The sequence below is a fragment of the Vitis vinifera genome, chromosome 5, assembly GCF_030704535.1.
Source record: "Vitis vinifera cultivar Pinot Noir 40024 chromosome 5, ASM3070453v1".
In the NCBI taxonomy this organism is placed as follows: domain Eukaryota; kingdom Viridiplantae; phylum Streptophyta; class Magnoliopsida; order Vitales; family Vitaceae; genus Vitis; species Vitis vinifera.
In genome coordinates, this window is record NC_081809.1 from 4,736,191 (window position 1) to 4,795,769 (window position 59,579).

General features: G+C 36.4%; 6 protein-coding genes across 9 annotated transcripts; 4 read left to right on the forward strand and 2 right to left on the reverse strand.

The window, feature by feature from the left end:
• The first annotated feature begins 874 nt into the window (after positions 1-874).
• Positions 875-1,555, forward strand: LOC100854649 (uncharacterized). Its single transcript, XM_003631936.4, has 2 exons — positions 875-1,184; positions 1,322-1,555. The coding sequence occupies exons 1-2, from the start codon at positions 1,062-1,064 to the stop codon at positions 1,553-1,555; spliced, it is 357 nt and encodes a 118-aa protein (XP_003631984.1). The 5' UTR covers positions 875-1,061.
• A 3,858-nt stretch (positions 1,556-5,413) lies between these two features.
• Positions 5,414-8,766, forward strand: LOC100251050 (3-dehydrosphinganine reductase TSC10A). 2 transcript variants are annotated; one of them, XM_002280962.4, is made up of 4 exons: positions 5,414-6,148; positions 6,520-6,667; positions 7,488-7,779; positions 8,497-8,766. In XM_002280962.4, coding segments are annotated over exons 1-4 (972 nt in total). In that variant the 5' UTR covers positions 5,414-5,617; the 3' UTR covers positions 8,498-8,766. The 2 variants fall into 2 exon arrangements, with proteins under 2 accessions (XP_002280998.1, XP_059592820.1); XM_059736837.1 differs by having other exon boundaries at positions 5,441-6,148; positions 7,488-8,766.
• A 1,147-nt stretch (positions 8,767-9,913) lies between these two features.
• Positions 9,914-16,246, forward strand: LOC100245908 (type II peroxiredoxin F). The gene is made up of 5 exons (NM_001281148.1): positions 9,914-10,168; positions 10,274-10,303; positions 14,316-14,474; positions 15,475-15,569; positions 15,778-16,246. Exons 1-5 carry the CDS (start codon positions 9,953-9,955, stop codon positions 15,881-15,883), a joined length of 606 nt encoding a protein of 201 aa, NP_001268077.1. The 5' UTR covers positions 9,914-9,952; the 3' UTR covers positions 15,884-16,246.
• Positions 16,247-19,571: 3,325 nt separating this feature from the next.
• Positions 19,572-23,679, reverse strand: LOC100240814 (E3 ubiquitin-protein ligase RHF1A). Of its 3 annotated transcripts, none has more exons than XM_002281009.5 (8): positions 23,271-23,679; positions 22,231-22,277; positions 22,023-22,085; positions 21,755-21,866; positions 21,339-21,688; positions 20,873-20,980; positions 20,433-20,787; positions 19,572-19,882 (listed from the first exon to the last, which is right to left on the reverse strand). In XM_002281009.5, the coding sequence occupies exons 1-8, from the start codon at positions 23,397-23,399 to the stop codon at positions 19,871-19,873; spliced, it is 1,176 nt and encodes a 391-aa protein (XP_002281045.1). In that variant the 5' UTR covers positions 23,400-23,679; the 3' UTR covers positions 19,572-19,870. The 3 variants fall into 3 exon arrangements, with proteins under 3 accessions (XP_002281045.1, XP_059592821.1, XP_019075788.1); XM_059736838.1 differs by having other exon boundaries at positions 22,637-23,634; XM_019220243.2 differs by lacking the exon at positions 22,231-22,277 and having other exon boundaries at positions 23,271-23,630.
• A 341-nt stretch (positions 23,680-24,020) lies between these two features.
• On the forward strand, positions 24,021-29,296 carry LOC100257883 (DEAD-box ATP-dependent RNA helicase 58, chloroplastic). The gene is made up of 10 exons (XM_002277744.5): positions 24,021-24,365; positions 24,987-25,080; positions 25,564-25,677; positions 25,860-25,982; positions 26,136-26,240; positions 26,700-26,858; positions 26,969-27,037; positions 27,222-27,311; positions 28,170-28,310; positions 28,970-29,296. Exons 1-10 carry the CDS (start codon positions 24,088-24,090, stop codon positions 29,243-29,245), a joined length of 1,449 nt encoding a protein of 482 aa, XP_002277780.1. The 5' UTR covers positions 24,021-24,087; the 3' UTR covers positions 29,246-29,296.
• Positions 29,297-29,413: 117 nt separating this feature from the next.
• LOC100263079 (glucose-1-phosphate adenylyltransferase large subunit 3, chloroplastic/amyloplastic) lies at positions 29,414-33,543 on the reverse strand. The gene is made up of 15 exons (XM_002281033.5): positions 33,156-33,543; positions 32,833-32,946; positions 32,573-32,746; positions 32,213-32,305; positions 32,040-32,123; positions 31,894-31,949; positions 31,664-31,757; positions 31,456-31,568; positions 31,116-31,188; positions 30,923-31,003; positions 30,664-30,750; positions 30,469-30,573; positions 30,202-30,308; positions 30,037-30,097; positions 29,414-29,708 (listed from the first exon to the last, which is right to left on the reverse strand). Exons 1-15 carry the CDS (start codon positions 33,372-33,374, stop codon positions 29,607-29,609), a joined length of 1,563 nt encoding a protein of 520 aa, XP_002281069.1. The 5' UTR covers positions 33,375-33,543; the 3' UTR covers positions 29,414-29,606.
• Between the last annotated feature and the right edge of the window lie 26,036 nt (positions 33,544-59,579).

Below are 59,579 nucleotides of genomic sequence, written 5' to 3' on the forward strand. Positions count from 1 at the left end.
CAACATCCATGCACCATAATGGTGTGCAAATGGGTGGGACCCTTGGCCAGCCAGCTAACCGTGTGGACCACATGATACCCATAATTCACTAGTTTGCTTTGTATAGTAAAGCAAGGCACGTACAGCTGAGCTATAAAGTGTAAGGAACAAGTCAAGCACAGTGATGAAAATTGAAATATTTTCATCATCCCTCAAACCCTCTAATGCATTTCATGAGTTTATGAAGTGGACCCACTTCTCCTAGCATGCTACTGTCCCTCCTTTTTATTGAACTAACCCTCTTCTGCACCACCATCGGTTTTAGGTTTATGACCCTTCACACTGTCCCTATGGGTCCTAGACAGTAGGATACATCTTCATCTGATAATTCAGTCACATACACCCTAATATACACAAAGAGTCAGGATCTGCAGGGTACTATAATTTACTTCCTTTGTCTGTATTCATTTTAAATCTTTATGCTGAAGAGATTTTCTAGTACTGGTGATGGAAAAATTAACAAGGTCCTGTGGGTGAAAATTTGGGTCAAAATGGAGAGACAGGCGTGTAGATGTGTTTGAGTGTGAACCATACCTTGTTCCCTTAAGTGGATGGGAAGTGTGTGAGTGAGAGAGAGGGGGCAGATTCACAACCAAGTGTGCTAAAGATTAAGTCTATCTTGGATGAGATATCTGGGTGTGGGTTGTTGCCGGCTGCTCCTCATCTCTTTCTCGACTATGGATAATATCATAATACACTTCATGATTCTTGTGGGGTAGTGAGACTTAGACAGATTGGCCAACTGCCACCATGACCCCACCACCCCCACATGTTCACCACCCCCCCTATACTCTCAACTCACCCCCTTCCCCCCCTCCCTTTCCTCCCCTTTCCTTTCTATATTTATAAGCCATCCACCCCCACTCAACTGAAGGAAAAGAAAAGAGAGAGAGAGTGTGTATCTGTGAATCAAGTGTTGAGCTTCTCTCTCATTCTTTTGTTTTTGCGCCACCACTCACACCAAGAAGCTAAGCTCTTGCCTCTCTACCTTCTGGTTTAATCAAGTCTACATAGAGACAGATATGGAGGTGGCGATGGAGATAGAAGATGATTTGTTCTTTCAAGACTTGAGCAAGCAAATTTCTCTTCTAATCATGGACGATGATGAAGACCCGGTTGCTCGTTGCCCTTCTGTTTCTCTCCAGGTTCTTCTTCATGTCCATGCCCTTCTGTTACAAAAGAAAGAACATGTTTTCTTGCTTCCTAGCTTCCATCACCTGTGTGGAGCCTCTGTTTCTCACATGATAATATGATAATTAAACTCTGTTTGATTGATGTTCAGGCCTTCTCCAGAGTGATCCACCCATCCACACAATACCCAATCCTACATGATCAAAATTGCAGAAGAGAGAGCAAAGGCACAGGAGTTTTCATTCCAAGATCATCCCAGCCAAGAAGGAAGAACAGGCAAGGGAGATTCAACTCATCCAACACCAAATCTCAAAGGCAACCTGATAACACAAGAGGGGTTTCTCATCTATCCTACAAAAATTCTTTTAACCCCAAAAAATGCTAAGCAGCAACATATTGGTTAATTAGCGATGAAGTGTATAATTTGAATAATGATTCTACTAATTACTTTGCCATTGTGTTGAGGCAAAGCCCCTCTTTTTTATTTCCCCCTTTTAATCTGTATGGTGGCCATGTACATTAATTCTGTATTACTCTACTATTAATCCTTGGCTTTGGGGAGGTTTCACCAAAGGCTATGACCTCTCTAGATATGGAAATGTATGGTGGGTGTTGAGAATCTTGAGATTGATGTAGGATAAGCTTTGTGTTCATTTAATGCCATAACTTAAATTATTTTATTTTTATCTTATTCATTCCAAGCAGTTTCCCTTAGCCTTCCTTATTCTCTTAACTGTCTTCTACTCTTTGCAAGGAGAAGAAATATAATGAATTATCCGACAAGACACATTCCATTGGTGGTGGCCCTTCTCAGGCATGTGCAGAAAAGCAAATAAATGGGTATTATTTTCCTTTTCACTAAACCCCATATTAAAAATCTTGAGAATATCAGTTTTGGTCCCATTAATATATCATATCAGATTGATAAGCTTGTAAACAAAAGTACACATAAGAATGATGTATGCCAGTTGCTATCTACTCTATTGTTCATATATAATATTGTGGGAAAATAGGCCATTAGGTGGAGGCTGAGCCACTTGAGAGCCTTGAGCTGTGCCTTCACCTCAGGAAAAAATGTTCACTTGGAATAAAGAGGCACAGAAATACTAAAGTGGCAGCTTTGGGGAATTAGCTTGCAAGTTGCGGCCCACCCTAAAAGGACAGAGAGAGAGAAAGGGTGGGGGGAAAGATATGGAAAGGATGCTTATGTTCTTTGTTTGATTCTATCAGGGGGCGTTGGCAAGCTGTATGTATGATTAGTTGTTTGAACTTTGAAGCTTGAGACTCCTCTTTTATCACGAAATACCTAATCATTTATTCCCTTTCTTCTTTAGCCTTTATGTTGAAACTTCTTGTGGGCTGGACTCATTTGGGTGGGTCTGGTGCAGAGCCAGTCCTTGCTCTGGCTCTTGATTCTTGTCCAGGCATTTGGAATCACCATTCACCTTTGGTTTAGCTTCCTGAATAACTTTTCAAATCAATACTTAATAAACCATGATTATTGAGAATTTTGCTTGTAGCCCTTGATAAATGAATCTTCCATATGTTCCTTATGAAGATAGAAATTAAAATTTTTTCATGGGTAATTGGTCAAAGCATCAGCTTGGGTTCCATGTGTCTTCAGCTTCACATATTCTGGTTTTTATCCCATATTTTTCTAGCTGTCATGAGGATCCAATGCCTAGGGTGATCAATATATGCATTATTTTGAGAAAACCCAAATGAAACCCCAAAAAGTATTGTGATTAGTTAAGCTGATGGGATCATCAGCCACTCTTTCTGCCAAATCAAACATTGGATCCTAATCAATAGAGGCAGACACCATATGAGCCCAGTACTTTTAGATCCAAATTATGATCTGATCCTCACAAAAGAGTCAAAAACTCAATTATTTTACCCTAAAGAATCCTAGGTTTTCACAAACAAAGTAAATTAGTCAAGCCCTAAATCTCTAAGAGATCCTTAATATCACAAAAAAGTAAAAACAAAAAAGAAAGCAAAGCAAAGGGCTAAAAGACATGGTGATGGAATATTTGCTTAGATTTCTTAGAATAAAGAGAGGTTTTATTAATATAGTTTGAAATCTAGGACTAGCCCACTTGGGGATGTACCATACCCCAATCACAGAGTGAATTATTTAGGAAGAAATGAAAGGAAAAGGATGAGTTGTGGGTTCCAACTCTGTTGTTCTCAATATCTCAAACACCCACTTACTGAGAAATTGCTTCAAAAAGATAGTACCAGTAGGCCTACTCGGCTTGAAAATAATCAAAATGATTCAGAGTTTGAACTCACTCCCCAGTCCCCTCAAGATAAAGCCCCCATCATCATACAACCTGTATCCCTTCACCATCACCCTGTCACCATCACCACCTCATCTTCAATTATCTCATCTCATGTCTTTACAAATTAGCTTATGCCAAAAGATTTCCTGGATCTTCTTGTCTAAGGTTGTGTTTCGATTCCCCATCTCAGGCACACTCCTTTTCAAGATGTGAAAATCCACGCCTCATTTTTTTTTGCTTAATTTTAATGTGGGTTCACTTTAATATAACATGTTGTTAGAATGCCTTATGTTGTAATCAATTATATAACATGCCATTTGGCTTTTTTGAGAGGAAAAAGAAAACGTTTTGAGATATCATTTTCCTTGCTGTAATTTCAAATGGTGTGATGATTGTTGTTTTGAGATCCTTCGCTCCAAAAATTGTCAGTTATGCCACCTCTGGTCTAACCACGATTGACATAAGTAAACTAACTTTAAGCCCAGCCCATACCCAGTGGTCCAACCGAGCCCAGCCCACAATTGGGTTCAAGTTGTATTTGGGTTATTCCTATAAAGATCAAATTCCATCATTTTTTCCCCTCAAAATATAAATCTATTTAATCAAATTCAACTTATTTTTTTTAAATTAAAAAGTAATAAATCTATTTTTTTTAAGTGAATAAGAGTGGATATAAGTTGTTATAATAACTCAGATTCAACCATATAGATATTGTCTGTCTGTACTCAATTATATAAATATTGTTCGCTTTAAACCCAAATGAACTTTTATGGTTTTAAAAATCATCTATATAGTTAAAGATGAGTTTGTACTTATAGTTAAAAGAAGTTCATACTTATATAAAATGATTTTTACAACTTTAAAAAATTTCTAAATAATTAAGAGGAGTTTGTACCTATATAGAGTCATAAACTTTCTCTCATATCTGATGTAAGATATCACAATTACTCTTATACAGACACGATACCGTTATTATGTACTATAGGATATAAATCTATTTTTTTTTTAATTTCTTTATAATTTTCCTCTTTATTTTTTCCCGAAAATTTCTAGAACCAAATGTAGCTAAAAAGTCTCCTTTTAACTTATATGAAAAATGATTTCCTATATGACTAAAATTTGTTGGAATTATGATTTTCGTAAGCTACATCAAATCTGATTTAATAAGTTTGAACTAAAATTGATTTATTCTTTGAAATTAAACTCACTAATTACTTATACAATTCATCTGTTATACAAAATGTTTATGAAATTAGTGCTCTCCTTTAAAATGGTTTTATTTTATTTTAAATATATTTTTATAAATTCAAATAATGAATTTTCTATTTTAAATTATTATATCATGTTTCAAATAAATGAATTTTAAAATTTTTTCCAATATTCTTGAATTGTGTTTGATTGTTAAACATAAATTTTAACATTAAGAAAATTTATATTTATATTTATATTTTTAATAAATAGAAATAAAAAGAACAAGTTTTAATTATTTTTTTTTCAAACTGTAAAAAATCCAATAAATATAGAAATGGATTATTAATTTTTTTAATGATAAACTAAAAAAATGGAAGAAAAAATTATCCTTTGAATTAAAATTTAATTTTGCATATTGAATTAATTTGTAAAAATTTAAATAATGAGTGAGAAAATTAAAATGTTCTGATTGATTTTAAAACATAATTAATTTTAAAATCTCATTCAAATTATTATAAAATTAATATAAGTAAAATTTAATTTTTAGGCTGATTTTAGCAACTGTTTTCAAAAATAATTTTTGAGAGAATTATTCTATAATGATTTATAAAACAAAATATGTTTGAAACCTAAAATATTTTTAATTTATTTTTAATAATTTTAAATATGTTTTAAAAATAAATTTCATATATAATATTTTATTTCTTGATATAATTATTTTTTAAAAAAAATATTTGTCAAATAGGCGGTTATTATCTTGTTAAATTAAAATGATAGAAAATTTGTAATAAAGATTCTCTTCAACCGTATTCTTTCTTTCTCTTCATCGTTTTCCATGATAAAATCGTTTCTTTTAACGACGATATTTTTCGAAGTTGGTGAGAAAATCGTCTTGCTGAAACGATTTCCTTTTAAGACGATATTTTGATAATATCGTTTTATTTGCATCGCCTCACAGAGGAGCTGTATCAATGGCGGACCTCAGCCTGGCCCAGGTCTTCTTCGTCGTCATCTTTATCGTAATCTTCCTTTTACTAGCCCTAATCCTCAAACCTCAATCTATCAAGATCCCAATCAGGAACCGCCACGTGTTCATCACTGGAGGATCCAGCGGCATCGGCCTCGCCCTCGCCCACCTGGCCGCTTCGGAGGGCGCTCGCGTCTCCATCCTCGCTCGAAACGTGGATAGGCTCCAGGAGGCTCGAGACTCTATCCGCCTCTCCACCGGCAATGATGTCGCCGTTTTCCCCGCCGATGTCCGCGACCCCGACGCCGTCCTCCGCGCCATCGAAGAGGCTGGCCCCGTCGATGTGCTGATCTGCAATCAAGGAGTGTTTGTGCCGCGAGAACTGGAGAAACAGGAATTGGAGGAGGTTAAGTTCATGATCGATGTGAATCTGATGGGAACATTTCATTTGATTAAGGCTGCTTTGCCGGGGATGAAGAATCGGAAAAGCCGTGAACCGGCGTCGATCGCCATTATATCGTCGCAGGCCGGTCAGGTACCGTGCACTTGAACGAGTGTGAAGTGTTTTAAGCTAATTTGTTTACTATGAAAGTTCTATAAACTGTTAGGAACTCCTTATGTTTTCGGAAATACTTTTTCCCTACTTTTTATGCTTCAAAAAAGCAAGAAAGCACTTTCAACGTATTGCCTTTTGCTTTGATCTTTTGTTCCACTATTCTAGTGATTTTTTTTCAGCACTAGAAATGAACATTACCTCCTAAATTTAAAATGGAATACCTAGAAATCGACTTATTTGACATTCAAAGCACAATAGTTTTTGGATCTTAGATGTTAAATTTCAGTGGTTATTAGATTCCAAAACAACTCTCTGCCTATTGGGTTCATTTGGAGTCATGATTTCTGTAGGTGGGCATTTATGGTTACACAGCGTACTCGGCTAGCAAGTTTGGCCTCCGGGGATTGGCAGAAGCATTGCAACAGGAGGTCATCGCACACAACATTCTTGTCTCACTTATATTTCCTCCAGATACAGACACTCCTGGGTTTGAGCAAGGTCTTTGAATCTTTAATTTCTCTGCTTTACTATCATTTATTGGGTATCTTTGAACTGTCGTGAAGACATACATGGATTTTTGATAGAATGGATGGTCTTAACACTAGATTGTCTCCTCCTATATTACTGCAATTGACCTTTGCAATTCAATATCGGTCTTATGCATTTAACTCTATTCAAGCGCATTTGCAAATCCTTTTTGTGCAAGCCACAACTCAAACGAACCAACAGGAGACTTTTACCAACTAAGCTATTGGGGTTTTGCAATTATCTATCATGTTCATGCCATGCACAAAACAATCTCATCTTTTTACTTCTATTTCAAATTGGCTTTGATGGGCTAGGAGTTTCAGGCCTTGTTTGGGATAGCCTTTTATTGTTTTGCAAGCTGAAGCCAAAGTCAAAGCAAAAGAGGTGGTAAAAGTTCCATTAAACATGAAATAGGTTATAGGAGAAGCAACATTTTCTTGACTTTTACAGTAAGCTCTTGTAACCAAATTATCCAAACAGACATAAAAATTCTAATTGAGCTTAAAAAAGATTCTAACTTCTTAAAAGCCAATACAAGCAACAGCCTTGAACAGTGTCCCTGTTGCTGTTTTGCCTTTCAACATGCCCTTGGACCATTTCTTTGTGGATTACCCAAAGCACTCCCAAGAGAGACAACTCTATAATCCTTTAAAACATGGGCATAATCATATCTTGTTAAACATGTGTGATTCCAACTTCTGTAGAAAGTTTATATCTACAGAGTTTATATTGTTTATTGTGTTGTACGAAGCTCAATCGCGTTCCACTAAGACGTTCCCATTTGTTGCAGAGACCAAGATGAGACCTCAGCTTACCGGTATTATTGCGGCCTCCTCTGGAACAGTGAAAGCTGATGAAGTTGCCAAGAAAACTTTGAATGGGATCAAATCTGGTAGTTTTATTGTCCCTTGCAACTTTGACGGACTCTTACTGGCCATTGCAACAGCTGGTTTATCTCCTCAAAGATCAGTACTGATGGCTTTATGTGAGGTGTTTGCCGCTGGTCCAACCCGTTTTATAGGTCTATGTATCCAATGGGGCTGGTATAGAAGCATAAAGAGGTGGTATGCGCAAAATAATTAGTAAGTTCTCCATAAGCTGACCATTTAACACTATAAGATACGTTTCCTCTTGTTTCATCGGTTGCAGTGACCGGTTTGAGCCATTTCTTTTGAATGTTCAAATCAGTGAAAGTGTGAACGTTTGGTTAGTAATCTAACATGTAGATGTTCTTCCATATTGCATGGTACACATAATCAGTTAAACTATTTGTTATATAATTGTGCAAATCTTTTACTCAGTTCACATTTCTGTTGTGTTCACTAATTCCTGGAACTTCTGTTTCTGTTCTAAATCATGAAATGGTTCCTATTCTCTCTATATTCGAGTCATACTAAATATTTAGCCGGGCTTCTTTAAAAAATGGGAAGTGAAGTGGTCACAACATTCTGTTTCCTTTCTTCAAACAAGTGTGAAGTTGAACATATCTTAAGAGTTCTATGCCTTCTATGTGGTTGGACTCAAAACCATAAGACATTTGATTTATACATCTAAAAGGTACCATCAAAGTAAATATATGTCATCCTTTCAAAGCAATTTTAAATGGTACAAAAGTTTGCTGTAGATGCAAAGTTCTATTTGTATTCACTTTTACTTGGCAATTGTAGAGCCTGTGGCCCTTTCACACTTTCTCTTTATATGTTTGTTCGCGTAGCTTGAATTTAACTTGAATTTTCTAGTGCTTGAAGAGTAAAAATTCCTTGTTGCTCACTTGGGCTGAAATTTATTATTGTTTACAGATATTAGGGACCTGGAAGTTCTTGATGGAAGCTGCTTGCAGTGATCATTGAGGATTCTTTGTCTTGAAAGAAGCTGCAAGCTGAAATTTTTCCTACACGCCCTTTTTTCTTCTCCAGTAACAGTTGTATGTTGAGGCTCAAATCTCATTTTGTATTTTTAAATTAATAAGGTTGTCTCAGTACTGAAAATCGAGGGAACTGAAATCATTCTGCTGATGAGAAACTGTTCACATTCTAATTGATATTTTGATCAAAATCTTCAGTAGTAAACCTCGTCCTCTCTATGACCCTGCAAAATTTAGTTGAACTTTGTGAGGTCTCAATTAGTGGTTTCTGCTCTCCAGTCTATATAATGGAAGAGGAGGAAGCTATATCAGAATATGCATGTGAGAGTTACAATGGACAGCTGGAGAAACAAAGTTTGAGGTATCTTTCAAAGTCCTGAGAGCTCTTCAAACCTCGAAGAATAAAATTGATTTCTCATTCCTTCTTTTACAAACATGAGCCAGGGACTTTTGACATCTAAGTGGAGTAGAAAACGTACATGGAACATTACAATGGGCAAAAATTCTTTGAACCTTCGGAAAATGATCCCAGCCACCAGATAGTTTCAAAGCCTAGTGGATTAGGTCACTTTCATGAAACGTAAGTGCCTACTGAATGGACAGAAGAATTGCAACATGTCCTATAGGCCTTGTTGGGATCATGCTCTCAAGTAACATCCGTATTGACTATTGATTAGGAATCTTATGAGCCAATCTCATTGCGATGAAATTCTAGGCTATGTTTTGTTGGGAAAAATTTCCTGTAGTATCCAAGACAGTATCTAACTACCCAAATAGGCCATTAAGTGGACACATAATCATACCATATTTGAAACACATGACATATTCATATTTAAATCAAATAAGAATATGTTTGATAATGATTTTAAGAAGTATTTTTATTTTTTTTAATACTTGAAAGATAAAAAATTTTAAGTGTCAGAAAGGTTAAAAACATTTTTTAAAATTACTATCAAACGGACTCTAAGATCACTTCTTATATTATGAATTTTGTGAGCATGATAATTATTTATTTGGCTACTTCACATGTGTGTCGATTTTAGGATTGGTAATTTATTGACACGTGTCTATATTAGTAAATAGATTAATTTTATGCTTCTATAGGAGACTTCCAATTTTAAAATATTCTCTTTTTATATTAATTATTAAGTGGAAATTTTGCATTCTTTTCAATCAGACAAGAGTTTCTTAAATGTGTGACCATTAAGTTGAACAATAAATACAGTAGATTTATTAAGAATACCTTCTGGGCCAGATGGGCCAACAAATGAGGCCCATGGTGACAGTCCAGAACGGTTGCTTGGTTGGTAGGCCAACATTTCAGTGATTTCACTATATAGCCCTTCGTCATCTGCGAATGCCCGAAGCCGAACCAGTCACGGTTGGAATCCATGGCGTCCAGAATTCTGAAGCGAAGCATGATGATGAAATCAACGGTGGAGAGTCTCCGAATCGCAGCTGCAGCAGCATCAAGGCATTACGCCTCTGTTGCAGTGGGGACAGATTTAGTGTCAGCTGCACCAGATGTTCGTCTCCAGAAGGCTCGGACCTGGGACGAAGGCGTCTCCTCTAAGTTTTCCACAACACCTCTCAAAGAACTTTTCAAGGTTTGCTCTTCAAATTTCCTTTCCATGGATTCCTCTCTTGTTCTTCCAGTTAGATGTTCGGTTCTCTAATTTCTTCGTTTTTGTTTTCTACTCCGATATTTTCAGGACAAGAAAGTGGTCATCTTTGGTCTCCCTGTAAGTAACGGTATTTTTCCTTTTTAAAAAATAAAAAAAATTGTGTGTGTGTGTTTTATTTTAATTCCTTGTCCGGTGTGCAATAGATGCCGTTTGGTTAAGACAGAGAAAACCCTATCGAGTCTTCAAACCCTATTTCTTTTTCATTTCTAAAGGTAGCATTTGGAGGAGAGAAGAACCTTAAGCACTCACTGGTTGATATGTTTGTGATAATTACGGGTTTTGTGTTTGAAATTCGAACCTCCACATGGAGTTTGGAAAATTAGAACTTCGAATGGTACTGGAAAAATCTATGATGCTATTGTGTTTGCTGCAAAAGAATGTAGGTGGAAAGAATATAGGTGCCCGTGCTTGGTTAATAATAATTTCACGCTTCTTGAAAGGAAATTGGATTCAATTTTTTGTTCTTTGGAAATGCTATTCTCTTGGAATGGTGCCATACATACTAGCCTCAATCATGTCATTTTATACAAATTTTTGGATGTTATTGATTAGTGTTGTAGTGGAAGCTCTGATACAAATTAAGTTTGAGCTTAATATATTTTCTTCCCCGATTTTTTTTTTTTCAATTTTCTCTCTTTTCAAATAGAGAATGAAGAATTTGAAGATATATAAGCTGTCAAAAAAATTTATCAATTTATTTCTTTCTTCTTCTTCTTCTTTATGTTTTTTCCAATTTTTTCATGATAAACAAAATAAAAATTTTGAGATTTCTCCTTTGTTTTTCTTTCTCCTTTTCCTAGTACCTTTCAAAATCCAAGTGGAGCTTAAGTGACACATGGATAGAATTGAAACCGGTACATCTCAGAGACTGAAAATGTACTTTTCTACTTTGTTACTTATTTTTTATGAGTTGAGACAAGCAAAAGTACAAGTTCTAAAAAATAAACCTGGAGAATCACTAGACTATGATTGCTAGTTAATAGTCATATAACTTTTATTCAATGTGATAACTTTGGGCTTTGTAATTTTTCCCTACCAAAATTTCTAGCTTTTTGCTTAGAAGAAATGAGAACTAAAGGTATCAGCTATAGCCCAATTTCTAGCTTTTTATGAGTTGAATTTTGATGAGTGCTTGTTAGGAAATTTGGGACAACCAGGAATTGGAGGAATGCTCCTGAATTATCATGGAATACCATTGATAGCATTTTCTAAACATACTAGAAATTCTAGGCTTGTTTGAAGGCCTAAAATTGGCTAAAGTTAAACGTCTTTCCAACCTACTAGTGGAAGATTCTAGCAGGGTCTTATCTTGGGTGAATAAGAAAGAAAAAGGCTTATGGAAATTCAATGGGCAAATATCTTTATCTTGCTTCAGGGATGGCATGCTCCTTCTGTTGGATTTCTCATTCAACTAATCACATGGTAGATATGTTAGCAAAGTGGAGAGCTAAATATTTGATGTTCTTTGTAGGGGAAGTTCTATCACTGATTATTGATTTATTTATTTATTTATTTGGAACCACTATTAGTTTAGCAATGTCCTGTGTTTTTTTAGAATAAATAGTTTTGTTTCTCATCATTCTTTATATATATACACAAACACACACATAAACTAGTGAATCATACTATTGTTTATCGGAGCATTTGAAAGTGTTTCAAATTCCTATTTGGTACATATTCCTTTGGTAAAGAATATATGTTGGGTATTTTATATATTCGTATTTACTTGTAAAATAGATATTTATATTAGATAAAGAAAGTTGTGAGGAATACCTACCTTTATATATAACATATTTTAGGACATGGTCGGAAAATGTTATGAGATGGAGATGAACTTATAAAGTCTATGTCAAATAGTAAGATGTGAGGAAAGTGGGAGGCATCCAATAGAGTGAGGTATTGTGGTTTAGGGTATAAATACAAGGAGCGGAGAAACAATGGAACATGATCTGTTTTGGTACTCAATAGTTATATATATGTTTCTATTCTTTGTAATGATTCTCTTTTTGGCTAGGTATAGTTGGTTGAACCATGTTAAAACTTTATGCATTTTTGTGTATGTATGTCTTTTTTATCTTTATGTTATTGCACTAACTTGTAGCATTAAAATTTCCATTATCACAATAAATAGTAGTAGAGACTAAGATGGTGATTTCTAGAAGAGTCAAGGAGAAGAAAATACAAAAGAGGATTGTAAAAGGAATTTTCTTTGAATGTGGAGTTCATTGTTTTCTTATCAGCATGTGATACATGGAACAACAAACATGTATTTTGTTTTCTGACATAAGTTTAATGTTTTCTATACATTTCGTTCTAGCAACCTGCTCTTTCTAGTGTAAATATCATCCACTTTGGGCTCAATGGGTTTGCACGACTTTAGAACATGTTTATATGGTTAAGAGGAATTCATTGCATAAATATTGCTAGGAACTTCTTTCCCTATCCAATATGAGATATTATAATCACCCCTCATATAGGCATAATGTTCTTGTTGTATCTGATAGAATTGCGGGGCCACTCAACACAGTTACTTTGAGTGCCCCATCAAGACCATGGATTGACTCTAATACCAATTGTAATGACTCACTCCCTCTTAAGTAATAGGCCATCACGACTTTAAAAGACATCCATATAATTAAGAGAAATCCACTACATCTATAGTGTTGGAAACTTCTTCCTATATCTAATATGAGATATTACAATATTGAAAGGTGGAAATAGTGAAGTGGTTAAACAATTTGAATTTATGGTGCATGAGAAGACCATAGCACATGAGGGGATTGTGGTGCTTGAAGGGGACTATGACATACGAGGAGAGTGTGGTGTATAAGAAAGTCATGGTGAGGAATAAGGATTTGGTTTAGATAGGTTTCCAAGTAGAATATATTAGAAGATTGCCTTAATTGTGACATATATCAAAGAAGTCATGCACATTGATGAAGTCTTGTAGACAAACATCATGAATATAATAGAGGTATGTATCGCAAAGAGATAAAAGATTGATTTGCTGAAATTTGAATCATGGTGAAGATTATTTGAAAGTATCTCAAATTCCTATTTGGTATATGCTCCTTTTGGTTAGGAATGTGTATGAAGTGTTTTGTATATTTGTATTTCCTTGTAAAAATAGATGTCCATATTGAATAAGTAAAATTAGGAATATTCTATATATATTCGAGGACATAAGGGGGAAAAAACTATAAGATGGATATGGTCCTATAAAGCTTACATTGAATGGGTAGAGATGTGAAAAAAAGTAAGAGACACATGATGGAGCAAGAACTCAAGGCTTAGGGTGTAAATATAAGGAGTTAGGAAACAGGGAATATTTCATGATTCAATAGTTGTATCTATTTTTTTTGTCCTCCATAAGTATGGTGGAATGATACTTTTTCATCCATGAATGTACGCATAATTGGCTGAACCATGTTTTAAAACTATGTATGATTTATTTATTTATTTATTATTATTTTTAAGTGATTTCACTAACCTATGCCATTAAAGCTTCCATTGGCAGAACAAGGAGATTATGGTTTTGAATCTGAATCCATATATTTTTATTTCCTCAATTTTTTGAGCCACCTGAAAATCCAAAGAAAGCCACCTATGAGGCTGGATATTAGGGTTTTAGCTGAAATTTCCATAATATACATCATTAGCCGATCTTTGCCTGAAAGCTTAAGCTTTGGGGTCCAATTGGCTGCTTAATGTGAATCATAATATTCTATTTTAAAATGATTGTTTTTGAAAGGGCACAAATTGTCACCTTATTGCTGGCATTTCAAATATAAGAGAGGTATAATCCTATTGATATTGAGTAGGAGCTGAATGGTGGGTGGTTTATGTATGAGTTGAGCAAGAATGTATGCTTATGAGCTGTATGGGCAGGTAGGGAGCCTCCAACATTAATTTTTTATTTTAAAACTTAGAAATGTCAAAAAATTGGGCTTTGGCTGAAGGAGATACAGAAGGCCCTGACTAAATATTATCTTTGGATCTTTTTCATTTCGTATTTCATACTTATCTTTATATGGAGAGTTTAATTAGATTTGCATTTACCGATGTGCAGGGTGCTTATACAGGTGTTTGTTCAGCCCAGCATGTGCCTAGCTACAAAAAAAATGTTGATAAGTTCAAGGCTAAAGGGATTGATTCTGTTATTTGTGTGGCTGTCAATGATCCATACACTTTAAATGCCTGGGCAGAAAAACTTGAAGCCAAAGATGCAGTAAGTAATTTCTTTTACTTTTCCCCCTTTATTATCAAATTATATTTTTTTAGATATGAGCCATGAGAAAAACTTCAAGCCAAAGATGTGGTAAGTAATTTCTTTCACCTTTTTCCCTTTTTTATCAAATTACATTTTTTTTTTTTTTTTTTTTGGGTATGAGTCATGAGTGAAACCTGAAGTTAATGGCAAGGACCATCTTATTGCTATTGATTTTACCATATCGATTTAAGATGAAAGGAAGCAGGGACAACACAGACTTTGGAAAGGGGTGGGAAGGGTTCTTGAAGATAGACAATTCTAACTTAAAAAACACGTTTAACATATTTTTGAGTGAAAGTAGTTTTTTAAGAATTTGTTCTTAAAACAGGGTGATAAGTCCTCTCGGCTTTGAAAATGTCAATCATGGTTTAGAACAATTTTGTGGTATTTTGAGGTGTTTTTTATAGTGTTCTGAGAAACAAATGAAAATATGAAAAATAGGTGAGAAACTTTTGCATTATACAATAGCATTTAGTGTCTTCGAAGAGAACATGTAAAAAAAAAACTGCTTGTCATATTTGAGTTTTTGAACAAAATTTCATTTTTGAAAACAATTGAAAACTTTTTTAAGAATTGTTATCAAAAACTTATTTTTGAGAATTATTTTTTGAAACATTTCCTAATGGTTCCTAAGTAATTCATTGTGAAGGTTTTTTTTTTTTTTTTTTAATGTAATTTTTTATTATATCCACACATAATTTAGATGGGAACTTTTGTATCAACATCCTCTGCTTATTATCAATATGATCTACAGTTATGCTGCTTTGCTAAAGACAGCACCAATGTCATTGTTTACTTTTATGTTGGGTGCAAAGAACTCCTGGTGCCACTATAAATACCCTGCAGGTGTGTCATTTTAAGAAGGCTGTGACAATGAGTTGCAGTGGTGTCGCTGAAAGTGGCATTGTGTGACATTTTCTATCATTCCTCTTATAATATTAGTTCAATGTTTTTCTAGATTGAGTTTTATGGGGACTTTGATGGAAGCTTCCACAAGAGCTTGGATTTAGAAGTGGATCTTTCCGCTGCTTTGCTTGGACCTCGTTCTCATAGGTATGACACCGATTCCTCTAATCGCACCATACACGTTTATACCCCAGTATTGTTAATTTATAGCCGATTTAGTTTGGAGTGAAGAAACCCTATGAAAATCCATGGATATGTTACTTTTAGGAAATAGATTGAGCTCAGCTGAAGCATAGGATTAAACCAAAGTGTATTTATAAATACTTTGTTCCTGACACTACCGTTGATGATGTAGATGGTCAGCATATGTGGTTGATGGGAAGGTCAAGGCTCTTAATATAGAGAGTGCTCCATCCGAGGTTAAGGTTTCTGGTGCAGATGTAATTTTGGAACAGATTTAAAGTTGTCCTGTTCCACTTTGTCGTTCAATCCACAATACTGCTGGTATGTTGTGGGGCAACTCTGAGTTTTCCAGTAGAAAGGGTGACTACATGGCTAATAATTTGAAGTGTTCCAGAAGTTTCTACAGGGCTTCTTTGCATCTTTCTTTGACCCTGTTCTTTGGAATAAGGTGGGTCGATAATTGACTTAGTCTGAAAATCAAAGAGTTGAATATAAAGTTTATGTGGCTGATTGAGATGAGCATGGCTCATGCTTGGTTTTTTTTTATTATACTTCCATTCAATGCCATCAGTAGTTGACAACTGCTTACAAGGTGGATATGTTTGGGCTTTTCGACCCATATAGGTGAAATGGACTTCCCTGCCCAACTTCACCGTGTATGATCAAAATCCAGGGGTGTAAATTATGCCTGTTGGCCTGAAATCCTACCAGGCCTGGTCGAGAATTCTGGATATGCTCTTTAACCTTTAGCTAAGCCTGAGCATTGAATGTCAGAGTGCAACCAGATTACCTGACGAAGTCCTACATATGTTAATGGAAAGAATTTGAAGTTGGAAGAGCTTATTTGGAATTGGAAGTGATTCTAGTTAAAACATTTTTATGTGTAACGCCTTTGTTAGTAGTGTTTTCGGCAGAAAGGTTTTTAAAGATAAATGTTTAATGTTTAGATATAAACTAAAAGAAATGATTCAGTAGTGGTTTTTTTTTTTTTTTTTTAAATATATTATAAAAAAAATGATTTTTGAAAAAATTACCAATTAAATGATTGTTTAAAATCATTTAAGCAATTTCTTAGATTTTTAAATGTGATTTTACTCTGTTTAGCTAGCGGTCCAAAGTTTCCACCTCTGGGCCCAACAAACTCGGCCAGTCCAAAGGGAGCCTGTTGTGCACCTCATCTAACAATGCATCACCCCTGATTAGAAGAAGCCTTCAAACAACCTTCTTAATGCTTAAATACTACTCCACGACTGCATATGCATAGATGATTTGGTATTTTATCTAACAAAAGACTTCACAATCGTGCATGTGTATTCTTTGTTTTATATATTTACTTGTACGGAGTTGATGGCAGGGGAAAGTGGCTCTAGTCACCGGAGGTGATTCAGGTATAGAAGGGCAGTGTGCAGTGTAGGGTTGGTGTGAAATGAAGAGGGAGTGTGGGTATTGGTGCAGATGTGTCTTGGATGTAGAGTTAGCCAGTGCTCCACTTTGAGAGTTAAGGGCAAATTTGTTGTTTAACCATAAACTTTGTAGTTTATTGTCTAAGATATTGTATGTCAACGACAGTTTTAGACATTTGAACATGAACTGAAGCCTGCCGACCAATTTTAAGTGAGCACGTGATTTGAAAATCTTGAGAAAAGAAGTGGGACAGGTGATTATAAATATGATAGGCTCTAAAGAAAGATTAAAATATCATAAATTATGTTTTCAATGGAGCCCATGTGAGATGTACAAGTGACAAGCTCCCCTGTTTGCACGTGTTGGACTTATCTCTAAATATCAAGTCGGTCATAGAGTTTCTAAAAATAAAAGACAGAAAAAACATGTGTGAAAAAATTTACCCTTCGTTGTTCAATTATTCAAGGTTTTATACGGATTGGATTGATTTGATGGACTAATCATACTGATTATTGGGCCATCAAACCCCACCATGATTCAGTAATGTCTTTGTCAGAAAATGGTTACATGTTCCTTGATTTGGGAGGAAGATCATCTCATAATTATAAGAGTAAATTCAATCATATTAAATGTCACCATTATTGTTTAAGGATTGTTTACAAAATGACATTGAATTGCATTTAATGTTGTCATTGTCCTCTAAAGTTCATTTCATGTGTGGATTGTCATTTTTCCATTCATAATTAAAGTATTGATCCCGGATCACAGCATGACATGTGCCTTTTGAGTAGCACATCCTATAATTCCCCCTCATTTTTTTAAATGGGGATAAAAAAGTGGGGAAATTAGAAGGTGGCATAATGGTAAGCACGTGTTTCTAAACATATAGCAAATGTGTGGTACAATAATTATCCTTTTAAGTGCCTACATAAGACACCTCCCTTTATTGATTCTCCTTATGTTATTCTCTTTCTTTTGATCTGTTTGCTTGTTTTCTTACTTTTACTTTCATGCTTTAAAAGGTATTAATCCTGTTAAATATAGCTTTTTGGTTTGTTGTTACTATATTCTTCCCAATGTACGGGTTACTAGTCTTGTTAGCAAAGACTAGTTAGCAAAGCCCCACCTTTTGAGGTGGGGCTTTGCTTACAGCTACTCCTCTCTTAAGGCACTTCTTTACTTTCATATGATTAAGGCATTTCTTTATTTTCATATGATGATCTTGATGATGAATCTGACCCCTAATTATTTCATAGGGCTTAAGAAGTTGTTTTTGTACTGAGTCAAGAGGTACAACATCAGGATCTAGTCCAATTTGATGAGGAACCCTTTGGGTGCTTTTATTTCTTGTAGAATTTATCAATAGGAGACCATAAGAGACGTGTAGTTTAATCTAGGTCAATTCTCTCGTCAATGACCGACCCCTTTTGCTTATCTTTATGGTGTTTAGTCACAAGGTTGTCCTTTTCCTTGTCTTAAATTCACTTTAGACTAGACCAAATGATTCTCTAGTGAGTATGACTACCATTGAGGATGGCTTCCTAGCTCGTCTAGACTTCAAGTCTTCCTCCACATATCATACTTCCTTGCTTAAATAACAACCCTTCTATAATAGCAAAGGGCGACTTAGAAAGTGATAGCTCTAATCCCTCAAAGAGCCCTTAAAGGCCATTACAACCTCCTATGTGGTACACTCTAGCACTTGGGAATGATTCCATATTGAATCGTTGTAGGTATGTTCAAATTGACTCGCCCATTAGCTTCGCACCAGAAAGAGCACTTGTAGCGCTTTCTATCATTGGATGGAATGGATGTATTGTGCCATAAACATCATCCTCAGGCTTTCGAAACTAGAGACTGATTGGAGTGGAAGTTGATGGAACCATAAAAGTGCAAATCCTTGCAGACTCGAGGAGAAGAGTTTGCATGGCAGGCAATCTCGTTGTCTAACACCAAAACTACCATCTATCTCACATGCATTAAGTACTCGTAGGAGTTGACCAATTCCTTTGAACATGTTAAATTTGAAGACCATGCACCCTTAAAGGGCATCGTCTCAAAGGATGTTCTTCATATATGGTGTTGAGATGATTCCATGCGTGGATGGCCATGGGATCTATTTTTCTTCCTGAGGTCGATCACTGCACTTATACAATCAAGCCCTATTGCCTGCAATGGCTTCTCCATGCCATGTGAGGGAAAGGGTGTCATTTGTCTTTTCATGCATCTTGTGCGGATCATGCGATGTCCCTCTTCACATCTCCTCTCTCTGCTCATTACAAATACTCCTTTGTGGCAAAAGTTGTTGATTAACATCATCCAAGGATCCAAATTCAGATAAGATTCCGCTTGCACCCTAGTAGACGGTGTTCCACAAGGATCCAAATTATGGTGTTTCCAAACCTCTCTTTTAGGGTTCCCTTGTAATCAAAAAGTCATTTTAATAAGAAATATTTCATTGTTCTTGCATTTTTAAAGTAACAAATGCATCCAAAAAAACATAATAGCATATGGCTAGAATATATGATTAAATAAAAGAAGGAACATTAAAAGCAAGAGGTATGACAATGAACTTTTCTAGAATTCCCTTTGATCATCTCACATCATTTTGAGAAAACTAGTGTTAATATCATAAGCATTATAAAAGGGATCTTACACGCCTATAAATAAAGAACCAAACCCCTTTAGAAACATCCCCCAAATGGTCAGGACAGTGAATTATTAATGCAGGACGCAAACCAATCCTCAAGGATGGCTGATTGGTATCCTTCGTGTTCGTCACTTGCATGAAATACCTTCTACTGTGTAGTAGATAAAACATACAAACTGTGCTTGAGTTTGCAATCTCAATCTTGAAACCATCATTGTCCGCTCTAGAAAATAAAAACCAACAAAAATGTCAGATTTAAATATATGGTGATACTTGTGCCTATTTCTAACATCTATCAAGGGCACGGTTGGGTATAGATTAGAAACTGAATCAATTCACAAATGTTCCTATCTTATGTTCATGAGCGTAACAAAATCAATCAATTTGTTTAGTTCTTCATCTTCTTCTTCTTCTTTAATTAAATACTTGTTCATAGACATTTTACATTTTAGGTCTTTTGTAGATGGTACATTCTCTCACCTTGTTAAACTAACAGTCACTTTTGATCTGATACCAAGCAAAATCCATTTGCCCACTAATAAATGATAAAATGAATTTAACTTCTTTTGGTTTCTCTTTCCATGCATAGAAATGCTATTAGTCATGAAGTTGGGAGCATTTCATTTCAGTCCCACCCTCTAAATAAGATTATACTAGCAAAGAAAGAAAAAGAAGCAAGGAAACCACTTGAGATTAAAATCAACATTATAATCCCAAGGAGTTCATTGTGATGTAAATGCAGAAAAATCGAGTTATTTAGATTTTTTTTTTACCTGCAAAGGAAAAACTTCAACTCGGTCTGAGATGGTAACCGAAGCAAGAGGTGATGCATCAGGACTCGAATCATTTGAGATTTCCCCATTATTTCCACTAGGAGTGATCACATTTTCTTGCACACCCTTCCCCTTATGAGAGACATTTGAGGTTCCCCCAGTAAAGCTGGAATCAGGATTAGATGCTCCAGTGCGTTTTAAGATAGGATCTAGGCGCTCAATCATCCTTGTAACACTAGCAATACCTGCACTCATCTCACGCTGAACTCCTTTGCTCAGCTCCTTGACTGAGTTATTACGTGAAAGTAGTTTTTCCTTGAAACCTCGTGTACCTTTTGAGATTGATTCCTTGTATCTGTTGCAAAAGCTCAGGACATTTTAGTATTCAAGAGATAAGTACAAATCAATTCAAATGGAGAACCCAATTGTAACTAGTCTACCTTGCTGAAGCAGCCGAAAGTCTAGATTTAATTGAGTCAGAAAAAGAAAGCAAATCAGATGGGCTTGGTCTCCTCGGACTACTAGGCAGTGGCTGGTCAAAAATAACTCTGGATAATGACAAAAACAGTTACTGAAGAACAGAACAAATTGCAAAAAATGACAGAAAACTCGGTAAAGTGGTAAATGAACAAATTGCTTTCATGATGCACCAAACTTTTGTAATAGAAATATCAGCAACACCATACATCCACAGGATACACAAGGGTGTTTTTATTGCTGAACTTATAATGATTTGTGAGAAAGAAATTTGCAGGGGTTACATTTTCAAACATGGGCGTGTGTGTGTGATTTTTTATCAGATCTTCTGGCAGGGAATATCAGACATAAGCAGCTAGGTTGATAAAAAACTAACACATGGAATAGATCATTAGATCTGTGTCAGTTCTGACAGTTCCAGGCAGATACCTGGGTTTAGCTAGACCATCTCTGTTGGCAGCTGTGCTAGACACCATATTCACAACAGAGGGAACCCCTGATGACAGAGGTTGAGCATTGATAGCAGATTGATCGCTGTGGGCTGGGGAATTGCTTTCAGATGACACACTGCCTGAATTTTGATATTCTTCTGGTGACGGAGTGTTTATTGTCTGCACATCAGGCACATCTGTAGGAGGAAAAACAAGACTTTCAGAAGGACCAAGACCAGAAGATCTCTGCCTTTCCCTTCTGTGTACATAAGGGGCTCCACTTGCTGCAGCAACTACATGCTGCATAATATGCTCATCGAGATCGGAGTCATCTGAGTAAGAAGCATCCTGAAAATTTGCATTCTTACTAAGCAATCATTCAGCATAGGAGAACTCATCAACTAAGCAACTCACATGATCATAACCAAAATCTCCCTGGAAATGATGAAGAAATGTGGATTCTGTGGGGGATGAGTTCCTTGACCTTGGGCTCCTTTCACCCTCCACTGCAGCAAGTAGCTCCTGGCTACAGATATGAAATTAATGAAAGATTAAATAAAGTACCATTATGGCTAGCAGCACCAGTAGAAATATATAGAATTAGCTGCCTTCAATTGAGCAGTCCCACAGAGACATGAATTCATAAGCACACTCAACCATTTTTCACATGAAAAATACCTACCTGGTAGGGTCTTGCAAGACAAGAAACTGCCAGCAAATTGGGCATTCTTTGCTTCTTTGTGACCTGAAAAGAAACAAGCTCACCTCAATTAAGGACATCCATCCAGACATTAGATTTATAGTATATGATTGTAAGGGTGAAGTGAAAATTCATAATGCCAATTCTCATAAATCAAACATAAACTCAAAGCTATGGCAATTGAGTCTACCATTCAAGAATACACTGAAGATGATATTCATGCCTGCAGTTGGTAATCTGAAACAAAAAACAAGGTTAAGAGATTTTTACTCAGACCTACATGTAACTGTCCATAAACCATAAACGATTTCAATCAGAGCATGTATTGGAAATTATCCTCGTTGGCCAATAGATTGGATCATTGATGTGAGGAAAATGTCTAGATTATATGAATTTCCATATTAAATTGACTCAGGTTTGTGTTACCATGCCAGTGCATGCCTAGATGCCATATTAATTTAATATCTCATATCCCCTGAAAAAACTATATCCAATTTTTCTTCTTCTATAACCATGGGCTTATAAGCATTACTGGACAACAACCCTTCACTCAAATCAAATTGTCAATTAGCAGTGTAAGAAATAATCTTACTAACTTTACAGTTAACAAGAAAAATGTTGCTTTTGTCCTTCGGTAGCATCGCATAGCCATCAGCAAGAAGACAAGCAGGCCACAGCAAAAACAGAAACATACACCCATGTTGTAAATTGTCCAAACGCACAGTGTGAGCATCCATGCCACAAAAGAAGGTATAGCAGTAAATGCAAGAAGACCTTGGAGGAAATCTGTTGTTCGATATGCATTACTAAGTCAACAAATCCAACTCTGTTTGGAAATAAAAGATTTTCCCTAAAGATTAGATAGTAAAGTTTTCCCTTTCCGAGGCAAGGGTAAAGGGAAGAAACATAGCGAAGCCTCTCTCAACTACACACCAAAATATCCATCATGGCAAATAAAACTTCGATAGAAATATAAAACCGGAACTTTACTGAAATTTCTTTGGTGATGATAAAAACAGGACGTAAAAAGAGACAGAAAACAATTAGGAATAAACGATCATGATGATACAACTCATCTAAATCAAAGATCCAATCAATCGACGATCATCATGAAAATGCCTAAAAAATCATTAAATGTAGATACAAAAAAAGATACAAATTTAAAAGGAAAGCACAAGCAATTGATAATATGACAGAAATAGAGTAGAGAATGATGAACGAGGATAATACAGTAGCAGGATCGTCGGTGCTGAACGGCTCGAGACAAATACTACAAGAATCCTCGGAAGCGTCATCGGCAGCTCCGGCGGAGAACTCCGACAGGAAGATCGGATTTTCAGAAGAAGTTAAGTCCGCCATTGAGAGTGATCAACTGAGCCGGGGAAGCTTCAGGAGAGACGAGAATGAAGGAAGTTGGGGAGAGAATAAGAAGATGAAAGAGGAAAGGCACAAAGAGAGAGGGGGGAGAGAGTAATGGGTCAAAGTAAGGAATTATGGGAAGAAGAGGAAAAGAGAGAACGCACGGAAAAATCCGATTCAGACGGTTGATAGAATCAATCTGATTACCATTGAACAACCTTGTTAAACCAGTCCTTCAATTTCATTTTTTGTTTTCTATTTGGGACTCCCTTTCTTCTATTCTCCACTTTTGCCTCACTTTAACTTCTATTAAGTATTAACACGTGGACCAGAAGAAAAGTTCAGCGAATTCCTGTAAATACAGTGAGAAATAGGGACTTGTTTACAAATACAGTAAAAATAATATGTCCGGTCGGGCCGTCAAGCACCCCAGGGCCAAGATAGACTAGACCGCAGGCCTTTGACTATTGATGGGACGTCTTGCCATACGCGATCCTATCCCTCCATTCGGGAACTCTTTTCTCATAAACCGTTGATTTCAAGATGACAGAAGATCAAATGTGGGCCCCACTTTCCTACACAGAATTAGGCTTATAGACTCTTATTCCCATCTATGATCCCCTATTTTAACCCGTCCACCTCATCTGTTGCGCCGAGGCTCGGTTCCCTCTTCCTTTCTGTGAGTCTAATGGCTTCCTTTCCAACTGCTCAGTTTCTCTCTCTTTTTCGTACTTTCTCGGGAAAATCATGTCCTCCTCGGGCTCTCGCCCCATCACTAAATTCTAATCGTAGAACCGATTCCACCGTTCACTTTACGCGGCGTGTTTCCAACTCTAATTGCAATGCCAAGCCTGCACAAGCCACTCTCAATTCTTCTTCTATAACTGAAGCATCTGATATTGGAGAGAGGACCTTGACTCTTCGAGAAATTTGCCAAGGTTGCGTACCGGAGCACGTGTTGCGTAGGCGAGTTCTTCTCTTTCTTTGTTTTCTTTACAGTTGTGTTTGGTTGCAGGGAAAACTTAGGAAGAAGAAGAAGATCATAGCACTTTTTTTTTTTTGTTCTGCGTTGTTTTTGGTTTCTCATAGATTAAGAACCATCTCGACAAAGCCGAATACTTGTGTTAGTTGAGTGGAGATTTTTGCTTTCAACACTCAGGAATTGTAACCTATTCTCTTTCCTACATTTTCTCATAAAAGAAGGGAGTATAAGTATGGTACTCTCTTCTGAAAATCTTGTTGGTGTTTCTTTCCTAACTTTTTGACCTTTTTTTTTTTTTCTTCCTGAAAATGGCTATTTTTTAGGAGGCCAAAAAGCAAAAAAATTGACTGTTAATTTCATATTGGAACCTGAAAAGGATCTACATTGCAACTATTTGAGATAGAACTACAGGTTGATAAACGAATTGCATGCTGATTGTGTGGCCCAATGATTGCTTCATTTTGTTACTTATGCTCTTCTCATGTACTGGGTAACATTAGGACCTCGACAAAGGGTGGTCATTCAAGATCTTTATTGTGTATTATGCACAAACTCAAAATGTTTCCAGGAATTGACTACAACAGTATTGCTCTAATCTGTTTCAGAATAGAAGAGGTCGGATTTATTGTGCCCACAGATGTACAGCAGCAAGCTCTGCCGGTTCTTCTTTCTGGTCGTGATTGCATACTCCATGCTCAGGTCAATTTGTGGTCTTGAAATGATTTGGCATTTTGGCATTTGATACTTGTTTCATTCGTAGCTGTTGTTGGTTAAGTCCTACAATGCCATAGGTTTATTAAAATCAATGTATATTTAGCACTTGGCAATCTATTAATCTTAAAATGGTTGCCAAATTTCCACTGCATCAATGTAGTGCCTGGTGCAATTAAAAACATCTCTGCCCATTCCAAATGCACATGTCCAAGTCTTTTGAGTGTGTGAAAATTTTCTGGCAAGTACCTAACTTACCCATCCCAGGCAAATACCTCTGGTGGGTAATGGATCATTGACAGAATGGCCCATCCACCCTAAAGGGATGTTTCATACATTCCCGACTTTAATCTGAACTACATTGTGGTTTTATATGGGTGAATTCTTATATTTGAAAGAAATTGATAATAATAATCTTCCACTCCTATAATGCTGACAAAGCTAATTTTTTTTTTGTGTTTGGCCCTCTAGACAGGTTCTGGAAAGACTCTTACATACCTACTATTGATATTTTCAGTGGTGAACACTAAAATATCTGCTGTGCAAGCACTGATTGTGGTGCCTACTAGGGAGCTCGGAATACAAGTAAGAATATTTGTGATGCTCTTCTAAATATTTTGAGTGAAAATGTATGGGTTTCCCCTAACAAAGTATGCAAAAGTAGTTTGAATTAAAAAGGCAAGCTAAAATGAACCAATCCCTGTAAATATTTCTAAACTAGTAGGACTATAAAGTGCCTTGCTAATTTTTATCTTTTGGTTAATAAGGTCACCAAAGTAGCTCGTATGCTAGCTGCAAAGCCTATGGAACCTGAATTGGAGCAGAAGTCATGTACTGTTATGGCTCTTTTAGATGGAGGAATGCTGAAAAGACACAAAAGTTGGCTAAAGGTGCTGTATTCTCTTTTTTGGTCATATAAATATCATCTCTGTGGTGATATAATCCTAATTTTCCATGTTAGTTCCTTAAAAGTGATATGAAATTTGAAAAGAAATAATATTTGTGTCTATAAAAGGCATTTCATTCTGTGCTTAAATTTTCAGGCTGAGCCCCCAACAATAGTGGTTGCAACTGTGAGAAGTTTGTGCCAAATGCTGGAGAAGCAAATTTTCAAGCTAGAATCAATGAGGGTGCTGGTAATTGATGAGGTAATTGATCATGATTTAGTATTTGGCTGTTATTTTCAGAATCAGATGTTTATGCAACCTTAAAGTAGAAATTTTAACTCTATATGCTGCCAGAGAGGCATTTGAAATAATTGATCAATTATTTGCTGCTACCATCAATATATCTCTGAAATTCCTAATCTTAAAGTTTGTGAAGAAGTAGCACATGGCCAAAAGATGAAAAGGTTTTTCAATAAGGCCTGAAAAATATTCTCTTAGATGTTGTAGACCATTGGTATTGGCCCTGCAGCTGTGAAACAAAGCATACTCTTGGACTATACGATGTGTTCAATTAAGTATTAAGACAAATGGGAGCAGTATGAAAATGTTTGTGAGTTGTAGTTAGCTTGTTACTGTATGGAGTAACTTCGTTAGCTAAAATGCCTCTTCTGCAGTATTTTCTCTGAAGGAGTTGATTTTTTATTATTACTGTTTGGATAGGTGGATTTCATGTTCAATGCTTCAAAACAAGTTGGTTCTCTTCGAAAGCTTTTAACATCATACTCTTCAACCAATAACCGTCAGACTGTTTTTGCCAGTGCATCCATCCCCCAGCACAGACGATTCCTACATGACTGTATACAGCAGAAATGGACTAAGGTTTGCTTACATAGTTCTCTTTGTTATGTCATCTTTATTAGAATTTGATATAATATTTTTTTTTCCCTTTTTGTGATGTAACTTGCATTATAATCTTATGTTTGTAACAGAGTGATGTGGTTCATGTCCACGTGAATCCAATTGAGCCCATGCCATCATCTCTACACCATAGATTTGTGGTGAGAAAATTTAAAACTGACAGTTACATTGCATTTTTTGCTTGGTTAAAAGTGTTCATGATACTTGGTGCTTTTTATGCTTCATATTTCACTTATCACATTTTTTTTTCAAGAACATCTTTGTGAGCATTGTCCTTATTCTTAACAGATCTGATTTTGATATGGTATTCATCTCTTTTTACAGATATGTAATAAATATGAAAGGCGTCAAACTTTGCTATCCTTATTGCACTCTGATGCACCTGAGTGTGGCATAATTTTTGTTGGTGAACAGGTAAATGCAGCATATTATTCCGATTGTATTAATTTTTTTAGAAATTTTGATCAGATGTCATCCATTTTACATAAGTTGGGCTTTATATATAAGCATACTAGTAACAATCACATTAATGACACACTTAAGGAATGACATTTGTTATGTAAAAAGGAATAGTTTATAACCTGACCATGATGGGGTATTAATTTTGTGGATTCAATTTTGAGAAAAGTTGTAAGAAATGATGAAAAAGAGAAAATGTGTTTTGGGCCAACAACACCCTGAATTAGATGAAGTTCTACTTGCCTGGACCGGTCACTATGAATTTTGGCTTAAAAGAGGTATGATAAAGCTTTAGATGTGAGGTGTTAGACAGTTAATTTAAAAACTAAAATAAGGAAAGATCAGAAAGAAAAAAGGAAAGAGTAAAATAGAAGAACTGAAAAGGAAAAGGTTGGTTTTAATAACTCTAGGCTCTGTGATGGAACCATAGCATTGATTGATATTATGTGGTGCATGCCCTAGACAGAAGGAAAACCTCAAGAATCTGGGATATAACCTGTAAGGTACCTGACCTGAATCTTACCTCAAGCAGTTTGGACCATTCTGTGAGCAAAAGAGGGAAATGTTATAGCTTCAGTCTGGATGATGGAATTGTAATGATGACAATATGTGTATTTCTACAATCTCATTTTAGCAACAAAACACAGGTGTGAAAAATGTATCAACTATGAAAACCAGGTTAGGAACAGATCTTTAAAGCTAAGAGCGTAATATCTTTGCATCGATATACATGGTGGGACAAGATAAGATTTCATGATATTTGCTTTCAGCATCTCCAGTTGCTTAACATTTATTTCCCATCTCTCTATGCAGTCTGAGAAGTCAAAAAAAGCTGGAAATGCTCCATCAGCAACTCTTTTAATTGATTTCTTGAAGACTTCATATGGGGGTTGTCCAGATATTCTTCTTCTAGAGGAAGACATGAATTTCAATTTGCGTGCAGCTTCACTATCAGTAAGTGCTCTTCAATTATCCAGCAATTGGATGACTGTAAAATCTCTTTATTATTTCCCGTCCACTCAAATAAATGTGGAGTTTAGGCAAGATAATGCCATCTTCTGGAAAATTAATCCAACAATTTAAGGATATGATAAAAAATCAATTTCAGCCTTGGGTAGTCTAACATAATCAATGGGATATTTCTGAGTACATGGTTGAGGAAACAGAGAGTTGTAGACTGGCATGGAACAAGGCACTGGATTGTGCAAACCCCTTAATAATATAAGATTGAGATCAAGGACCAAGGAATATACCAGTCACTTCAATTAGTATATTTAAATTTATGAATAGATCAGATACATGACAAATTATTATTATTGTCATTATTATTATTATTATTACTATTATCATTGCAAATTATTATTATTATTATTATTATTGTAAATTATTATTGTAAATTATTATTATTGTTATCTTTGCAAATTATTATTATTATTATTATTATTATTTCTCCTGAATTGAATTATTGCAAAAATATTTTATCCAAAAAATTATAATTTTACCGCGGCCAAGAATGTGTTTCTTAATGGAGGATGATAAATAATCACTCTTAGTACGGTAGTGATGCATCCATGTCTTAGTTCATAATCTGATATGTCCATTCTTGAATACAGGAAGTGAGACAAAGAGGAGGCTATCTTCTTATATCAACAGATATAGCAGCCAGAGGAGTCGACTTGCCTGAAACTACCCATATATACAACTTTGACCTCCCAAGAACTGTTGTAGATTATCTTCACCGAGCTGGACGAGCTGCTAGGAAACCATTCTCTGATCAGAAATGCTGTGTCACCAACATCATAACATCTGAGGAGCGGTTTGTTTTGCAGAGGTATGAAAATGAATTGATGTTTCACTGTGAAGAACTGTTCCTATCGACCCAGTGTTAAATTTCAATAGATGCAAAATAGGGAATCTCCTTTACCCCAATTTCGATTCAATCCGTTCTTGAATGTGAACACAAATGGCAAGAACAATAAGAAAATCAAGTGCTTTCCTCTTGGAAAGAAGGATAATGAAAGAGGAAGGAATGAATAATCAAAGAAGGAAAGTATAAATGAGAACAGAAAAGAAAGGAAGCATGAATTACTTAGAATCTTGGATTGCCCCAAAACAATAAGAATATGAACAATATGTATCCTTCAGGCTGCTCGCACTGTTAATAAAACATTATAGCTCATATCTTACACTTGGCCTTTTACATTCTCATCCTCACAACCCAAAAAATATAGGAAATGATGAATATATTTATCATATCACAAATCCATCCTTAATTGTGAAGTTTTTTAGTATGATGGTAATCCCAGAACGGATGTAGAAGCCTTCCAAAGATCTATCAGCTTCTTGTATACCCTACAGGATCCAAACATAAAAAAGCAACACAAGTTACAAACAGAGCTTATTTAGACTTCAAGGCTGGCTATTCATGGATCTGGAGTTCTCATGAAATATCTTATTTTCAATTATTCTCTCTCTCTCTCTCTATATATATATATATAATTATTTTTGTTTTCAGAAAATCCCCTGTTTTTATACCAAATTTTTTTAAAAAATTGTTTTTTATTAAAAATTTAAGAAATGCATTGTTCAGTCTTGAAAGAAGAGAAAATTACTTTTAAAGGTAAAGATAACAAACACTATCATCTGCATATTCTACTAGAAATGATTAGAGGGATGATACCTCAGAGTTTGAAATAACAACATTCTTCCCAATTCTGGCATTTTTGTCGATGATGCAGTCTCTGTACAAGCATAATAAGAAGAGCCATGAGATAGGAGAAAGATCAGTGAAAGAATTAGATCAAATGAAGAAATGGGGCGGCGAGTTTTAAAGTTTTTTCTGTACTTGATTCTTGTATTTTCTCCTATTCCAATAGGAACCCTCCCCTCAGCCAACAGTGATGCCACTTCAGAGTCGGTTTCATAGTAGTCAGCACCAAGCATCACAGTATCCTGCAAGCATTAGGCCCTCATAAGGGTACTCATACCTTGATTGATTTAGAGCACAACAGAATCACATAAAAGCACAATGCAGACTTCAAATTTGTATCATTTTATGCAGCAGAGTGATGGGTTCATTTACAATCATATTGATGGAATTTATAGAACAAACCTTTAAGTGAACATTGGAGTTTACACGGGACCTGATACCGACAACACTGTGCTCTATGAAGCAATTGTTTAAGAAGCTTCCATGTGATATGATTGAATCAACAATCTGCAGAAGAATGCAGAGAAGGACCAATATTACATTCTGGATAATGCTTGAAGCATAGCTTTCTAAATTAGGAAACTTTATGTGACCAACCTTGCTATCATCGATCTTTGAAGGTGGTAAATTTCTTCTTGATGTGTACATTGGCTTTGTTGCATCATAAAAACTAAACCTTGGTGGCTGAAAAACATGAAGAATTATAAAACTTAAATCATTGCCATGTGAAACTCAGACTAAGGTTGGGCAGCATTTCCCTCAAACAGTTTTTCCCTAATACCAAACATAAGACATGAGCCTTAGAACTTAGAAGCTGATTAAGAGCAATGATATATATATATGTTCCAATACATACATGTGCAGTAAGGGCAAGGTTTGCTTCAAAGAATGATCTGATTGTACCAATGTCTTCCCAATAATCATTAAACAGATAAGCCTGCAAAAGTGTCGTGTGTTGTTAGATGAACAGAAGTGTCGAATGTACCCATCATCATTTGTTTATAATGTTCATGGGTTTGAATAAAATATTTTAGATAGTTGATCCAGACCTTTATGAAGAATTCTTTAGCTGAGGCAGGGATGATCTCTGATCCGAAGTCATTTGCAGTCGGGAATCGCCATCTGACTCAACAACAAGGAAGAGTACTTAATGTTCCTGTATTCCTGTTTGACATGGTTTTTGTTGTATATTGCATGGAGAGCATCACAACAGGTTCAAACACACTAGGCTGGCCATCCCCATACCACTACTGGTCTCTTGTTTCCAATATTTATTATGAATATAACTCTACACACAATGATAAATAGTAGTCTCTTCTGCATTTGGAATTAAGCATGCCGGAAAGCTTCATTTTTCATCTTAAATGGCTTGAAAGTGTTAATTAGTACCTTAAAAGATTCAGGAGTATCTCCTTCTTGAAGACATACACTCCCATGGAAGCAATGTATGGCTTCTTTTCTGCCTCTTCCCTTGAGAGTCCCAAGACTTTTGTATCTACTTCCTAATGACATTGGCACAGTCAGTAGCCACTCAGAGCCTTCAGATCAGAACCCATCTCTCTAAAACTGTAGTAATGAAAAAAAAAAAAATCATTACCATTGCCTTCAAATCTTCTCCTTTAGGCTTTTCACTGAAGAAGAGAACCCTTCCTTTGTTGTCTATCTTCATTAAACCGAAATCTGAAGCACGGCTATCATGGAAAGAGAGAAAGAACTCAAAAGGGTAGTTTTCAATCATCTAAAGGAAAACAGGGACATGAACAAAGAGGCTCAGGCATTTGGCTAATAGCATAAAGAGTTGAAACCAGTATAGGAAATAGAACCTACCTGTCATCCATTGGCAGACAAGAAATGGTGATATCAGCCCCACTCTGCCGGTGATTCTGGAAATAAAGCAGATAAAATGTTTCCGAGTGTACTAATAAAATGAAATGAATCAAGAACAGAAATCAAAGTGAATGGCAGTGTCTTACCTGAACAAAGTCCATATAGTCCATTCGGTATAAATGATCTCCAGACAGAATCAGCACATCCTCAATTTCCTTACTTCTTTGATCCTATAGGATGAAAAGCTTTAACACCCTTCTTGGTTTGATACCGTCTATTGGTTACCCCAGAATCCTAACTAGAAGTGAAATATGGGTACCTCAAAGAGCCAATGGAACTGCCGCACAGCATCTGCAGTGCCCTGGAACCATCTTTTACCAGCCTCCCCTGGAGTTTGAGTGGCTGCTAGAGCCTGGCATACAAGAAACCATTCTTTAATCAGTCTCCTGGTAAAGAAATGGAACTCTTACATCCATATTCATGGTAACATTTGGCTAAGACTATATCGGTCTGCTGTCAACCATATAGATTTTATCCGTTCTAAATTTAAGAACCCTTACAGCTTTAATATGCATCAATAAGATTAAGCGACTTCTATATATATATAACATTAAGAACTTTTCATGTAAGATATCACAAACATCCCTTGAACCATTTGAAACTGAAGACTATTATATACCTCCACGTAGCCATCTCCAAAGTTGACCCCATGGCCAAAGTTGTAAGCACGAGCAAGATGCCTGTTGAGTGATGCTGAATTGAATTGAGTGAGAATGTAGACCTTGTTGATTCCACTGTTGATGCAGTTGCTCATTGGCACATCAATCAGCCTATATGACCCTCCAATCGGGACCTACAATACACCCATTTTCTAAATTATAAACCTATTGGAATCTGTATAAAAAAAAATGCCCCACATTGCTTCCAAAGTGGACTTACAGCAGGCTTGGCCCGGCGTTTGGTGAGGGGGAAAAGGCGGGTACCAGCCCCTCCACCAAGAATAACTGCCACCACTGTGCGTGGGTCCCTCTTCTCCATCTCCAGATCCCTCAACTGCACAAATTCAATCCAATCTCTTTATAAATTCTGATACCTTTCCAACCCAGTAATTTATTATGCATTTATCATTCAGACTGAATCAAAGGTGGTTGGATTGAAAGGAACTAGAGCCAAAACTTTTCATAGTAGGCCAGGGATTACTATAAATACAGTAGAAATGGCCCACCAATAAATCGAATTGAGTTGGGATTGAACCTTCCGACCTTAGAATCAGCTGCAACATCTGTGGCAAGAGACATGCATACGTGTTTCCCAACACTCTTATTTCTAAACATCCCGAGTTGGGTCATCTTCAGCTTCTTCCCCATCATCTCTCCATTGCAGAACTTCACCTGCCTCAAACTCCTCCCTGCCAATCCTGTTGTGCCATGGAGTTGGCCTGCTGCCGAAAGCGATATCCGGGCATCCGTTGACACAGCCATTTTTCTCGAGACCCAGTCACAAAATTGAAGTGTAAATTGTAGTTAAAGACTCATGGGGAGAAGAGAGAGCAAAGGAGCATAGAGTGTGGAGGTGGGGGAGTTGCTTACTTGGAAATGCATGATATCAGAGGATTGGGCCACGCTATCCAGAGTCAATCGCGACCACTAATTCTTAAGTTCGGGTGTGGCCGTAATGTTCTTATAAGAAGCCCTTTCTACTTATTACAAGGAATATTCTACAGGCTGCTCCTCCCCTTGGGTTTAACCACTTTGAATATGCATGCTTTGAAGTGTAAATGTCCTATTTCTTTGTATTCTCTCTTTCCTGGTCTATTATTCCCCATTACTAGTTTCTACCTTTCTATTTTCTTTTCTTTGCTTTGCTTTCCTTCGGATCTACATTTATGTTTTATGTCCATCTCTCATAATTATGTTCACATTTTCGTTCCATTATTATATCATTAACAACCGTATTAATTGCTATTAATTTTATATTTATAAAAAACTTATTAAAACTATAAATATTTTATATGATTTTATATTTTCCACTAGAATTTTCTCCTTCAAATTCAAACTTTTCTTTCAATTCCAATTAAGTATTATAAGTGAGTACGTGTTTCCCTCTTATATTTCCCTTTAAATAAAACAATAATATTTTTATATTTATTTTTCATTTTTAAAGATATTGAATTCTCTTATTCTTATTATAAGCATAAAAATTTCAAGATTTTTTTGTCCAAATATTGTTTATCTTTTTGTATTTATCTTTTAGTTTAATTTTTATTTTTTATTTTAAATTTATATTACCTTTTTATTTATATTTTTTAATTATTTTCTATATTTATTACATTAACCATATTTTTTAAAAAAAAATTGACTATCACTTCACTCTTAATTTTTATATATATATATATATATATATATATATATATATATATATATATATATATATATATATATATATATAGGATAATTGATCTCTTCACTGTTTACAACAGTATCTTGAGAATCATTGGATCTCCTAGACATGGTTCGAAAAATTGAACTCATTTTAGGGTTTTTGATCTAGAGCCTAATAGCAGATTGACAAACCTTATGAGACGTCACCCCAACCCTCTTACAGCCTAACAAACGCCTATCCACGGCTAACAACGGCTCAACCGGCAGGGCTCGCGCTCCCAGGCACACTGCTACCTATCCTAGGATAGGCCAAGAACACCCAAAACAAGGACCCAACTTCCCTAAAATCAGGCTCATAGGGTAATTCTACCTCATGCTGCTTCCTGTGCCAAAAAGCATTAGGAATGTTAGAACAGACTTCCTTAATAATCTTATTCTTAAGGCTTTCTATAGCATCTTGGGTTTTCTTAATCTTCAGTTGATCTTCTATTCTAACCAGAGCAATCTCTTGTTTTAAGAGATTAATATGATTTTGCTTAGCCTTAATCACCTGATCTTTTATGGTGTTTATACTTCTTTCTCCAGGTGGATTGGCAAATTCAAACAGAATTTCCTTATCTAAAAGTTTAGTTTTTATACCTTGATCATCTACCCACATAGGAAAGATGGAGCTTAAGAAAGGGACACCAAGGAGGACTTTCTCCTTGAGATCTTTAACAAGAATGAAGGTTTGCTTAATGCAAATGCCTTGGTTACAAATATGGGCATTAGAAAGCTTGTACTTGATAATAAGCTTTTTACCATTAGCACCAAAGAGGGCTTGCCTGGTTTTCTCATAAAATTGGGTAGGTACAAGACCTTCTTGTAGGCAATTCAAAGCTGTACCTGAATCAATTAAAGCAATAATATCAAGGATAAATTTATTCTTAACTTCTTATCCATGAGATCCTGGATCTCTTTTTCACAATAGCTTAACAAATCCTTGTTCATTTGGATTGGTCTTGCTTTAGTGGGAATATTTTTCTCACTTTAATTACTATAGTAAGGGAGACTTCCCACCTTTGGAAGATAACTTTACTAATAGTATTTAAGTATGCATTTATCTTATCACTATTGTCTTGTGAAGATTCAAGAACTTCTTCAAAGTCTTCCTTTCTAGTACTACTGTGGTAAAAACCTACCCTGTTGATATAATCCTGAGGGATAGGGATTTCTGAGCTTGTAGGTTGTCTTAGATTCTCAATATCCTTCTTATACTGCCCTATTTCTTCTTGAAGATCTTTAATAGTCAGGGCATTAAGGATAATCCTTTTTTCTTGTTTATCCTCATGATCCTTAAAAGGGTTTTGGATAGAAGGTTCTCTGGTTAGCCTAATTAGTCCATTATCCTTAACTTTTGGACTAATATTCCTTTTAACCAAAAGGATTCTCCTATGGGAAGGTTGAGGTGTTTCAGGGATAACAAGATTATCTTTAACCTTTTGGCTTATTTTATCAATGAAAGCTTGATCAATTTGAGGATTTTCCTGGAATTTCTTAGATAATTCAAAAGGCTTAAACAAAGGCTTATTATCATTCTTAACAAAAGGCTTCTTAAGGTGATCCTGAATTTCAATAATCTCCTCAACTCTATTGACTTGATTTCCAAGGGTTATGAGAAACATATTAGTATAATTGATTTGTTCCATAATCCTTCTAATATCGGATGCACTAGCAATTCCTTTTTCCTCTGGCTTAGTCTTAAAAGGTGAAGCTGTGACTATGGTTCCATTAATATTCTTTTCTATCTTAGCTTCAGGAGGATGAATGGATTCTATAATAATGTTGTCACTGGTTTTCCATATCTTAGTTTTTGTAGAGGTGTTGTTGATATGCTTACAAGGATAATCTGGATATTCCACTTGTTTGAAGAGTTCAAACCAAATCCAAAACTTAATATTCTTCTTTTCTTGTCTTAAGTAGGCATAGAACTCTTCTTGGTAAATGGTTCTATAGGTACCTAGACATGCTTCTGGGAGCTTGGGTGTCTATGGTATCAGAGCCATGTGGGAGGGAAGTTGGGTCCTTGTTTTGGGTGTTCTTGGCCTATCCTAGGATAGGTAGCAGTGTGCCTGGGAGCGCGAGCCCTGCCGGTTGAGCCGTTGTTAGCCGTGGATAGGCATTTGTTAGGCTGTAAGAGGGTTGGGGTGACGTCTCATAAGGTTTGTCAATCTGCTATTAGGCTCTAGATCAAAAACCCTAAAATGAGTTCAATTTTCCGAACCATGTCTAGGAGATCCAGTGATTCTCAAGATACTGTTGTAAACAGTGAAGAGATCAATTATCCTAAGATTCAAAATGATTTAGATGATTGGAAATTACCCAAGGTGTCTAATCAAGAAATTTATAAGAAAGGAACCTTTAAGTTCTTCACAGATTATACCATTAAGACCTCTGAAATGACAGTCAGTTTAGAACAAGACGACCAAGTCATAAGACTTCTAGATAACAGATCCGTTGAAAAGCATAAGAAAGATGGCTATAATTTCATACACTTTGGTATGATTCAAGTAGCAGCTAAGCCTTTGACAAGATTAGGTTTAAACACCGCAATTGTCATGTATTTAAGGGATAATAGGCATCTCGAATATAGAGATTCTATTATAGGCGCAGTCCAAGCTGGACTGAATGATGGCCCAGTTTATTTCCAGTGTTATCCTAACTTCACAGTTAGATTAAGAGATGCAGACATCTTAGATTCTGTTGTCCTGCATATTAAGACTCATGGCTTTAAGATCAAACCAGGAAACAGTCCTGTTTCTATCATAACCAGGTTTGCCTATAAGAGCATGAACACAAGCGTGGGATCAGGGGCTCTTTGCACCAGTCCTAAAGGTGAGACCACCTATTTTCACTCTGATATGCTAGATAAGTCGGATTTCATCATCCCCAAGAAGATCTTGTGGAAAGATGTTGATTTCCCTGAAAATTGGCATTTTGCTAATGCTGTTCCAGCCATAGCACAGCGTTCTGAAAGTATTGAACAAATAGTTCAATATCCAGATGGAGGAGGAGAACTGGTCTTCTCCAAATCTTTCAGACATTCCAGCAGCCCTAGAGTTTCTGTTTATGAACCCTCTAGAGCTTCAAGCTCTTCCATCCCAGTTAGAACCACTAGGGAAGAAGAAGGATCCAGCTCAGGAAATCCTAAGAACGTTAAGCTAACAGGTGTCAGAAGTTACACCAATGTGGCTAGACCATTTTACAGTGAAGAAAATGAGTCTACTCAGGAATCCCAACAGGATGAGTCCCCTGTTATGTTTCCTACCTATTCCCAGATGATTAACACAATAAGCCTAAGTGATGAGGACTTTGAGATCAACAAGGATCTCTTAAGAAAGGACTTCTATTCTGAAGTCAATAAGGAAAAGAATGATTGGTTCTTTAGCACAGTTCCTAAAGTCATTAGAACCATTCACCAAGAGGAATTTTATTCCTATTTAAGACAAGAAAAGAAAAACATTAAGTTTTGGATCTGGTTTGAACTCTTCAAACAAGAGGAATATCCAGATTATCCCTTTAAGCGTATAAAGGTTACCAGTAGTAATAATGAAAATAAGCCATATGAATTCTCTAAGGATTTCCAAGAAAATCCCCAGGTCAACCAAGCTTTTGTCGATAGGATTAATCAGAAGATTAAGGATAATCTTGTTACTCCTTTGACTGTTCAGCCTGATAAGAGGATCAACATGGTTAAAGGTGATATTAGTTCAGAAGAAGAAGCTGATGAACTAATTAAGATGTTTGAGGAACCCCATAATCAAATTATTAACAATTTGGAAACCTTTAAGACTAGGAATTACTATCCTAGACCTACTTTTCCTGACATGCAGTTTGAGGAAAGAAATCAGTATACTCAAGCCTCATACACCAGTGGTACTATCTATGAATGGAACATAGACGGTATGACCGAGTATAACATACTCACTAAGCTTCAAGAAATGACCATGGTTAGTACAGCCTATAAATTAAACAATAGATTGCCAGATCATGCTGTAGCTCAGACCATTGTTGCTGGGTTTACAGGTCAGCTTAAGGGTTGGTGGGATAATTATCTCACTTTTGATGATAAGAATAGTATCCTTAAAGCCTATAGGATCAATGAGAGTAATGAAGTTGTTAAGGACAAAGATGGCCAAGATATTGAGGATGCAGTGGCTACTCTAATCTACTCAATATCCAAGCACTTCATTGGAGATCCTGCAAAAATTAAGGATAAAACTGCAGATCTTTTAACCAACCTTAAGTGTCCCAAGCTTCATGATTTTAGGTGGTATAAGGAAGTCTTCCTAACCAAAGTTATGCTAAGGTCAGATTGTAACCAGTCTTTTTGGAAAGAAAAATTCATATCAGGATTACCCAAGCTTTTCTCTGAGAGAATTAGGATCAAGATAAGGGAACAATATAACGGTCAAATCCCTTATGATAAGCTAACCTATGGTGAGATTATAAGCATTGTCACAGGTGAAGGGATTAAGTTGTGCAATGACTTCAAGCTTAAGCAACAAATGAAGAATGAACAAAAAATCTACAAGAATGAATTTGGATCATTCTGTAGCCAGTTTGGTTTCAGCCAAAAGGAAACTATGCCTCCCTCTAAGCAAAAACCAAGTAGGAAGCCTAGCAAAGATAAGTTTTACCACAGTAAGAGAGGTACCCATGACAACTATAGGATGAATGATACTAAGCATTCAAGGCACGTCCAAAGAAGGGTCAACAAAGATACCCAGAAAAAGGTAGAAACTCCTTTAGATGTCAAGCCGATTTTCTGTTTTAAATGTGGCAAAGTTGGCCATTATAAAAAAGATTGTAGAGTTAAGCAAAAGATTAACAACTTAAGTGTCTCGGATGACCTAAAAAATATGCTTTGTAAAGTGATGTTAAACTCAGATTCTGAATCAAGGACTGATTCAGATAATGAAGATGATATTAATCAACTAGATAGCAGTGGCGATGTTTCTAGCCAATCTTCTAGTGACCAAGATGTTTGTATTAAGGGTAATTGTAATTGTCGTCCTAAAACCATAAATGTCATAAGCCAAGATCAGGAATTCATCCTAGATACTTTAAGAAAAGTTGAAGATGAAAAAACTAAGCAAAACCTTTACGAAGTTTTTAAGAAATCTGTTGTTAAGGTAGAAGCCAAGAAGACTGTTAATCCTTATAACCTTAACGATATCTTAAACAGGTTCGACCAGCAGTTTCCCAAGGATGTCAGCATTAAGGAACTTCATGAAGAAGTTAAGCAGCATAAAAAGGAGATTAAGGAGTTAAGACAATTCATAAGTCTAGGTCTCTCTGATCTCCAAGATCAAATCAATAGAATTGGCAACCAAGAAATCCATACGGATATTCCAGAATCGTCTCATGTTAATGATAATGAGACAAATACTTTTTTGAATACTGTAAGTAGGGTTATCTTCCAGAGGTGGGAAATCTCCCTTACTATAGTAGTCAAAGATAAGTTTGTTGCCTTGATTGATTCAGGAGCAGCTGAAAATTGCCTTCAAGAAAGTCTGGTTCCTATTCCTTTATGCGAAGAGACTAGTGAGTCTCTATTTGGAGCCAATGGCCAAAGACTTGCCATTAAGTACAAGTTAACAGATGTTCATATCCGTAACCATGACATCTGTATTAAGCAAACCTTTATCCTTGTTAAGAACCTTAAGGAAAAAGCCCTTCTAGGAATGCCCTTCTTAAGCTCTATTTATCCCTTGTGGGTAGATAACCAAGGTATAAGAACTAAGCTTTTTGATAAGGAAATTCTTTTTGAATTTGCTAATCCAATTGGATGCATCACCCCTCTTAACCAAGAAATTAACCTCGTTGGGTTAGATGTCCCAAGTAAGCTAATAGGCAACCAATTCATGCATAATGACATTTTAAGCATTCCTTTATGCATTTCAAAATTTCAAATTGGGATTTTGAATCAAGAATTTTTATTAAAAATTATTTTCAAAGATTTTGAAAAAATTAAAAATATAACTTTTAATTATGATTTAATTCACTGGTATATTATTTTAAATTCTAAGTTTCAAAGTTACTTTATTAAAGGAGATTATTTCAACCCTAATCAGCTATCTCGTGAATTTTGCAGGGTTCATGAGATCATGGCCCCTAAAAAGAATACCCAAGCTTCTAGCTCTCAAAAATCCCAATCCAGTCAAGCTAACCAATCTCCTTCTACCCATAAAATGCTTTGGAGTCAACAAGTTGAAGAGGAAGAAGCACAACTTTTGGCAAAGCTTCATTCTTCTAAACCTATGCATGAATCCAGCCATATGCCTAACAAAATGTTAACCTTATACTATGATCATTCTGATCATTCTAAACCTATTAAGGCAACACAATATCCAGCTACCTCAGGGTCTCAGACCTTTAAGCAGGTTACTATAGCTAATCCCTCCCAAAAGGAATTAGCAACAAGCTCTTCTTTTTCAAGCAAACAAATTGTGGTGGCTGCCAACCCCACACCTCTTTCAACAAAATCAAGATATTGGCAAAATGATTTAAATCAATCTCTTTTAGTTATTGAAAGAGAATTTTTCTCTGAAAACCCCAGAGAGATTGCTGCAAAAGCATTTCAAGAAAATTTTCATTATCCCTCTGGTGATATTTTAAAAACAAGAGAGTTTTATGAAGCAGTCCTTATAGAAACTGGTTCTGTTAAGATTAAGCATAACGCTGATAAATTCAGCAATATGGGCTTGGCTTTCTCCACCTGCCATATCTATAAGATCCTTACAGTCAAGCAATGGGGTGGAAATCCTAATCTTTCTAGGGAATTTTCTGAACCATCTAAGCCAAGGTTTTTTAATTATTGGGATTATCAGAGAGCATGGTTTAATGCTTTTCTAATCCAGAATAGGGACTTCCATCATTCATGGATGTTCTATTTTCCATCTAAGAATCAGCTTTCCTCTTTCCCATTTTGGTTCTACAGTTGGTGGACTTATTATGGTCCAACTATTAAGATTCTTCCTAAGCCCATTCTGGATGGTTTTGAACTATTCAGAAGTTCTTTTAATATTCCCAGAGAACTTTCAGCTTTTCCCCCTTTACTATTCTTTTTCAGCAATTTTGGTCTGGCTTGGATAGTCCAGTGGGACTATATTATTATTACAGATGAATCAGCAGCCTTTCCATCTCTGGGAAGGACTTTTAAAACTAAATGGTGGGATGCATTGAAAAATGATGCATCTACTGAGGCAGTCAAGCAGTATTTCCTCAAAAACCCCTCACAAGTCTCAGCCAGTGATGATATGTCTCAGTTTCTTCTCAAAAAGCAGCAGTTACAAGCTATGCTCGCAGCAGCTAAGACCCCTCAAGAGTTTCAGAAAATCCTTGATGAAGGAAGCTCAAGCTTTTCCCAAGAAAATTCTTATGCAGAGTCTGACGATTCTACAAGCTACCTTCCAGACAATGGTGATGACTGTGAAGGAATCCTTCCTCCCATAAGAAGATCTAAGTAATCATCAGCCTTTTGTCCTCCATCAAACGTATTTTACAAGCTTTGCAGTTTTCTGTTCCAAAAGCAGCAAGCATGTGTCTTCACAGTATAAAGCAGCTTGCCAGATGTCTTCTCAGCCGAAAAAGGGTGTTTCGGGGTTTCTCGGTATAAAAGTGAATCTTACTATTCACTATTCACTATTCACTATTCAAGCACGGGTCTACTGTTCATGGTTACTGTTCAAGATTCCTTTTTTGCCTATTTAAGGAGGCTCGGGCCTCATTTGTAAGCACGTTCATTTTTAGGTTCAATTTTAAGCTGAAGCTCTCCCTTCTCTCTTCTTTCTCTCTCTCCCTTCTCTCTTCTCTCTCTCTCATCATGTAACCTCTTCAAGCTTCTTCAAGCTTTCAAGCTTTCTTCCCTTATCCATTGTAAGATATTTCTCCTTATGTATAATATAAGTATGTTTTGATTACCTCCTATATGGATGGTTTTTAATTAAGTTTTATTTTTCATTTTATTTTATGTTCTGATACCGCCTATATGGTCGGTTTTAATTAAGCTTTATTTTTAAGTTTATGTTTTTTATTTTGTACCGCCTACATGGTCGGTTTTAAGCTTATTATGAACTAACAAGGTTTTTTGGTTCTTTTTCTTTAAATTTCTTTGTTGGATATCTTTTGTATTTTCTAACCCTCTTCTTTGTTTTGAATCACTGGCGTAATTCATTTGTTCATCTGCATATGACCTTGTCCTGGGTGTCTATGGTATCAGAGCCATGTGGGAGGGTTAAATAGGCAAAAAAGGAATCTTAAACAGTAACCATGAACAGTAGACCCGTGCTTGAATAGTGAATAGTGAATAGTGAATAGTAAGATTCACTTTTATACCGAGAAACCCCGAAACACCCTTTTTCGGCTGAGAAGACATCTGGCAAGCTGCTTTATACTGTGAAGACACATGCTTGCTGCTTTTGGAACAGAAAACTGCAAAGCTTGTAAAATACGTTTGATGGAGGACAAAAGGCTGATGATTACTTAGATCTTCTTATGGGAGGAAGGATTCCTTCACAGTCATCACCATTGTCTGGAAGGTAGCTTGTAGAATCGTCAGACTCTGCATAAGAATTTTCTTGGGAAAAGCTTGAGCTTCCTTCATCAAGGATTTTCTGAAACTCTTGAGGGGTCTTAGCTGCTGCGAGCATAGCTTGTAACTGCTGCTTTTTGAGGAGAAACTGAGACATATCATCACTGGCTGAGACTTGTGAGGGGTTCTTGAGGAAATACTGCTTGACTGCCTCAGTAGATGCATCATTTTTCAATGCATCCCACCATTTAGTTTTAAAAGTCCTTCCCAGAGATGGAAAGGCTGCTAATTCATCTGTAATAATAATATAGTCCCACTGGACTATCCAAGCCAGGCCAAAATTGCTGAAAAAGAATAGTAAAGGGGGAAAAGCTGAAAGTTCTCTGGGAATATTAAAAGAACTTCTGAATAGTTCAAAGCCATCCAGAATGGGCTTAGGAAGAATCTTAATAGTTGGACCATAATAAGTCCACCAACTGTAGAACCAAAATGGGAAAGAGGAAAGTTGATTCTTAGATGGAAAATAGAACATCCATGAATGATGGAAGTCCCTATTCTGGATCAGAAAAGCATTAAACCATGCTCTCTGATAATCCCAATAATTAAAAAACCTTGGCTTAGATGGTTCAGAAAATTCCCTTGAAAGATTAGGATTTCCGCCCCATTGCTTGACTGTAAGGATCTTATAGATATGGCAGGTGGAGAATGCCAATCCCATATTGCTGAATTTATCAGCGTTATGCTTAATCTTAACAGAACCAGTTTTTATAAGGACTGCTTCATAAAACTCTCTTGTTTTTAAAATATCACCAGAGGGATAATGAAAATTTTCTTGAAATGCTTTTGCAGCAATCTCTCTGGGGTTTTCAGAGAAAAATTCTCTTTCAATAACTAAAAGAGATTGATTTAAATCATTTTGCCAATATCTTGATTTTGTTGAAAGAGGTGTGGGGTTGGCAGCCACCACAATTTGTTTACTTGAAAAAGAAGAGCTTGTTGCTAATTCCTTTTGAGAGGGATTAGCCATAGTAACCTGCTTAAAGGTCTGAGACCCTGAGGTAGCTGGATATTGTGTTGCCTTAATAGGTTTAGAATGATCAGAAGGATCATAGTATAAGGTTAACATTTTGTTAGGCATATGGCTGGATTCATGCATAGGTTTAGAAGAATGAAGCTTTGCCAAAAGTTGTGCTTCTTCCTCTTCAACTTGTTGACTCCAAAGCATTTTACGGGTAGAAGGAGATTGGTTAGCTTGACTGGATTGGGATTTTTGAGAGCTAGAAGCTTGGGTATTCTTTTTAGGGGCCATGATCTCATGAACCCTGCAAAATTCACGAGATAGCTGATTAGGGTTGAAATAATCTCCTTTAATAAAGTAACTTTGAAACTTAGATTTTAAAATAATATACCAGTGAATTAAATCATACTTAAAAGTTATATTTTTAATTTTTTCAAAATCTTTGAAAATAATTTTTAAAAATTCTTGATTCAAAATCCCAATTTGAAATTTTGAAATGCATAAAGAAATGCTTAAAATGTCATTATGCATGAGTTGGTTGCCTATTATCTTACTTGGGACATCAAACCCAACAAGGTTAATTTCTTGGTTAAGAGGGGTGATGCATCCAATTGGATTAGCAAATTCAAAAAGAATTTCCTTATCAAAAAGCTTAGTTCTTATACCTTGGTTATCTACCTACAAGGGATAAATAGAGCTTAAGAAGGGTATTCCTAGAAGGGCTTTTTCCTTAAGGTTCTTAACAAGGATAAAGGTTTGCTTAATACAGATGTCATGGTTACGGATATGAACATCTGTTAACTTATACTTAATGGCAAGTCTTTGTCCATTGGCTCCAAATAGAGACTCACTAGTCTCTTCGCATAAAGGAATAGGAACCAGACTTTCTTGAAGGCAATTTTCAGCTGCTCCTGAATCAAACAAGGCAATAATATCAAAGACAAACTTATCTTTGACTACTATAGTAAGGGAGATTTCCCACCTCTGGAAGATAACCCTACTTACAGTATTCAAAAAAGTATTTGTCTCATTATCATTAACATGAGACGATTCTGGAATATCCGTATGGATTTCTTGGTTGCCAATTCTATTGATTTGATCTTGGAGATCAGAGAGACCTAGACTTATGAATTGTCTTAACTCCTTAATCTCCTTTTTATGCTGCTTAACTTCTTCATGAAGTTCCTTAATGCTGACATCCTTGGGAGACTGCTGGTCGAACCTGTTTAAGATATCTTTAAGGTTATAAGGATTAACAGTCTTCTTGGCTTCTACATTAACAACAGATTTCTTAAAAACTTCGTAAAGGTTTTGCTTAGTTTTTTCATCTTCAACTTTTCTTAAAGTATCTAGGATGAATTCCTGATCTTGGCTTATGACATTTATGGTTTTAGGACGACAATTACAATTACCCTTAATACAAACATCTTGGTCACTAGAAGATTGGCTAGAAACATCGCCACTGCTATCTAGTTGATTAATATCATCTTCATTATCTGAATCAGTCCTTGATTCAGAATCTGAGTTTAACATCACTTTACAAAGCATATTTTTTAGGTCATCCGAGACACTTAAGTTGTTAATCTTTTGCTTAACTCTACAATCTTTTTTATAATGGCCAACTTTGCCAAATTTAAAACAGATAATTGGCTTGACATCTAAAGGAGTTTCTACCTTTTTCTGGGTATCTTTGTTGACCCTTCTTTGGACGTGCCTTGAATGCTTAGTATCATTCATCCTATAGTTGTCATGGGTACCTCTCTTACTGTGGTAAAACTTATCTTTGCTAGGCTTCCTACTTGGTTTTTGCTTAGAGGGAGGCATAGTTTCCTTTTGGCTGAAACCAAACTGGCTACAGAATGATCCAAATTCATTCTTGTAGATTTTTTGTTCATTCTTCATTTGTTGCTTAAGCTTGAAGTCATTGCACAACTTAATCCCTTCACCTGTGACAATGCTTATAATCTCACCATAGGTTAGCTTATCATAAGGGATTTGACCGTTATACTGTTCCCTTATCTTGATCCTAATTCTCTCAGAGAAAAGCTTGGGTAATTGATTGGAGCCAAAATATATGCTCTAATGGCACATATTCGATATGATTTGTGCACCAAAGGACATTCAAATCACCCAACTTGACCTAAATCAATGCTAAGGCCCTAGCCATGGGTTTAATCTATACTTTGGAGATTTATCTCAGGTTCAAGGGAAGAAAATTGTGCAAATTGAATGACTTTAGATTTTGAAAGATCAAGAAAGGGCTAAATGAGGAAATAAGTGAGTCAAGATTCATCGAATGCAAGGAAAGGCAAAACAAGGATATCATGAGGTTGGAGGATGATAAATGACCATTATGGAGTAAGAAAGAAGGCAAGAAAGAATGGGAAATGAGGCATGAAGCAAGATTTAGTTGCATGGAAATTTAGAACTCAAAAATCTGATGGCATTATATACTTTGACTTTGAGGATAAATTTGGAGCACTTTCTGGAGTCCATTATATACATACTATATATCGTTTCGAAGCTCAGGAAGTCAGGAGTCCAACACTTTAAACGGTTTGCAAATCGGAACTGAAATGAAGAAGTTATGGCCATTTGAAGACAACTGCACCAAGCTGGAGGGTCATTTCGAAATGATTTCGAAATTCAACTTATGATTTCGAAATTCAACTTATGAATTCGAAATCCACTTCGAAATGACACCAATTTCGAATTCACCCACTGCCACTTTGATGTTTCGCCTCCTCTACCCCGAGAATTGCATCTATTCAACTTATGAATTCGAAATCCACTTCGAAATGACACCAATTTCGAATTCACCCACTGCCACTTTGATGTTCCGCCTCCTCTACCTCGGGAATTGCATCTAAAGCACTCCATCCGCCCTAGGTGGACCCCACATGACTAGAAATCACAATTTTATTATTTTTTAATCATTTTTAGGAAATTATTTTGTAATAAGTGGCCAATGAGAGTGTGCCACATGTTAGGTAATTGAGGATATTATATAAACTCTCTTAATTCTAGGTTTTAGGAATCTTGAATCTTGGATTTTTTTCTGGAGTTTTTGACATTGAAGGAGGAAGAAGACGAGAACTTTGGTTTGTTTTCTTTTTCTTCTTTATTGAATAAATTGTTTTTAGTTTCTTTTGATTCAAATTATGGATTTTTACCCTACTATGGATTGTGAATGTGACATCACCCCCATGAGAGGCTAAGAGCCAACTTGGGGCTTGAAGCATGAAAACCTAAGGGCTAGGAAACCTATAGGGACAATGGGTAAATTGCTATAACAATGAGATTAATTATTGGTTGGGTGACAATTTATTATATTTTTTATCCTATCCTTGTGAGTTCGTTTAGGGAATGATACGATAGGTTATTACTTGATACTAGTGATTCTTGGTAATTCTTGATCATTAGTTATCCTCGTTTTCCCTACCGTTATTTGCCCCTAAACAAAGCTATAAGGAGTAGGAAGGGTTAAAAAGCCAAATCTTAAATTGATAATCAATCTCATTCATTTGATGGTTTTAGGAATCTGTTTGAAAAAGGAAAAATTAGGTTTCGGATGCAATTTTGAGTTATAGAACCCAACTTGATCGCGAGTGGCCAAGGATCCCAAAACCCTAAGATCATATTACTTAAAATACCCTTGTTTTCTATAATTTCTATACCCTAGGTTGGATTGTGGAAAACCCCAAACTTGAATCAATTGAATTTAAAATCAATATTCATTTTCTCTTATTAATCCAATTTCTTTTACTTAGTTTCACATTATCCACATATTGTTTTTTTCACTTAAGGATTTAAACAAAAACAATTCATTTATTCTAGTATTGACAATTTTCATAAGCCAGTCCTTGAGAACGATACCCGGAATACTACAAAAGCCGTAGTGACTCTTTCTCTAGTTTTTCTTGACCAGAGTTACTACGTAAAAAGGCTAAGTATTTTGGTACAATAGAGAAATTTCGGTCAGTAATCCTGATATGAATTTTTCTTTCCAAAAAGACTAGTTACAATCTGACCTTAGCATGACTTTGGTTAGGAAGACTTCCTTATACCACCTAAAATCATGAAGCTTGGGACACTTAAGGTTGGTTAAAAGATCTGCAGTTTTATCCTTAATTTTTGCAGGATCTCCAATGAAGTGCTTGGATATTGAGTAGATTAGAGTAGCCACTGCATCCTCAATATCTTGGCCATCTTCGTCCTTAACAACTTCATTACTCTCATTGATCCTATAGGCTTTAAGGATACTATTCCTATCATCAAAAGTGAGATAATTATCCCACCAACCCTTAAGCTGACCTGTAAACCCGACAACAATGGTCTGAGCTACAGCATGATCTGGCAGTCTATTGTTTAATTTATAGGCTGTACTAACCATGGTCATTTCTTGAAGCTTAGTGAGTATGTTATACTCGGTCATACCGTCTATGTTCCATTCATAGATAGTACCACTGGTGTATGAGGCTTGAGTATACTGATTTCTTTCCTCAAACTGCATGTCAGGAAAAGTAGGCCTAGGATAGTAATTCCTAGTCTTAAAGGTTTCCAAGTTGTTAATAATTTGATTATGGGGTTCCTCAAACATCTTAATTAGTTCATCAGCTTCTTCTTCTGAACTAATATCACCTTTAACCATGTTGATCCTCTTATCAGGCTGAACAGTCAAAGGAGTAACAAGATTATTCTTAATCTTCTGATTAATCCTATCGACAAAAGCTTGGTTGACTTGGGGATTTTCTTGGAAATCCTTAGAGAATTCATATGGCTTATTTTCATTATTACTACTGGTAACCTTTATACGCTTAAAGGGATAATCTGGATATTCCTCTTGTTTGAAGAGTTCAAACCAGATCCAAAACTTAATGTTTTTCTTTTCTTGTCTTAAATAGGAATAAAATTCCTCTTGGTGAATGGTTCTAATGACTTTAGGAACTGTGCTAAAGAACCAATCATTCTTTTCCTTATTGAGTTCAGAATAGAAGTCCTTTCTTAAGAGATCCTTGTTGATCTCAAAGTCCTCATCACTTAGGCTTATTGTGTTAATCATCTGGGAATAGGTAGGAGACATAACAGGGGACTCATCCTGTTGGGATTCCTGAGTAGACTCATTTTCTTCACTGTAAAATGGTCTAGCCACATTGGTGTAACTTCTGACACCTGTTAGCTTAACGTTCTTAGGATTTCCTGAGCTGGATCCTTCTTCTTCCCTAGTGGTTCTAACTGGGATGGAAGAGCTGGAAGCTCTAGAGGGTTCATAAACAGAAACTCTAGGGCTGCTGGAATGTCTGAAAGATTTGGAGAAGACCAGTTCTCCTCCTCCATCTGGATATTGAACTATTTGTTCAATACTTTCAGAACGTTGTGCTATGGCTGGAACAGCATTAGCAAAATGCCAATTTTCAGGGAAATCAACATCTTTCCACAAGATCTTCTTGGGGATGATGAAATCCGACTTATCTAGCATATCAGAGTGAAAATAGGTGGTCTCACCTTTAGGACTGGTGCAAAGAGCCCCGGATCCCACGCTTGTGTTCATGCTCTTATAGGCAAACCTGGTTATGATAGAAACAGGACTGTTTCCTGGTTTGATCTTAAAGCCATGAGTCTTAATATGCAGGACAACTGAATCTAAGATGTCTGCATCTCTTAATCTAACTGTGAAGTTAGGATAACACTGGAAATAAACTGGGCCATCATTCAGTCCAGCTTGGACTGCGCCTATAATAGAATCTCTATATTCGAGATGCCTATTATCCCTTAAACACATGACAATAGCGGTGTTTAAACCTAATCTTGTCAAATGCTTAGCTGCTACTTGAATCATACCAAAGTGTATGAAATTATAGCCATCTTTCTTATGCTTTTCAACGGATCTGTTATCTAGAAGTCTTATGACTTGGTCGTCTTGTTCTAAACTGACTGTCATTTCAGAGGTCTTAATGGTATAATCTGTGAAGAACTTAAAGGTTCCTTTCTTATAAATTTCTTGATTAGACACCTTGGATAATTTCCAATCATCTAAATCATTTTGAATCTTAGGATAATTGATCTCTTCACTGTTTACAACAGTATCTTGAGAATCACTGGATCTCCTAGACATGGTTCGGAAAATTGAACTCATTTTAGGGTTTTTGATCTAGAGCCTAATAGCAGATTGACAAACCTTATGAGACGTCACCCCAACCCTCTTACAGCCTAACAAACGCCTATCCACGGCTAACAACGGCTCAACCGGCAGGGCTCGCGCTCCCAGGCACACTGCTACCTATCCTAGGATAGGCCAAGAACACCCAAAACAAGGACCCAACTTCCCTCCCACATGGCTCTGATACCATAGACACCCAAGCTCCCAGAAGCATGTCTAGGTACCTATCAGAGTCCCAGGTAAACCCCGTCATGGGTGTTACCGTCATCTTTGGGCGGAGAGCCTCACTTCGCTCCATTTTGGCTACGCACACCAATGGTCATGAGTGAGAGTTCCCAAAGATGTCACGCCTGAATTTGGCACGTCAGGACGAGGGCTCTGATACCATAGACACCCATGCTCCCAGAAGCATGTCTAGGTACCTATCAGAGTCCCAGGTAAACCCTGTCATGGGTGTTACCGTCACCTTTGGGCGGAGAGCCTCACTTCGCTCCATTTTGGCTACGCACACCAATGGTCATGAGTGAGAGTTCCCAAAGATGTCACGCCTGAATTTGGCACGTCAGGACGAGGGCTCTGATACCATAGACACCCAGGACAAGGTCATATGCAAATGAACAAATGAATTACGCCAGTGATTCAAAACAAAGAAGAGGGTTAGAAAATACAAAAGATATCCAACAAAGAAATTTAAAGAAAAAGAACCAAAAAACTTGTTAGTTCATAATAAGCTTAAAACCGACCATGTAGGCGGTACAAAATAAAAAACATAAACTTAAAAATAAAGCTTAATTAAAACCGACCATATAGGCGGTATCAGAACATAAAATAAAATGAAAAATAAAACTTAAAAAATCATCCATATAGGAGGTAATCAAAACATACTTATATTATACATAAGGAGAAATATCTTACAATGGATAAGGGAAGAAAGCTTGAAAGCTTGAAGAAGTTACATGATGAGAGAGAGAGAAGAGAGAAGGGAGAGAGAGAAAGAAGAGAGAAGGGAGAGCTTCAGCTTAAAATTGAACCTAAAAATGAACGTGCTTACAAATGAGGCCCGAGCCTCCTTAAATAGGCAAAAAAGGAATCTTAAACAGTAACCATGAACAGTAGACCCGTGCTTGAATAGTGAATAGTAAATAGTGAATAGTAAGATTCACTTTTATACCGAAAAACCCTGAAACACCCTTTTTCGGCTGAGAAGACATCTGGCAAGCTGCTTTATACTGTGAAGACACATGCTTGCTGCTTTTGGAACAGAAAACTGCAAAGCTTGTAAAATACGTTTGATGGAGGACAAAAGGCTGATGATTACTTAGATCTTCTTATGGGAGGAAGGATTCCTTCACAGTCATCACCATTGTCTGGAAGGTAGCTTGTAGAATCGTCAGACTCTGCATAAGAATTTTCTTGGGAAAAGCTTGAGCTTCCTTCATCAAGGATTTTCTGAAACTCTTGAGGGGTCTTAGCTGCTGCGAGCATAGCTTGTAACTGCTGCTTTTTGAGGAGAAACTGAGACATATCATCACTGGCTGAGACTTGTGAGGGGTTCTTGAGGAAATACTGCTTGACTGCCTCAGTAGATGCATCATTTTTCAATGCATCCCACCATTTAGTTTTAAAAGTCCTTCCCAGAGATGGAAAGACTGCTGATTCATCTGTAATAATAATATAGTCCCACTGGACTATCCAAGCCAGGCCAAAATTGCTGAAAAAGAATAGTAAAGGGGGAAAAGCTGAAAGTTCTCTGGGAATATTAAAAGAACTTCTGAATAGTTCAAAGCCATCCAGAATGGGCTTAGGAAGAATCTTAATAGTTGGACCATAATAAGTCCACCAACTGTAGAACCAAAATGGGAAAGAGGAAAGTTGATTCTTAGATGGAAAATAGAACATCCATGAATGATGGAAGTCCCTATTCTGGATCAGAAAAGCATTAAACCATGCTCTCTGATAATCCCAATAATTAAAAAACCTTGGCTTAGATGGTTCAGAAAATTCCCTTGAAAGATTAGGATTTCCGCCCCATTGCTTGACTGTAAGGATCTTATAGATATGGCAGGTGGAGAATGCCAATCCCATATTGCTGAATTTATCAGCGTTATGCTTAATCTTAACAGAACCAGTTTTTATAAGGACTGCTTCATAAAACTCTCTTGTTTTTAAAATATCACCAGAGGGATAATGAAAATTTTCTTGAAATGCTTTTGCAGCAATCTCTCTGGGGTTTTCAGAGAAAAATTCTCTTTCAATAACTAAAAGAGATTGATTTAAATCATTTTGCCAATATCTTGATTTTGTTGAAAGAGGTGTGGGGTTGGCAGCCACCACAATTTGTTTACTTGAAAAAGAAGAGCTTGTTGCTAATTCCTTTTGAGAGGGATTAGCCATAGTAACCTGCTTAAAGGTCTGAGACCCTGAGGTAGCTGGATATTGTGTTGCCTTAATAGGTTTAGAATGATCAGAAGGATCATAGTATAAGGTTAACATTTTGTTAGGCATATGGCTGGATTCATGCATAGGTTTAGAAGAATGAAGCTTTGCCAAAAGTTGTGCTTCTTCCTCTTCAACTTGTTGACTCCAAAGCATTTTACGGGTAGAAGGAGATTGGTTAGCTTGACTGGATTGGGATTTTTGAGAGCTAGAAGCTTGGGTATTCTTTTTAGGGGCCATGATCTCATGAACCCTGCAAAATTCACGAGATAGCTGATTAGGGTTGAAATAATCTCCTTTAATAAAGTAACTTTGAAACTTAGATTTTAAAATAATATACCAGTGAATTAAATCATACTTAAAAGTTATATTTTTAATTTTTTCAAAATCTTTGAAAATAATTTTTAAAAATTCTTGATTCAAAATCCCAATTTGAAATTTTGAAATGCATAAAGAAATGCTTAAAATGTCATTATGCATGAGTTGGTTGCCTATTATCTTACTTGGGACATCAAACCCAACAAGGTTAATTTCTTGGTTAAGAGGGGTGATGCATCCAATTGGATTAGCAAATTCAAAAAGAATTTCCTTATCAAAAAGCTTAGTTCTTATACCTTGGTTATCTACCCACAAGGGATAAATAGAGCTTAAGAAGGGTATTCCTAGAAGGGCTTTTTCCTTAAGGTTCTTAACAAGGATAAAGGTTTGCTTAATACAGATGTCATGGTTATGGATATGAACATCTGTTAACTTATACTTAATGGCAAGTCTTTGGCCATTGGCTCCAAATAGAGACTCACTAGTCTCTTCGCATAAAGGAATAGGAACCAGACTTTCTTGAAGGCAATTTTCAGCTGCTCCTGAATCAACCAAAGCAATAATATCAAAGACAAATTTATCTTTGACTACTATAGTAAGGGAGATTTCCCACCTCTGGAAGATAACCCTACTCACAGTATTCAAAAAAGTATTTGTCTCATTATCATTAACATGAGAAGATTCTGGAATATCCGTATGGATTTCTTGGTTGCCAATTCTATTGATTTGATCTTGGAGATCAGAGAGACCTAGACTTATGAATTGTCTTAACTCCTTAATCTCCTTTTTATGCTGCTTAACTTCTTCATGAAGTTCCTTAATGCTGACATCCTTGGGAGACTGCTGGTCGAACCTGTTTAAGATATCGTTAAGGTTATAAGGATTAACAGTCTTCTTGGCTTCTACCTTAACAACAGATTTCTTAAAAACTTCGTAAAGGTTTTGCTTAGTTTTTTCATCTTCAACTTTTCTTAAAGTATCTAGGATGAATTCCTGATCTTGGCTTATGACATTTATGGTTTTAGGACGACAATTACAATTACCCTTAATACAAATATCTTGGTCACTAGAAGATTGGCTAGAAACATCGCCACTGCTATCTAGTTGATTAATGTCATCTTCATTATTTGAATCAGTCCTTGATTCAGAGTCTGAATTTAACATTACTTTACAAAGCATATTTTTTAGGTCATCTGAGACACTTAAGTTGTTAATCTTTTGCTTAACTCTACAATCTTTTTTATAATGGCCAACTTTGCCACATTTAAAACAGATAATTGGCTTGACATCTAAAGGAGTTTCTACCTTTTTCTGGGTATCTTTGTTGACCCTTCTTTGGACGTGCCTTGAATGCTTAGTATCATTCATCCTATAGTTGTCATGGATACCTCTCTTACTGTGGTAAAACTTATCTTTGCTAGGCTTCCTACTTGGTTTTTGCTTAGAGGGAGGCATAGTTTCCTTTTGGCTGAAACCAAACTGGCTACAAAATGATCCAAATTCATTCTTGTAGATTTTTTGTTCATTCTTCATTTGTTGCTTAAGCTTGAAGTCATTGCACAACTTAATCCCTTCACCTGTGACAATGCTTATAATCTCACCATAGGTTAGCTTATCATAAGGGATTTGACCGTTATACTGTTCCCTTATCTTGATCCTAATTCTCTCAGAGAAAAGCTTGGGTAATCCTGAGATGAATTTTTCTTTCCAAAAAGACTGGTTACAATCAGACCTTAGCATGACTTTGGTTAGGAAGACTTCCTTATACCACCTAAAATCATGAAGCTTAGGACACTTAAGGTTGGTTAAGAGATCTGCAGTTTTATCCTTAATTTTTGCAGGATCTCCAATGAAGTGCTTGGATATTGAGTAGATTAGAGTAGCCACTGCATCCTCAATATCTTGGCCATCTTCGTCCTTAACCACTTCATTACTCTCATTCATCCTATAAGCTTTAAGGATACTATTTCTATCATCAAAAGTGAGATAATTATCCCACCATCCCTTAAGCTGACCTGTAAACCCAGCAACAATGGTCTGAGCTACAGCATGATCTGGCAGTCTATTGTTTAATTTATAGGCTGTACTAACCATGGTCATTTCTTGAAGCTTAGTGAGTATGTTATACTCGGTCATACCGTCTATGTTCCATTCATAGATAGTACCACTGGTGTATGAGGCTTGAGTATACTGATTTCTTTCCTCAAACTGCATGTCAGGAAAAGTAGGTCTAGGATAGTAATTCCTAGTCTTAAAGGTTTCCAAATTGTTAATAATTTGATTATGGGGTTCCTCAAACATCTTAATTAGTTCATCAGCTTCTTCTTCTGAACTAATATCACCTTTAACCATGTTGATCCTCTTATCAGGCTGAACAGTCAAAGGAGTAACAAGATTATCCTTAATCTTCTGATTAATCCTATCGACAAAAGCTTGGTTGACTTAGGGATTTTCTTGGAAATCCTTAGAGAATTCATATGGCTTATTTTCATTATTACTACTGGTAACCTTTATACGCTTAAAGGGATAATCTGGATATTCCTCTTGTTTGAAGAGTTCAAACCAGATCCAAAACTTAATATTTTTCTTTTCTTGTCTTAAGTAGGCATAGAATTCTTCTTGGTAAATGGTTCTAATGACCTTAGGGACAGTGCTAAAGAACCAATCATTTCTTTGCTTATTGACTTCAGAATAGAAGTCCTTTCTTAAGAGATCCTTGTTGATCTCAAAGTCCTCATCACTTAGGCTTATTGTGTTAATCATCTGGAAATAGGTAGGAGACATAACAGGGGACTCATCCTGTTGGGATTCCTGAGTAGACTCATTTTCCTCAGAGTAAAATGGTCTAGCCACATTGGTGTAACTTCTGACACCTGTTAACTTAACGTTCTTAGGATTTCCTGAGCTGGATCCTTCTTCTTCCCTAGTGGTTCTAACTGGGATGGAAGAGCTTGAAGCTCTAGAGGGTTCATAAACAGAAACTCTAGGGCTGCTGGAATGTCTGAAAGATTTAGAGAAGACCAGTTCTCCTCCTCCATCTGGATATTGAACAATTTGTTCAATACTTTCAGAACGCTGTGCTATGGCTGGAACAGCATTAGCAAAATGCCAATTTTCAGGGAAATCAACATCTTTCCACAAGATCTTCTTGGGGATGATGAAATCCGACTTATCTAGCATATCAGAGTGAAAATAGGTGGTCTCACCTTTAGGACTGGTGCAAAGAGCCCCGGATCCCACGCTTGTGTTCATGCTCTTATAGGCAAACCTGGTTATGATAGAAACAGGACTGTTTCCTGGTTTGATCTTAAAGCCATGAGTCTTAATATGCAGGACAACTGAATCTAAGATGTCTGCATCTCTTAATCTAACTGTGAAGTTAGGATAACACTGGAAATAAACTGGGCCATCATTCAGTCCAGCTTGGACTGCGCCTATAATAGAATCTCTATATTCGAGATGCCTATTATCCCTTAAACACATGACAATAGCGGTGTTTAAACCTAATCTTGTCAAAGGCTTAGCTGCTACTTGAATCATACCAAAGTGTATGAAATTATAGCCATCTTTCTTATGCTTTTCAACGGATCTGTTATCTAGAAGTCTTATGACTTGGTCGTCTTGTTCTAAACTGACTGTCATTTCAGAGGTCTTAATGGTATAATCTGTGAAGAACTTAAAGGTTCCTTTCTTATAAATTTCTTGATTAGACACCTTGGGTAATTTCCAATCATCTAAATCATTTTGAATCTTAGGATAATTGATCTCTTCACTGTTTACAACAGTATCTTGAGAATCACTGGATCTCCTAGACATGGTTCGGAAAATTGAACTCATTTTAGGGTTTTTGATCTAGAGCCTAATAGCAGATTGACAAACCTTATGAGACGTCACCCCAACCCTCTTACAGCCTAACAAACGCCTATCCACGGCTAACAACGGCTCAACCGGCAGGGCTCGCGCTCCCAGGCACACTGCTACCTATCCTAGGATAGGCCAAGAACACCCAAAACAAGGACCCAACTTCCCTCCCACATGGCTCTGATACCATAGACACCCATGCTCCCAGAAGCATGTCTAGGTACCTATCAGAGTCCCAGGTAAACCCCGTCATGGGTGTTACCGTCACCTTTGGGCGGAGAGCCTCACTTCGCTCCATTTTGGCTACGCACACCAATGGTCATGAGTGAGAGTTCCCAAAGATGTCACGCCTGAATTTGGCACGTCAAGACGAGGGCTCTGATACCATATGAGACGTAACCCCAACCCTCTTACAGCCTAACAAACGCCTATCCACGGCTATTAACGGCTCAACCGGCAGGGTTCGAGCTCCCAGGCACACTGCTACCTATTTTATTTTTCATTTTATTTTATGTTCTGATACCGCCTATATGGTCGGTTTTAATTAAGCTTTATTTTTAAGTTTATGTTTTTATTTTGTACCGCCTACATGGTCGGTTTTAAGCTTATGATGAACTAACAAGATTTTTGTTTCTTTTTCTTTAAATTTCTTTGTTGGATATCTTGTTTGATTTCTAACCCTCTTCTTTGTTTTGAATCACTGGCGTAATTCATTTGTCATGTTTCTATCATAACCAGGTTTGCCTATAAGAGCATGAACACAAGCGTGGGAACAGGGGCTCTTTGCACCAGTCCTAAAGGTGAGACCACCTATTTTCACTCTGATATGCTAGATAAGTCGGATTTCATCATCCCCAAGAAGATCTTGTGGAAAGATGTTGATTTCCCTGAAAATTGGCATTTTGCTAATGCTGTTCCAGCCATAGCACAGCGTTCTGAAAGTATTGAACAAATTGTTCAATATCCAGATGGAGGAGGAGAACTGGTCTTCTCCAAATCTTTCAGACATTCCAGCAGCCCTAGAGTTTCTGTTTATGAACCCTCTAGAGCTTCAAGCTCTTCCATCCCAGTTAGAACCACTAGGGAAGAAGAAGGATCCAGCTCAGGAAATCCTAAGAACGTTAAGCTAACAGGTGTCAGAAGTTACACCAATGTGGCTAGACCATTTTACAGTGAAGAAAATGAGTCTACTCAGGAATCCCAACAGGATGAGTCCCCTGTTATGTCTCCTACCTATTCTCAGATGATTAACACAATAAGCCTAAGTGATGAGGACTTTGAGATCAACAAGGATCTCTTAAGAAAGGACTTCTATTCTGAAGTCAATAAGCAAAGAAATGATTGGTTCTTTAGCACTGTCCCTAAGGTCATTAGAACCATTTACCAAGAAGAATTCTATGCCTACTTAAGACAAGAAAAGAAAAATATTAAGTTTTGGATCTGGTTTGAACTCTTCAAACAAGAGGAATATCCAGATTATCCCTTTAAGCGTATAAAGGTTACCAGTAGTAATAATGAAAATAAGCCATATGAATTCTCCAAGGATTTCCAAGAAAATCCCCAAGTCAACCAAGCTTTTGTCGATAGGATTAATCAGAAGATTAAGGATAATCTTGTTACTCCTTTGACTGTTCAGCCTGATAAGAGGATCAACATGGTTAAAGGTGATATTAGTTCAGAAGAAGAAGCTGATGAACTAATTAAGATGTTTGAGGAACCCCATAATCAAATTATTAACAATTTGGAAACCTTTAAGACTAGGAATTACTATCCTAGACCTACTTTTCCTGACATGCAGTTTGAGGAAAGAAATCAGTATACTCAAGCCTCATACACCAGTGGTACTATCTATGAATGGAACATAGACGGTATGACCGAGTATAACATACTCACTAAGCTTCAAGAAATGACCATGGTTAGTACAGCCTATAAATTAAACAATAGACTGCCAGATCATGCTGTAGCTCAGACCATTGTTGCTGGGTTTACAGGTCAGCTTAAGGGTTGGTGGGATAATTATCTCACTTTTGATGATAAGAATAGTATCCTTAAAGCCTATAGGATCAATGAGAGTAATGAAGTTGTTAAAGACGAAGATGGCCAAGATATTGAGGATGCAGTGGCTACTCTAATCTACTCAATATCCAAGCACTTCATTGGAGATCCTGCAAAAATTAAGGATAAAACTGCAGATCTTTTAACCAACCTTAAGTGTCCCAAGCTTCATGATTTTAGGTGGTATAAGGAAGTCTTCCTAACCAAAGTCATGCTAAGGTCAGATTGTAACCAGTCTTTTTGGAAAGAAAAATTCATATCAGGATTACCCAAGCTTTTCTCTGAGAGAATTAGGATCAAGATAAGGGAACAGTATAACGGTCAAATCCCTTATGATAAGCTAACCTATGGTGAGATTATAAGCATTGTCACAGGTGAAGGGATTAAGTTGTGCAATGACTTCAAGCTTAAGCAACAAATGGAGAATGAACAAAAAATCTACAAGAATGAATTTGGATCATTCTGTAGCCAGTTTGGTTTCAGCCAAAAGGAAACTATGCCTCCCTCTAAGCAAAAACCAAGTAGGAAGCCTAGCAAAGATAAGTTTTACCACAGTAAGAGAGGTACCCATGACAACTATAGGATGAATGATACTAAGCATTCAAGGCACGTCCAAAGAAGGGTCAACAAAGATACCCAGAAAAAGGTAGAAACTCCTTTAGATGTCAAGCCAATTATCTGTTTTAAATGTGGCAAAGTTGGCCATTATAAAAAAGATTGTAGAGTTAAGCAAAAGATTAACAACTTAAGTGTCTCGGATGACCTAAAAAATATGCTTTGTAAAGTGATGTTAAACTCAGATTCTGAATCAAGGACTGATTCAGATAATGAAGATGATATTAATCAACTAGATAGCAGTGGCGATGTTTCTAGCCAATCTTC

Coding starts and splice junctions, on each gene's coding strand:
- LOC100240814 (XM_059736838.1), bottom strand. CDS start 22,777: ATGGATGCTCACACTGTGCGTTTGGACAATTTACAACATGGGTGTATG. Junction 22,278..22,636: donor TTTTTCTTGTTAACTGTAAA/GTTAGTAAGATT, acceptor TTTTTGTTTCAG/ATTACCAACTGCAGGCATGA. Junction 21,867..22,022: donor GTCTTGCAAGACCCTACCAG/GTAGGTATTTTT, acceptor TCATATCTGTAG/CCAGGAGCTACTTGCTGCAG.
- LOC100263079 (XM_002281033.5), bottom strand. CDS start 33,374: ATGGCTGTGTCAACGGATGCCCGGATATCGCTTTCGGCAGCAGGCCAA. Junction 30,751..30,922: donor ACCTTGCCCTTACTGCACAT/GTATGTATTGGA, acceptor CATGTTTTTCAG/CCACCAAGGTTTAGTTTTTA. Junction 30,574..30,663: donor CAAAGATCGATGATAGCAAG/GTTGGTCACATA, acceptor ATTCTTCTGCAG/ATTGTTGATTCAATCATATC.
- LOC100257883 (XM_002277744.5), top strand. CDS start 24,088: ATGGCTTCCTTTCCAACTGCTCAGTTTCTCTCTCTTTTTCGTACTTTC. Junction 25,983..26,135: donor GACACAAAAGTTGGCTAAAG/GTGCTGTATTCT, acceptor TTAAATTTTCAG/GCTGAGCCCCCAACAATAGT. Junction 27,312..28,169: donor TAATTTTTGTTGGTGAACAG/GTAAATGCAGCA, acceptor CTCTCTATGCAG/TCTGAGAAGTCAAAAAAAGC.
- LOC100251050 (XM_002280962.4), top strand. CDS start 5,618: ATGGCGGACCTCAGCCTGGCCCAGGTCTTCTTCGTCGTCATCTTTATC. Junction 6,149..6,519: donor TATCGTCGCAGGCCGGTCAG/GTACCGTGCACT, acceptor TGATTTCTGTAG/GTGGGCATTTATGGTTACAC. Junction 6,668..7,487: donor CACTCCTGGGTTTGAGCAAG/GTCTTTGAATCT, acceptor CATTTGTTGCAG/AGACCAAGATGAGACCTCAG.
- LOC100245908 (NM_001281148.1), top strand. CDS start 9,953: ATGGCGTCCAGAATTCTGAAGCGAAGCATGATGATGAAATCAACGGTG. Junction 10,304..14,315: donor TGGTCATCTTTGGTCTCCCT/GTAAGTAACGGT, acceptor ACCGATGTGCAG/GGTGCTTATACAGGTGTTTG. Junction 15,570..15,777: donor CTTGGACCTCGTTCTCATAG/GTATGACACCGA, acceptor TTGATGATGTAG/ATGGTCAGCATATGTGGTTG.
- LOC100854649 (XM_003631936.4), top strand. CDS start 1,062: ATGGAGGTGGCGATGGAGATAGAAGATGATTTGTTCTTTCAAGACTTG. Junction 1,185..1,321: donor GCCCTTCTGTTTCTCTCCAG/GTTCTTCTTCAT, acceptor ATTGATGTTCAG/GCCTTCTCCAGAGTGATCCA.